This window comes from Leptosomus discolor, chromosome Z (assembly GCF_034619465.1).
Source record: "Leptosomus discolor isolate bLepDis1 chromosome Z, bLepDis1.hap2, whole genome shotgun sequence".
NCBI lineage: Eukaryota > Metazoa > Chordata > Aves > Leptosomiformes > Leptosomidae > Leptosomus > Leptosomus discolor.
In genome coordinates, this window is record NC_141419.1 from 45,479,335 (window position 1) to 45,551,423 (window position 72,089).

At 41.3% G+C, this 72,089-nt stretch overlaps 2 protein-coding genes across 4 annotated transcripts; one reads left to right on the forward strand and one right to left on the reverse strand.

The window, feature by feature from the left end:
- Window positions 1–11,963: 11,963 nt before the first annotated feature.
- On the reverse strand, window positions 11,964–31,090 carry LYRM7 (LYR motif containing 7). 3 transcript variants are annotated; one of them, XM_086479870.1, is made up of 5 exons: window positions 31,068–31,090; window positions 27,953–28,025; window positions 27,235–27,305; window positions 20,168–20,249; window positions 12,461–12,579 (listed from the first exon to the last, which is right to left on the reverse strand). In XM_086479870.1, the coding sequence occupies exons 1-5, from the start codon at window positions 31,083–31,085 to the stop codon at window positions 12,503–12,505; spliced, it is 321 nt and encodes a 106-aa protein (XP_086335996.1). In that variant the 5' UTR covers window positions 31,086–31,090; the 3' UTR covers window positions 12,461–12,502. The 3 variants fall into 3 exon arrangements, with proteins under 3 accessions (XP_086335997.1, XP_086335996.1, XP_086335995.1); XM_086479869.1 differs by having other exon boundaries at window positions 27,232–27,305; XM_086479871.1 differs by lacking the exon at window positions 20,168–20,249 and having other exon boundaries at window positions 11,964–12,579.
- A 3,850-nt stretch (window positions 31,091–34,940) lies between these two features.
- Window positions 34,941–39,266, forward strand: HINT1 (histidine triad nucleotide binding protein 1). Its single transcript, XM_086479169.1, has 3 exons — window positions 34,941–35,062; window positions 38,059–38,163; window positions 38,931–39,266. Exons 1-3 carry the CDS (start codon window positions 34,952–34,954, stop codon window positions 39,093–39,095), a joined length of 381 nt encoding a protein of 126 aa, XP_086335295.1. The 5' UTR covers window positions 34,941–34,951; the 3' UTR covers window positions 39,096–39,266.
- Window positions 39,267–72,089: the final 32,823 nt, after the last annotated feature.

Below are 72,089 nucleotides of genomic sequence, written 5' to 3' on the forward strand. Positions count from 1 at the left end.
AACTTCAAAACAATGCTTGCCAACACCCAATGCAACAGCAGGGACAAATCTGTGCTTCCTGAATTGCGTGTGGCTTGCAAGCAGTTCAGCTATGGGCAGTACCTGCTGCTGATAGATTGTGCAATGAGAAGGGGCTGCATGGGCCCAGAGGCTGTTGGATCATGCCAAATTCCTTGGCTAAAGGAGAAAAGAAACAAGTAAGAGTTTCTGTGGTCAGTATCATCACATAATCCCCTTTTCCTAACTGACCCTCAGGTTGCTGCACTCACCTGGCCTAACTGACAAAGAAAATCCGAGCAGGAAGCTCTTCTGCTGCTGAAGGGAATTACAAAACCACTGTGGATTTCCAGGGGTCTGGAGGGAGCAGCTGAGAAGCATTTTGATCTTTTCAGAAATCCTCTGCAATTTTGCCTTCCCCAGCTCTTCATCTTGGGGCAAAGTCTGTCTCCCACAAATCCCATGTCATCTCACATGCCTTCCCCAGTACCTCTCCCCCTCTGCTCACGCTCAAACACCAAGAACTGCCACGCAGAGTGCTGGTCATTGCTAAGGACCCATGTTTAACAGCCTGCAGCCCCCTTGCCTTCACCATGCTCTAATGACCAAGATGCTAGATGATGGGAGGATCTGGTCCTGTCTGGGAGGCAGAGGGAGAGGCTATCAAGGCAGCAGCAATATTTGGGAAATTGAAACTGTGACTAGTGTGGGGGATGAGGATGACTGTTAGCAAGGAAGTTAGGACACTGAAAAGTGCAGCATGTGCCAATTCCTGCATGACACACTCCTAAATACCAGTAATAGCAGCTGTGGGCTGAGTGCAGGCACAACTAGCCCTCCCAGCTCCCACACCATGCACTTCTCCAAGCAGTGCCCCAGGGCCTGCCCATCCTCACCTGATTTCATCCATGGGACAGGAGATCGGGCTCCTTAAGGACTGCTGGAAACTGGCCAGAATAACATCTGCCACTTTGAGAAAGCAATACTAAAATACGGAATCAGTCTTTTAATTAGAATGCCAAGGATCAATTCTTCATTCACATCTCTAGTTTTCCTGTCTTTCTTGCAAGGACACATTATTACATACAATAATGGAGCCTAGAGCACAGACAAAAGCCATAAAGCACCTGCGTATTGGTATTTGTGTTTGATGCGTTTGTGTTCATCTAAGGACGTTCAAGTACACGGATGGAAAACTAGAATACTTTATTATGTCAAATGTACTGTTCAAAAAATCAAAATCAAACACATTGTTAAATTATTCCTTAAGTCAGGTAATATCTGTTAAAGCATTAATGTACCATATGTGAAGGCATAAAGATGAGCCTTCCATAACCAAGGAAGTTAAAACGTTTGATGCAGTTTGTAACTTGGATTTTTGAAGCAGCATCTTCACAGCTGCACAGCTGTGCAAGCATTCAGTAGCGTGAAACTTTGTCAAGTTCTTCGACAATTTTGTTGCTCCATACCAAAACGCCATGTGCAAGTGCAGGCTAGAAGGTCTGAAGAAGGCTTTGCTGGTGCTTTCTGCAGCTGGTTCTGTGACTGTATCTTTTTGGACTGTTACCATCATATACATATATGTATAGATATATAAAGTTAACTGTACCAGCCACACTTCTTGGATAACAGCCTCATTATCAGTAGAGACAGAACATGCAAGATGAGCCACAAAGCTATTTTCTTTCAAAAGAAATCAATCACTATGGTGAAGACCTATACAGATATTCTCCAGGGTAAATATTTAAAATGGCTCCAGATATTGAGTGGTTATATATTCTTTCTATTGATTTCTGTATTGCTTTTAGGCTACTACTTACCCAAATGCACCCAGTACAAACAAGAGCTTGGCACACTTTGAAGATTATGCCACATCCTGCTTGCTTTATGCACACAGGTGAATTAACTGAGATTGCTTCTGTGCTCAAGGCAGAAAAGATTTACTCCCAAGTTCCTTATTTCCTTGGCAAACTGTCGGTATAAAACACGATGCCAGTTCTGCAAGCATTTTGGCACTGCATTTAATTAGGCTGTTTATATAAGCAGGAACATATATTTGTTCAAATGCTGACCAGATCAAATTCTATTCCATAGCTGGAATTTTCATATAAAGTCATGCTTTCAGGAGGTAAGACACTCCTTACTGAAAGTCCTCTTCCATTGCTGCAGCAGTAATGGTGTGGGTGACGGCTACACACCCAGGGGTTTTAAACCTGTATTTCCATACTGTGCCTTTCTACTTCCTTGTTGTGAGACTGCTGCTTAAAGATAAGGCAACAAGAAGTGTTGACCTTTCTGGCTTGAGCAGACTCAGGGTATCCACAATGATTTACAAGTTGCATATACAGCTATATGGCTCAGAACAGGCTGCTGTTAACTCTTCTTGCAGTTCAGCAGAAAAAAACCATCAAGCTCCCAAAAAGAAACATTTGAGATATTTGGCACATGGTTAGCATCGGTCCCCATATATTGACAAAAAAAGGAGCATTTTGGTTCTCAGACAGCAAAAGAATAACAAAAGTCTTGAGGGAAGAAGACCAAGACAGATGGTGGCCAACAGAAAGAAAAGATAGATTAAAAAGCCATTTTTCTGTACCCAGGCTGAGACTGCTCTGATTACTGTACAAAAGTCAAAGTTTGCTGTGGGCCAACACTACATAGGTAAGCAAAATCAGAACTTCAGACTACAAGAAACCCTCTTACAACCCTGGAAGACCTGTTAAATGAATCCTAAACATGCTGAGTGCTACCACTGATTCAAGTGGGTTTGAGTTTCCTCACATTTAACTTGGTGGAAATATTAGCAGAGTTCCAGCTGATTTTTTTTCAAGGGTAGAATATTCAGAATCCATCTGCTGGGTAAAGATTAAATAACCCATGCTAATACAGTGTAAACAATTAGTACTTCACAGCATCTGTGAAACTGGCTCGGCACCGAGTTCCTGAAGGGCACGGGTAGGAGAAGTCAAATGCGCAATGTTCTACATAAACTATTAAGACAAAAAAAAAGAAGACTAGCAGCTCACACAATTTTCATCTTAAGTCACCTGATGGTGAGACTTCCTGCTACAGAGGGGTGTTACAGAGGGCTATACTCCCACTGAACCAAGCACAGCACAATGTCTTTTTTTCTACTCTCTCTCTTTCCCCTAATTTTCTGGTGAGCAATGGTGGAGGGGTAAGAATCTCCTTCCCTTTCAGCTTCTGCTGCCTTCAGTGTGGTTGAGCACATTACTTCTAGATTACTTTAACATGCATACAATACAGCTGGTACAACTCATTATTTTCCCAGCACCCAGCTGAGTCCTCATTCCTACTCATTCTAATCTGTCTACTGCATATGCTTTAGTATTGTGGGAGGTGAGACTTCAAACATTCTAAGAAAGAGGGTGTCAGTTTTCCTGGAAGCAATACTTCGCTAAGAGAAGATACTGAGCAAAGTCTAATTGACATCAGTGAGAGCTGCACTTCATGCTTTTTTTGATATTCAGCCTGTATTTTCCCCACTTCATCTTAGCCTCTTATTTACAGGCTGTCAAACCATCGCAGCCTTACCCTACCTTCTAAGGGCATACATTTGAAGGGTAGTCATATTGCAAAAGTATGCTATTCTACACCAGCCAGAACTACAGCTCATTCCTCTTCATTTCCTTATGTATATGGATACTTCCTTGGAGATTACTGGTCAGGTAATCTTAGTTTATTCCTAGCTTCACATTGGAATGGATAGAAAACATTCTTTCTTGATCTGTTTTTATAAATATTATGGTAGCTTTTTGCACCTCTGTTTAGTAACCCTTAGCTGTTTCCAAATATGAAACAGTCCTCAAAATAATTTAAAAAATAACAAAATTCTTGAAATTTATTTCCTTCTTGCTAAAATTTACAGAGTCCCACTACTTCCACAGAGGTTGTTTTTCTAGGATCCAATGGGATTTCAGTTTCAAAACTGTGCCATACATTACAGGTTCAGATTCAGATGCTTTTGTGCTTTTTTTTTGTTTACAATTTCAGCTTTCCCTATTTATTTTCTTTCTTTGACATGGATTAAAGGAAGTAGCACTTGGGAGAAATCCTTGAGAGATCACCTGACTTCTGTGGTTTGACTTACTGTATATTTGACTAAATTACTTAGGCAACTACTTCACCTATTGGAAAATTAAGTTTTAAATAAATGGAACTGTACAAGAACAAGGTGATGAAATGTGCAGCAAGCCTTACTGGATGTCTTGATCACAGAAACAACACTCTGTATTTTGTACCCTGTTTTGGAGGGGTGGCATTTGTACTCCTTTTCTCTTGCGTATTTGGGGTCTTCTGCCCCGAAATGATGATGGACTGCATGTGCCAGCATTTGCATGCTTTTTCTCCATTTTAAGTGTTTGTAGTTTCAAACATTCATTGAAACATGGTTAAAAAAATAGTGAAAGAAATCCCAACATGCATGTTAAAGCAGAATTTCAAATCTCTTGCAGGGGAATGGGAAGTACAACAAACAGCATGCTGTGAAGCACAATTCATCATTTGATATAAATGATGCATCATATCATATGTTTCCCATCTGACAAAGGCATATAAGGTACCTTTTACAACTCTGTCCCTGGTCTTTTACCCTTGGAGTGCCCTAAATTTTGTCTTTCACACAGTAGCTAAAGCAAACCAGTACTGAGGAGCATACCTGCCACAGTTCTGCCTGGCTGAGTCCTTCCTCCATGGCTTCTTCTCTAACCACACATTAGAGGCATTGCAAAATGAACCTCACAATTTCTAGAGTCCTTTTTTCTTTTCTTTTTTAAAAGGTATTTGTATTGTTAGTTGCCATTTTTCATTTTCTCATACCTACATAATCTATTTAATTCCATATTTTGATGAACATGTGAGAAGCAGTGAACTAAATACCCAATGTGTGCATACCTACAATGTTACCAGAAAGTTGAATGGGTACATTTGAAGTTCTTATATGATCCTCCTCATTACAACATTTAAGAGTTTTACAGTTATGTTATAGTGGAAATTCTCTTCCTTCATTTCCCCTAAGGAATAACAATACAGACGGAAGTCTCTGCAAGTCATCGCAGCTGAGTATTTATTTATCTAAGTCTTACTGAATGCAACTGAAATAAAGCAAAAACTTAGGCAAAATTATACAGAAAAATGGCTGCAAAACATGTAATTGATCCTAGAACTTTCTATTCAAAGAAGTTACTTTCTGCACATGCTGCAGTCCCAATTATGATTTCAGTGAAGCATAATCAAGTGCATATTAAATAAATTCTTTGCCTTTATTGTTTCTCTATTCAATCCTCTGTTCCTCTTCAGTTCCCATATACTCAGTCTTCTTTTCACATCCAGTCTACACTGCAAACTGTAATTAAACAGCGAAAATCTGTCATTTTTTTATAGTGAAAAATTGTTTAAAGAACCATTTAGTACATTGACATTTTTGTTTCGCTAGTGCAAAAGTTGTCCTTAATATTGCTTTATTCCATTTGCTTTTCATTCTATGAATTGGGAACTAGCTGACAGGCTGTACCCAGAGGGTAGTAATAAACAGTTCACTCTCAAACTGGCAACCAGTTGCAAGTGGAGTCCCCCAAGGATCAATATTGGACCCAATGCTGTTTAATATCTTCATAAGTGATTTGGGTGTTGGGATCAAGAGCACCCTGATGAAGTTCACAGGTGACACCAAAAATGTGTGGGCCAGTTGACACTCCAGAGGGAGAGCCACCCTCCAGGAAGACCTGGACAGGCTGAAGGAGTGGGCTAGCAGGAACCCCACGAAGTTCAACAGGGACAAGTGTGAGGTCTTGCACCTCGGAATACATAACCCAGGAATGCAGCTCAGACTGGGATCCGCCTGGCCAGAAAGCAGCCCTGTGGAAAGGGACCTGGGGGTCTTGGTGGACGACAAGCTCAACGTGAGTGAACAGTGTGCTGCAGCAGCAAAGAAAGCCAACAGGATGCTGGGTTGCGTCAACAAGGGCATCACCAGCAGAGATAAAGGAGTAGTTATCCCACTCTGCTCAGCACCGGTCAGACCACACCTTGAGTACTGTGTTCAGTTTTGGTCCTCACTATACAAAAAAGATGTGGACAAGCTGGAAAGGGTCCAGAAAAGGGCCATGAGGATGATCAGAGGACTGGAAGACCTGCCATATGAAGAAAGGCTGAGAAAACCAGGTTTGTTCAGCCTTGAGAAGAGGAGGCTTAGGGGAGACCTTATTGCCATGTACCAGTACCTAAAGGGTGGCTACCAAGAAGACAGAGACTCCTTTTTATGAGGAGTCACATGGAAAAGACAAAGGGCAGTGGATACAAGTTACTCCTGGGGAGATCCCGATTGGACTCCAGGAGAAACTTTTTCTCCAGGAGGACAATTAGATGTTGGAATAATCTCCCAAGGGAAGTGGTGGATTCCCTTACATTGGACAGTTTTAAGACTCAGCTTGACAGGGTGCTGGGCCCTATCATTTAAACTATATTTTTACCTTGAAAGGTTGGACTAGATGATCCTTGAGGTCCCTCCCAACCTCGTATTCTATGATTGTATGATAATTTTAATGCCCTCATCCTCATTCACATGCTTATTCATTTTACATTTCATTTACCAGTTTAAGAAAAGCCAGCCTCACTTCAGCTACTATCAGACAACACTGCAGGGTTTCCACAAAGCACATTCAGAAGAAATTTACTGAGGAAACCACATGCATAATTACATACCAGTGACCAAAAAAAATTTGGCATGTTCTTCACTTTAAAGGGAAATTCCTTCAGGGACTATTTCCACCTAGGTAGGAATTCCTTCTTTGCCCTTTCTCAGTACCATGCTGTTATATTCCTATATATATACTGGTAGACCAGTATAAAATGTTGGCCAAACTGCTACAGAAAGTTTCCTATATATGTAAACTTTGAAATCACATCCAAAGGAATTACAGCCTGAAGGCCACACTCTTTGTATGGTGATGTAGCTAAACGCAGCTAATTGTGAAAAGGGCAGGTTTGCTCCTTTTGTTAAAAGCACTTGTTTGGCATGGGCAGAGTTTGTGCTGAGTCTCCAAAAATCCTCCAAGAAATTGTCTTCAGGTTGTACCTCTGCACATGTCAGGATGAAAGCTGAAGCAGAGGACAGCAGCAGTCCCAAACAGAAAATGTATGAATGAGTTGATAAAGATCTACACAGAAACATCAGTGCTGGCTCATCTGCAGGTGGACCACAATGGATGAAAGATTTTTATCTTAAATACACACTTAAAAAGCGGAGGAAGCACCGCAATGACCTTTTGATTTTTTCCTTTACAAACTGACTGGAAAAAGTGCAGAGTATTGCACGGGTCACTGCCTGATTGTTTTCACTACCATGGTTCTACTGCACAGAATGCAGAATGATAATGCTCAGCTGTGGAGATGTCTTTCAGCTGGAAAGGGCAGTTTGGGGGCAGTTGAATCAACCTTCGCACATAGCCACTGACCTCAGAGAACAGGGCTGCTACTACTACAGCAGCAGGTGAAACAGTAGAACTGTTCCCATTTTTATGGCCTAACACAGAGAATGACATCCTCCCCCCCAGCTCCTACACACCATACGTAGTTCACCAGCTGTTTATTTAATCCTGACTAATCCTGGGCTCAAGCCATAGCCTTTCGGGTAGATGAGATATGGAAAGCTGAAGCACACACTGCGAGAAAAAGGAAAGCATAATTTGAAAAGTAGATGCTTCTACTCCTCTGACTGATGCAAACTGGATTATTGGAGTGCTAACTAAATGGAAATATTTGCTTATAAAAAGAATAAATTAATTAAACTTACAGCTATTTATCAAATTATAAAGATGTGCCCTTCCTCTCTCTTCCTCTCATTAGATTTATTCTTGATGACAGGAAAAAAGAAAAAAAAGAGGCACAGGAAAGCTAAACTTTTAAAAAACTGAATAAAGCTATCATAAAAGCTTCATTAGTGAACTCTTTCAACAGAATTAAATCTCGATATCTACACCACAGATTGACCTCATACAAACAACATACACTCTACCCTCAAAGATGATTTGATTTCTACTAGAATTATCAAAACATCAAACCTTTGTAGCTGTAAAATACCAGCTTTAATACCGAATTAATGTTGACATTTGTGCTTTGTGTTAAGTAATTAATTTCCCATAAAGCTAAAGACTAAAGATTTGATAGCCCACTAAACTCCAAAGTTTAAATTGTTGCAAGCAGTTTAGAAAGAGTTATCTAAAACAGGGAAGTACTAGGACTCAGCTCTTCCTGTAAGCTGGTCAGCCTTTATTTTTAGTTTTCAACTGTCAATATTTTTTTTTCCCTTTTGTAAAGGAAGTGTAAAGTACTGCCAGTACTTGAAGTTAAATTACCTTATTTACAGCATGATACAAACAGGACTGATGATGCTATGCAGCATTCAGACTAGTTCAGCTCCTTCAGCTGGCATGCTCTTTAAGAAACAGAATAAATGACAATGCTAGATTTAGGCTCTGAAGTTGTTACAGGTTTGTTCATACCATATTACCAGAAAAACTGCCTGAGAATTCGGCACCTTGGGGAAGGTATAGGCCACTCTTTCAGATTAAACTTTTAATGCTACTTCCAGATCAACTCTTTGTGGAGTCACTTTGCGGTGTACAACAGCTGTCCCTGTAAAAATAACAACTAAATGCTTCCTTTACCAAAGTGCACAGGAACAGAGAAGGGCATTAATTTGCCCTGCTAAATTAGAAAAGCCACTTTGTTTCATGTGAAGTTCATAAAAGACTTCAACAGAAATACTACCCATGCAAACAAAAATTCATAGATTAAATCTATCATCTGTGTTTTATGAACATTAGCCTATAGCAAATGTACTCATTCCATGCTTGATCCCTATCCTGAGCTATGGCTGAAGAAACCTTGTATTTTGAAACTGTTAAATAAAGGAGAGGGAAAGGTGGTTAGAAAAAACCCAAAACTTAATATTTAAAAAGGAGACATTCCTTGGTTATATTTAACACTTTCATTAAAGCTACAGAGTACATAAAGTCAACACTTCATTAAGGAGAACACCAGGGCAGAAGTCTCTTAACAGACACTTCTCTAGTAGATGGTGTCAAAAGTTGACATCCTCAGAACTTTATGTGTAATCATTGAGATGACACCTGTCCTGCCAAACTCTGTGCAAGCATTTGACTACCTTGAGTAGACCTGAAACTTGCCTTTAAAATACCTTAGCTCCTGATAAGCAGCACTGCTAGTATATCTGTACAGGTCACGAAGGCACCTCCGGACAGCAACACCTAGTGGTTAGACATACTGAATGAACTCTTGGCTATAGCAGCTGAACTGTAGCAATCAGAAAAAGCAGTAAAACCTTTTCAAGGGAACTTCCTGCCTGCCTGCAAAATATGTCTACAGATTTTTTTTATATATAAGATACAGTTAAACTACAGTTTATAGAACTAATATCTTCAACACTTATCTTTTAAGACTGATGATGCATGCTCTGGAATAAAAGCACATACACCTCCTCTAAAATTCTGCAGTCCCAGTAAACTTGAAAAAGTTTAATGTGACTGAAATGTGTAATTAAATTAGTTTCCGTTGTGAAGAATCAATCTGTTCCCCTCCCAAGTCATTAAGTGAAAGACCCCGTAATGTTTTAAACAGTTTCAGCTAACACTTTGCTGAGGGAATGCAACAATACTTCCTGTCTTTTTAACATTATTTATTATTGATATTAATTAAGGAAAACAAAGCTATGTATGAACACAAAGCCAGCAGTATCAACAACAGATTCACACACAGAGTAAAATGAAAATGCAAACGGAAGCTGGGAGATGACTGGGTACTGGAATGTGAACCAACAGGTAAGCATGGAATAAGGAGAACCAACTAGCTACCACCAACTAGCACAGAAAAGCCTTTAATTACCAGCTGCTTATTAAGCACCCTTGTGAGAGTCTTTCAAGGTTGGGAAGTTAAATTTGCAGAAAGCAAACACATGCTGGGCCTAGACAGTGACCAACTCTGAGACAGTTTTAGGCTTAATTCCTTATTTTGACTCCTAATTATCCTGGTCCGGATATTCCCTGGATTCCTATTTAAAATCACATTGAAACAAGAGCAACAAATAGACCTTTCAGTCCCTTGCATTAGCAGTCTTTTGTCTATCAACTTGATTTTCCTTATCTCAACACTGCAAAATTCACTTTGTCTTTGCTTCCCAGGAATACACAAGGACAGCAGGAACATGGAAAGTTAATACACAGACCATGAACATACTGCACAGGAGTGTAAGGAGAATTGTTCTGAAGGCCATTATATTCTACCAACTTTTTTTTTATTATGTCCTTCATTTTCAGCAGTTGTGTATTTTACTCAGGTGACTCATTCTGTGTCATTATGAGTATTCAAGTTGCAGGTAAGATGAAGCACACAAATGCCTGTTGAATCCCAAGTCTGATCCTGTAAGTGACTCTTCCACACTATCTTTCTATTAATGTGTTAATCCTTGTTAAAAACTAAAACCTCACACACGACAGCAGAACAATACTGAAGCAAGAGTGACATGAAAAGTTTCCTCAAACATCATACAAAAGACTGCCATCTACTGTTGACATCACTAAGTCTTTCAGTACATGTTTTGCATGCTAACAGGCAATATCATTTTACATCACTACCAAAAGAGTGAAGACTTACCAGGCCTCAGTTCTATGAAATCCATCTAAAGGACAGAATCACTAACACACTACCCTCATGGCCTAAAGCAATGGGTCTACAAGAGATGCATTCCCATGGGAATTCCCATGAATGCCATGGGATGTATACCTCAATGATTGCATAATTTGTCATTCTTGACAGACCCCTGTTTAATTATTTCTGCTTAAAAATTAGTCACTTCGCTTGAGGTGATGTTCTGTTTTGTTTTCTCTTTACAGCTGCAACTACCTCCTACTTTCCCTTGCATACCCCTCTCTTACGCTCCTTACAGGGAAAAAAAAGTCAATGCAGGCAGGCTGCAGAGGGATGGGAAACCAGACACAGAATATTCCTTGTCTGTAGAGAAGTAAACACCACAACAGGCCTACTACAGCACGTCCCTTACAGACTGAGATGTTTGTTTTGTACTGGAGCCACTAGACCACAACAAATAGAAAGAACTGCACTCATTTCACTCTACCTCCCACCATTTGTCTGCTGCCTCCCACCATTTGTCTGCTGCCTTCTAGCTACAACTCAGGGAGTATGAATGCAGCTGAACAGAAAGGTTACAGACAAAGTCTTTCCTGCTGGCTGCCCTGCCATGACAGACAGAGTCAACAGTTTTAAAGAAAGGAGTACTTACCGCACTGACATGCTGAGTGAGGAAAAGAGACTGGATGCAGGCACTAGTTTTATGTTTTACTCAGTCAGTCTAGCCATATCACAACCCACATGGATATGCAATATTGACATCTTGGAGGCTTATTAAAAATAAACAGGACCACTGGGACCTGAAAGACAGCTGAGAGGTATTACTGGGCTACCTCACTCCTGTGTGAGGTATTTAGGTCCTAGTATGGTGCTCATTACCAATTCTATGTGTCAGTGTAGTTGTATCTGGTTCAAATTAAAATGGAAGTGAACAGACCATTGTGATGAATTCTGCAAGAAGCAGAGAAGTCTCCTTTAAAAAAATGGAAATGATAAGGGCTTAGTAAGTAACCTCACCATAAATTCACTCTAGGCAAGTCAGATCACTTGCAACTAAGCAACAAGCCTCTTTTCTTTGGAAAATGCCTCAGTAGGTCACTCTATAACCACAATATGAAACAAAAACCTTAAATTCATAAGCAACATGATCTAAACCAACATCCTTAGGTTAGGGTGTGTCTGGGTTCTCTTATTCCGCTGTCATCTAAGAACTCAAACCCTGCCATTCCTGCTTGTTGAAAGGTGTGCGGGAGAAGAAAACCACTATACACGCTCTCCCATCTGTAAAACCTGAATAATTTATTCAGATAAACCTCAAGAACTCTCTCAAACATCACAATACATTAGTGTACAATTAATGACAACTTCAGAAATCATGCTTTTGGTGCAAAGCATAAATTTAATGGTAAGTGCCACAAGACGGTTTTTCATTACTTCAAAGCAGCATGTATTATCAGGGTTAAGAACTGCATTTAATTTGTATTTAGTTTTGAAAAACTCTGGATTGCTAAGAAACAACCTCTGTCTGACAACTGTCATACTTCAAAACATTCCTGGCTGAGGTAACACAATTTAGCAGTATATTTTTGAGAGAACTGTGCATCTTGAGTTTCCATGGAAGCATTAGTATCTTCCACAGAAGAACTGCGTGATGATACCACAGCACACAATAAAATCAGCGACTTGGTTTCAGCCTCTGTTCTCTTGGTAACAATATTGAACTGTTTTTAAAATTCAGCTTTAAAAGAGGTATCCACCACTGGTTTTCGGAAATATCATTACAGGATATTAGTCTTCAGGGGAGAGGGGGATAGTTTCCTCAGGATTCATGCTTTTTTGTTGGTTGATCAAAGTAAGGAGTGTTGTCTTGTAGCAAATCTTTCCTGGGTATGAGCACTGTAATAGAAAAATACCCTGTAAGAATACAATCTTATTCAAAACACTACTTAATCTAGAGTTGTTTTTACATTTACAAAAAATCAGGTTACTAAAATGAGAATCTTAATTTCTGGTAAGTGTACAAGCAGCATCATGGTATTTACCCAAGACAAAATTATACTAAGATTTTTACTTTCCGTTGGTCAGAATATTGCCTTCCCCTTTTTCCTTTCAAAAGTACTGAAAATATTTTAATAGCATTAAGAACCCATAAAAAATGGTAAAGTGTTGCAGTAACTTTTAGCAAGAGAGAGAGTGGCAACTTTGTCATGCCTGATTATGTTTATTTTAAAAGTTCCAAAAATAAAGACTAAATTTGACTTAGTCCTCTCCCTCAATGTCGTGGAATATGATCTCCAATATTCATCTTGTCACACCAGTTTTAAAGGTCGACAGGAAAAGAAAGCCTCTTTCTTTATTACGGCCATTGTCATGGAAGTGCAGTGTGTTAGGGTTTTCCAATTATACACCCTTTTAACATCTTCCCAACTCCAAGTTCTTGCCATCTAGCTCTTCAGAAATCAGCTTGTGCTTTCCTCATGAAGGGAAAGAGCTGCATCACGTCAGATTTGCTCCAGCAGCAAAAACTAAAGCACAAACACCTGAAATCATAATGCTGTGCATTGATCAGGTCAGACAGCTGTGATAGGTACAGTAAACCTGTAAAACTGTGCATGTGTGTGCAATGAGTAACATTCTGAACAAAGTGCACTGATATCCTATATAAGAAAGAAAACTGATTTCCTTGAAGGTATGTTCCTTTTACATCTATGTACTGATTCTGATGCATTTAGTATGTTTCTAATAGCCTGAAGTAAAATTTCAATTGCATTTTTCTTAGAGTACTTGTGAGCAAATTTAGGACAAAACATACTGATCTACACACTTAGAATATGTGCACAAAACAGAAATACCAAAGAAAAACAAAACTGAATATAAAGTATTGAAAAACAGAAGTCCAAACAACTAGAGATTGAAAGAAGGATTTTTAACCATCCTTTTCAAAACTAAGTTTTGAACATACACTGCCAACACACCAAATCAAAATCATTAGAACATACTGCATGTGTGATATACCACTGAAATGTAAGCTCTACTTGTACCAGTTTAATCTGAAATCAAAATGAAATTAATAGAATCAAGATATTTGCATACTACTGAGTAACATAACTCAGACTGAAACATTAAAAAGAATCAGAAAAATTCTCTAATATGACTAACAAGCTCCTAATTGAAATTGGTTTCTTTTTTGTAAGAAAATGTCAGCCCAATTTCTTTTTTTAAAGATTTACCAGTGAATTCCAACACGATTATACAGCACTGTGTCAAATTCTTTTTAAAGAATTACATTGCCCTGTGCACTGCTGCTATGACAGCACAGAATAACTTGATTTGATTAGGGAGAATGTTCCCCTTACCAATATTTGTTCTCACTAAGCCAAGTCTTTGGCTTTTTCTTATTGGTTATTAAATAGTTATTTTAGAGATTCAGGATTGGGAAAAAAAAAGAAGAAAAACACCAGGTGTAGCTACATCATATATTGTCAGCTATAATACAAAAAGTTAAAGAGTCAAAAGATTCTGACAGTAACTTACTTAATGAAATCAGCTGCAGCAATAGGTTTCTGAAGCCTTTTACACAGTTTCTTTTTTCCCCGTTCTTGTTTCGTACAACATAGCAACTGATCACTTCAATCTTTTTTTTGGGCTGGGGAGCAATGGCTTGGTGTGAAGCAAGAACATAATACTAATTTACATACAGCCCAAATGCAAATATTTCACATTTTATTTTTTTTCCAAATAGGCCAATATACTCGCTATTACAGCAAAGTAAACCTTCAGCTACAAAGTTTCCAAAACAAACATGTAGCACCCAAGACTTAGCATTATGAAAAGCAAACTCTTCAACTGAGGTAGATTACTTTTATTTCCAACAAACAGTAACTCAAGCAGCCACCTTCCACTTTTTTTGGTTTGTATTTTTGTTAATAAATCTGTCCCAAGCCTCTCATTTAATACAAGATGATACCATAAAAGCAATGAGGGAGCTAACCGTAATTCTATTGGCACTATAAAAGGTACCACAGAGCATAAAGATTAAGGATCAAAAAGGTTGATTTTGTTCTGCTAAAAATTCCTTAATGAAAGCTGTACTGGAATTTAGTTCAATGTGCTACATCAGCAGCCTCATATACCTACACAGGTATTTCCTACAACAAACTTCCCACCAGAAACTGGCTCCTAGGTGCCAAATAGCAATGGAAAGAGAGAAAGAAGATCCATTTGCTAATTTCATCATATACATGCACAAGATGTTTGGAAGGGACACAGCCGGGACAGCTGACCCCAAATGACTGAAGAGATATTCTATGCCATTTGACATCGTGCTCAGCAACAAAAGCTGGGGTAAGAAGGTGTCCTGGTTTGGGCTAAATCAGAACTAATTCTGTTTTAGTGCTTTAACTTTTCAGTTAAGTCTCCTCTAACTACCAGCACTTTCTGAAACAGCAGCATGTTTTTCCAGACAGTGACTGCTCCTAGCAGTGATAAGGCCTGATGTTTATAGTTCGTACCAAGGAATGGTGTGCAGAGAGGCCCTTGCTTATACTTGTTCGTATGGCGACCAAGGTCACTGCTAAATCTTGTTCTCCGTGTTGGGGTGCCAGGAGTGAAAAGGGTCGCACCTGCAGGGAGGAGCGAACTGGACAGGTGACCCAAACCGGACCAACAGAGTATTCCATCCCATAGACGTCATATTCAGTATAAAGCTGAGAGATCACGAGGGTCTCGCCCCTTCGCTCTTCTTTGATGGCCGACATCTGAGGAGGACTGATCCGTGCATCCCTGAATCCAGTGCCTGAGTCCAGCTCCTGCATCCCGTCCCTGTCTGCTGCCGAGTCCAGCCTGGGACTGCCCCAGTGCCAGCCCTGCGGTGTGGTGGTGACGTATTGTCATCGGGGGGGGGGGGAGTTGGGTTCGGTATTGGTTTTGTATATATTTGTACATACTGTATATATTTCATTTTTTTTTCTTATTCTTATTATTATCTTTTCTTTTATTGTTATTGTTCCATTAAAGCTGTTTTAGTATTCTTTTCCAAACCGTAAAGTCTCTCTCCCTTGTTCTCTCTCCTTTTCCCTTTTGGGAGGGGAGAGGGGTTAGTAGAGAGCGTCTGTCATTCGTTAGTGGCCGGCCCAGCCTCAAACTGTGACAGAAGGGAAGAAGGAGGGATGTTTGCAGTGATGGTGTCTGTCCTCCCAAGTAACTGTTAGGCGTGATGGAGCCCTGCTTTCCTGGGCACAGCTCTAAACACCTGCCTGCCAATGGGAAGCGGTGAATGAATTTCTTACTTTGCTTTGCTTGTGTGCACAGCTTTCGCTTTACCTGTTAAACTGTTTTTATCTCAACCCATGAGTTTTCTTACTCTTACCCTTCCAATTCTCTTCCCCCATCCACTTGGGGGGGAGAGCCAGCAAGCAGCTGTGTGGGGCTGTTGTCAGCTGGGGTTAAACTACGACAACACCCAGCCATATTTTCAACTGGAAGCGGAAGTCCCACTTCCAATCTTTTCCCTCTGTTTAACCTCAGACAACTTTTCTTTACAAACAAGAAAGGATGGAAACAGTAGGGTGAGACATTAAACAAAATGGAGCCACAGTGGAAACCACATCCATTTATATATTATATATATAATTTCATGCACTGCACTGACCATGCTATTCAGCATAAACTACTATCAAAATACGGTGACAATTATCTCAACTCCCTAAAAATTTTGAATTTCTGGTTTCAGAAATTTTCTAATGGCATACTCTGTGTTAACAGTGACATTAATAGTAAGAGCCATACCAGAATTGCCTAGTTCAGAGTGCTATCTGACTCATCAAAGCTGCACTCTTAAGGAAGATGCAAAACGCTAGAAGCCTGCTCAAAGAATGGCATTTAGGAATAATGTTCTGTTACTGATCAATTTACCATGGTATAAAGGTCTGTATATTCCTTCTGTAAGGAGATTTCCTTTTACTCTTTCACTACAGTATTAAGCTAAGCATCAAGTTTGATCTTCTGCATTTTTTGTATTTTGAGTAGTACCTTGCTCCTGGCTACAAAGATTTTTCACTGCCATGACCTTTAAGCATTATTTATTGGGTAAAAATAAAAATGCTTTTTTTGGTATTAGCTTTGAATGTAAATTCCAACTTCACTGAATGGTCTTTACATTTTAATTATACCAGGACAAGTAAGACTATCTATCCATTCTATACATTTTTTTACACCATTCTTACTCTGCGAACTTCTATCATGATGCTCTGGATTTCTTTTCTAAGCATTCCTCATATTTTACTTGTGATTCACTACATTATCAAGACTAAGTATTTCTCATTTCAATATATATTCCAAACAGACAAACACAAAACAGACATCTCTCAAACTGTGATGGCTGTTTCAAGATTATTGTTTCGTTCTTACTGCAGTAAGATCCATTACAGAATGAGAAGCAAAGCTTAGACCTATCCAAAACAGATACAGGAAAAAGAATGGGTAAGAGACTGCATAATGACATCCTTTGCATTCATAAGCATGTCAAATGCAGTGTGCACAGATAGACTCAAGATTATTTGCTGCAGGACAAAGTTTTCCTGGCCAGTACTAAACTCTGGAAGACCACCTCCTTCTTCCACACAAACCTCATTGCCACCATTTCTCTAAGTCTTAAAGTCTGTAAAATTAGGCAGGGGCAACTCTATCACTTTTTGTTTACAAAGATTTTAAAGGAGTCAGCATTAAAGCTCTGCTACAGTCAAAACTGACAATCACCACTACTCTCCCCTTGTTTGCTGAGTCATTTCACTGTAAAAGGATATGAGATTGGTCAGAGATCTCCCCTTTGTAAATCTTTGCTGACTACTCGCAGTCCCCATTCTCTTCTTAGGATACTTGGAAACAGCTTCCAGGACTGGCTCAATCACCTTCCCAGGGATCACAGTGAGGCTGATCAGCTTCCCAGATCCTCCCTCTAGTCCTTCTTGAAAAAAGCAGTGACATTTGCTTTCTTCCAGTCCTCAGGCAACCCCCCATATCACCACGACCTTTCAAAGATGATTGAGAGTGGCCTCACAATGACATCACCCTCACCACCCATGGGTGCATGGCATCACGTCCCATGGATTTGCACGTCCCATCTGTTCAAATGTTCTCCAGCCTTTTCCTCCTCTTCCAAAAGTTGTCAGCCTCATTCCAGACATTCCCAATGCTCTGAGTTCTATGATTCCTGAAGGCAAACCTTAGCAGTAAAGACTGAGGTGAAGAAGGTAACGAGCACCTCAGTCTCTTCCACGTCCCCTGTTACCAGGTCCCCTGCCCTATTCAGCTGTGGGCCCACATTTTCCTTCCTTCTGCTGCTGATATACCTGTAGAAGCTGTTCTTGCTGTCCTTCACATTCCTTGCCAAGATCAACTCTAGGTGGGCTCTGGTTGTCCTAACCCCATCCCTACATACTCACAAAGTATTTGAATATAAATTAGTATTCGAACATAAATTAGTATTTGTATATGAATTCCTGTGGCTTTTGCAAGGGAAGTTCTGCCTTACAATCTCTGCTGGAGATCTCTGAACAGCTCTTGGGGGATTGCCACAACATGCTTGGATTCCCAAAAGCCCCTCAGCGAACATGTTTAAGAAAACAACAGCCTTATTATGACAGAAGGTCCTGCATGGATAAGATGCTTGTTAAACTGTAGGAAGTGAACAATAAATGAAGAGGTCTTCCAATGAAGAGATGTCAAAAGTGGAGTTCTACAGGTATTTTTGTTGGCATCTGTGCTGTTCAACATACTTGTAAGTAACCTGGAAAAGAACACTTTTTAATGATAGCAACCTGAGTAAGTTCTTTAAGAAAATGGCTTACTGTGAAGTATTGCCAGATGAGCTTAAGACTTGACTGAGTAACTAGTAAATGACAGACACATTGAGATGTAGAAACATGCAACACACACAGGTCAAAAAAAAGTACTAACTTCACAAAGAACATGATAGGTTCAAAACTGACTATGACCATTCAGATGAGTTTAATGAATACAAGATCATTTTGTAAAAATAAATAAATATATGTACATGCAGCAGCCAAAAATGAAATTTAGAATTAGGAATGACTAGGAAACCAATTGATAATGAAAGAGAAAACATCATTGTACCATCACGGTGTGTATGAATGCCTGGTTTGCCCACAGCTGGATGACTGTGATCAGCTCTGATTGAGAGAGAGCTCTCAATCATCTTAAGAGATATTGTAGAATTGAAAAGGGTGCAGAGAATGGCAACTGAATGATGACAGGCATTCACCTGTTGTTTCACAGAGCAGCTGTTCCACAGCAGGGGGAAAAAAAACAAAGGGGGGCAGCACAATAAGGGGCTTAAAACCTCATGAACAGCTTGGTGAAAACAGACAGTAACTGAAGAGTAGGACTAGATTCGAAACTACAGCATGTGATTCTTCACAAAAACCAGACTAAGGTCTTTGTCAAAGGTTCTTGGACGCAAGGAATTTGCATAGGTCGACAGGAGCAAGTTCATGAGAGAGAAACCCACTGAGGGTAACTAAAACAGAAACTATCTGTGCCTCAGAAACTGCTGCCAGGTGTAAACAGCTGGAAGATGTGAAAGTTCACTTGCTCTATTCCTACTCTTCTACTGTCATCTGCATAGGATCACTATGGAAGACTTGACGCTGGTCTAGACATATCTTTGGCCTCTATCACTATGGCTGTTCTAAAGTTAAATGCTTTACCAAATCTAAAAATGAAAATACTTATAAAAGCTTTACAGACACAACTAAACAAGAGCGAAAGGAAACAATGTACACAGCTGAAGATTTCTCCTATCCTCTACCACACAGTTGTATGCTGAACCCACTACTTCTCTTGTGCTTGACTCCAACGTAAAAGAACTTTTAAAGCAGGAACTTAAATTTAAAAATCTGATAGACTTTGCATCAAGGTCATCATTGTGTCACACATCTCGTAAGGCATAATCTAAAACTTAAATTGTCAGAACAAGGTTTTGGAAAATAACACTCAATCCTCAAAGAAAAAGCTATTCTATGGACAGTGTACACAGTGCATTTGCTAATTCTCCACATGCAGCTTCTTCCTATTTGATAAAGCAAGCACATAGAGATACTGTGGATACTATATTCAGATGCTACACTGACTGACTAGCCAGTACATGCATGCTAACTTGCTACCTAATTGCTGTCACTCCTAATAGTTAAGGTACCAAGTTGTAACTTCTTTCTCTCAATGAGGGCATTAAAGGCAGTCACTGCCTCTTTTCTACCAGCCTCCGTATTTCAAAATATTTGTGTAGAAACTTTGTAACCTCCACCTGACCTAGGCAGTCAAATTAGTCAACAGTTTTAAATTAAATGTTTGAGCAGAGAGATGACAGACAGAGACTTTTGCCTTCTCTATCCCTTTAGTTTTCAAGTTTTGTATTTACAGAACTACAACATTTTCAAATATCTTTTTAGCATGCAGCTCTACTCACAAATTTTGTCGGAATCTGTATGAACTGCCTGAATAACAGAAGTTCTGAGAATCACTTCAACATCTGAAGCTATTTTCAGAAGCTATAAAAAAAAAAAAACACAAAAAAACAACACAGAGTAATTTAAATTATATGTAATTATTACTAAAGGTATTTTCCATACTATTCAAATAATAAAGCCAGTCAGTTCTATTATTCAGCAAGTTATGCACTATCTATGCATAGCTTTTACTTTGGGGATGGAATAACTTACAGGTTGACATGTAAGCTACTTTGACATACAGCCCAAGAGGAAGGAAACTTCTGCTCAGCAACATACAGCAGTATAAAAATCTACACACTCAATTAAAACTGCAAATGAATAATATAGGATGCAATTACCAAAAGAACGTTTCCAATGATCAAAGACATTGGTGAATGCCTCAATAACATTTGACTACCCCTAGTGAAAGAGCAATTTTTTTTAACATTCCTGCTCTTGAAATGAGGAGACAAAAATAAGGGCAAAATATGACAAGAATTAAGAATACTGAGGTTTCACAGAAAAGCACTACAGGCATAAGGCACCACCTAAAGATTAGCAGAGGCAGCAATATTTGGCAAAAGGCCTAGAATTCCTTCTCTCATTAAGAGGATAAGCAGAAGCACCCTTGCTAGTCTTGCTGAGTGATTAAGAGAAGCCTAATACTTGTTTTAACGACACCTGTGTCAGAAATAAGTGACACTGCACTAATGAGACACTTCAAGAAACGTGTTTACAGCAGGAAGTATTGTGTACCAACAGAAGTGGATCTTTGCAAGAGACAGAGCTCAAGCCGTTACATCTACACTGAATTTCTCCTCCTCCCTTTCCCTTTTAAAGCTTTGGACTAGGCATCCTCCAGTCTCCCCCTTCTGAACGCCCCTTACCAGCTAGGCTGCATGCTCCTGAAGCACACTTTCCACTTCAGATTCATCTTAAAGAAATTCTGCCATTTGCTCTGAGCCTGCTTCACAAAGCAAGCCAAATCACAGGAAGTGGAGATAACCAAGCTAACTTCAGAAGTGCACCCCTGATCTGAACTAAAATGCTTCAGCTGCCACACCTCACATTCTAATACTGACGATAGTTATTCCTACCTCCTTAGGTCACTACGTAACTATATTATTTGATGTCGTATTAGAAGACATTGCAGCTTTCCATTCTGGCAAAGTAATGCGCATTTGGTTGCTCAATACCAATTTTTTAAGCTGCTGTCCAAAGCAGAACACTAACAGCCTTGTGTTTATGCGAGCAAGTGCCCAAATTCTCACAAGTCTTGTCTATCATTTGATTCAGTTCCTCTGCATCTGAGCCTATTCAGTGTGTGTATGTATATGTACCTATAATGAACAGAACAGCTTCTATGATGTTCTAGGATTCTGTAGTTGTGATCAAAGTCTAGAATTTCTTCCACTGCACATTTAATCAAGATATCAATTAACCCATATTAAAAAGTTACATATGTATGTTTTGTAGGTTGCCATTCCTAAGAAATACAGGTTTAGAAGTTACAGCAAGTATTTTTCCTGTACATACATAACAAAAAGAACATACAATTTAACACACTAGACACCGGGAACACAAACACAGAAGCATTACTGTAGGGGCCTGATAACAAGCAGAAATCATAGAATCATAGAACGGTTTGGGTTGGAAGGGACCTCAAAGATCATCTAGTTCCAATCCCCCTGCTCAAGGTTTTATCCAACCTAGTCTCAAACACTTCTAGGGATGGAGCATCCACAACTCCCTTAGGCAACCTGTTCCAGTGTCTCATCACCCTCAGGATGAAGAACTTCTTCCCTGTATCTAGTCTAAACCTGCCCTCTCCCAGCTTCCAACCATTACCCCTTGTCCTATCACTGCAGGCCCTTGTAAAAAGTCCCTCCCCCGCCTTCTTGTAGGCTCCCTTCAGGTACTGGAAAGTCGCTAATAGGCCTCCCCAGGCTGAACAAGCCCAACTCTCTCAGCCTGTCTTCATAGGAAAGGTGTTCCAACCCTCTGACCATCTTGGTAGCCCTCGCCTGGACATGCTCCAACAGCTCCATGTCTTTCTTGTGTTGGGGGCTCCAGAGCTGGATGCAGTACTGCAGGTGGGGTCTCACAAGGGCAGAGTAGAGGGGCAGAATCACCTCCCTTGACCTGCTGGCTGCACAGCTTTTGATGCAGCCCAGGATACAGTTGGTTTTCTGGGCTGCAAGCGCATACTGTTGGCTCATGTTCATCCTATCATCCACCAGCCCGCCCAAGTCCTTCTCCCCAGGACTGCTCTCAATCCACTCATCGTCCAGCTTGTATCTGTGCTTGGGATTGCCCTGACCTAGGTGCAGGACCTTGCACTTGGCCTTGTTGAACTTCATGAGGTTGGCCTGGGCCCACCTCTCCAGCCTGTCAAGGTCCCTCTGGATGGCCTCCCTTCCCTCCAGTGTGTCAACCTCACCACACAACTTGGGTGTCATCAGCAAACTTGCTGAGGGTGCACTTGATCCCACTGTTGCCCTGAGGATCTTGAATTCTATCATTTCATGAACACTGCAGCCAAGGCTTCCCTTGAGCTTCATGTTAGCCACCAGCCCCTTCTTGTTGGTGAGAACAAGGTCCAGCATGGCACCCCTTCTCATCAGTTCTGCTACTACCTGAAGAAGGAAATTGTAATCAATGCATTCCAGGAACCTCCTGGATTGCTGGTGTCCTGCTGTGCCTTCCTTCCAACAGATGGCTATAGGCTATATCATAACGACAGCCAGGGTAGAAGAGGAGGAGTTGCACACTGTATTAAGGAGAACCTTGAATGTACAGAACTCAACTATGATTGTGGAAGCCCTATCGAATGCCTCTGGGTCAAAATCAGAGGGGTCATGTCCAAGGGAGACCTTACAGTAGGCATCTGTTACCCACCCCCAAACCAAGACAACGAGACCAACGAAGCGATACTTGGGTCAAACAAGCAAGCTTCTAGTCAACAAAACCTGGTTCTTACAGGAGACTTTAACCACCCAGACATTCCTGCTGGAAAAACATCACAGCAGTTCACCTGTCATCCGTCAAATTCCTGGAATGCATAGAGGACTCCTTCCTCATACAAACGTTAGATGTGCCAACCAGGAAGTTGCTGGACTTGCTGCTCACTAACCAAGAAAACATGCTCTGTAATATCTTGGTTAGTGACAGCCTTGGCTGCAGTGATCACACCATTGTGGAGTTTGGGACAAAGCTGAGCATGTCGAAGGTTAGTTCCAAGACAAAGGTTTTAGACTTTAGAAGAGCAAACTTCAGCTTGCTTCAGGCTCAGTTGGAAGGGATCTCGTGGGAAGCTTCCATGGAGGATAAAGGAGCTAGTGAGTGCTGGGAGTTTTTAAAGAACACTTTCCTAGACACACAAAACCAGTTCATCCCCTCTAAAGGCAAGGGAAGTAGACGGAGTATGAGACCCCCTTGGCTTAACGGTGAGCTTCTAGGTCTGCTCAGAACCAAAAGAGAATCGTACCTAAGATGGACAAGTGGTACATTACCTGTTGAAAATCACAAGGGCATTGCCAGGGTATGCAGAGATGCATAGGAAAAGCAAAAGCCCAGCTTGAACTGAAATTGGCCAGAGATGTCAAAAACTTCAAGAAACGGTTCTTCAGATACGTTAACAACAATCAGAGAGTATTGGCCCACTATTAAACAGGAAAGGTGAACTAGTCACCAACAGCACTGAAAAGGCAGAGGTCCTCAACACCTTCTTCAGCTCTGTCTTTACCAGTGCTGTCGGGTCCCAGGCCACAGGAACAAAAATCCAGACTGATGCAGACACAGACCCACCATTAGTGAAGGAAGAGTTGGTATGTCAACTGTTACAGCAGCTTCAATGGGCCCGGATGCCACCCACTGGTGTTAAGAGAGCTGGTTGATGTTGTTGTGAGGCCACTCTCCATAGGAATCTTTGAGAAGTCGTGAAGATCGGGAGATGTGCCTGAAGACTGGAAGAAAGCTAATGCCACTCCTATCTACAAGAACGGTCCCAAGGAGGACCCAGGTGATTATAGACCCATTAGCCTCACGTCAATCCCTGTGACTATGGAGCAAATCCTCCTGGGTATCATCACAAGTAAACTGAAGCATATGTTTGGGCAAAACCAACATAGATTCACCAGAGGCAAATCATGCTTAACAAACCTGATCACTTTCTATGACAAAGTAACCCACTTCATTGATGCAGGGTGAGCAGTGGACATTGTCTACCTGGACTTCTCCAAGGCGTTTGACATGGTCCCCCATAGCCTCCTCCTTGAAAAACTGACGTTACAACGTAGACAAGTGGTCTGTGCAGTGGGTGCAGAACTGACTGACAGGCCATACCCAGAGGGTAGTAGCAAACAGTTCACTCTCAAACTGGCAACCAGTTGCAAGTGGAGTCCCCCAAGGATCAATATTGGACCCAATGCTGTTTAATATCTTCATAAGTGATTTGGGTGTTGGGATCAAGAGCACCCTGATGAAGTTCACAGGTGACACCAAAAATGTGTGGGCCAGTTGACACTCCAGAGGGAGAGCCACCCTCCAGGAAGACCTGGACAGGCTGAAGGAGTGGGCTAGCAGGAACCCCACGAAGTTCAACAGGGACAAGTGTGAGGTCTTGCACCTCGGAATACATAACCCAGGAATGCAGCTCAGACTGGGATCCGCCTGGCCAGAAAGCAGCCCTGTGGAAAGGGACCTGGGGGTCTTGGTGGACGACAAGCTCAACGTGAGTGAACAGTGTGCTGCAGCAGCAAAGAAAGCCAACAGGATGCTGGGTTGCGTCAACAAGGGCATCACCAGCAGAGATAAAGGAGTAGTTATCCCACTCTGCTCAGCACCGGTCAGACCACACCTTGAGTACTGTGTTCAGTTTTGGTCCTCACTATACAAAAAAGATGTGGACAAGCTGGAAAGGGTCCAGAAAAGGGCCATGAGGATGATCAGAGGACTGGAAGACCTGCCATATGAAGAAAGGCTGAGAAAACCAGGTTTGTTCAGCCTTGAGAAGAGGAGGCTTAGGGGAGACCTTATTGCCATGTACCAGTACCTAAAGGGTGGCTACCAAGAAGACAGAGACTCCTTTTTATGAGGAGTCACATGGAAAAGACAAAGGGCAGTGGATACAAGTTACTCCTGGGGAGATCCCGATTGGACTCCAGGAGAAACTTTTTCTCCAGGAGGACAATTAGATGTTGGAATAATCTCCCAAGGGAAGTGGTGGATTCCCTTACATTGGACAGTTTTAAGACTCAGCTTGACAGGGTGCTGGGCCCTATCATTTAAACTATATTTTTACCTTGAAAGGTTGGACTAGATGATCCTTGAGATCCCTCCCAACCTCATATTCTATGATCTGATTGAAGTCTGCCATGAGGACCAGGGCTTATGAACGTGAAGCCGCTCCTATCTGCCTATAGAGGGCCTTGTCTGCTCGGTCATCCTGGTCAGGTGGCCTGTAGCAGACCCCTACTATGATATCACCTTCCCCTGCCTTTCCTCTAACCCTGACCCTTAAGCTCTTGATCAACTCATCCATCCCCATGGCCAAGCTCCACGGACTCCAGCTAGTCCTTGACATAAAGGGCAACACACCGTCCTCTTCTCCCCTGCCTGTCTTTCCCAAAAAGCCTATACCCATCTATTCCTACACTCCAGTCACAGGAGCTATCCCACCACATGTCAATGATGCCTTTAACATCCTAGCCTTGTAGACGTGCACACATCTCTAACTCCTCTTGTTTGTTCCCCGTGCTCCGTGCATTTGCACAGAGGCATTTAAGTGGGCTCCACACTGAAGCTGACTTACCAGCTGGAATTCATTATCTTGCACTTCATGAGCTCTCTCGCTGGCCTGTGAACCATCTCTGGGGCCAGGGCATCTATTTCCAGCACTGGCCTTGAAATGGGATGGATTGAGGATCCCCTCCCCTGGCAAATCTACTTTAAAGCCCTCCTTACTAGATTGGCTGGCCTTTGTCCAAAGATGTTTTCCCCCTTCTCTAAGAGATGTACCCCATCAGCCTCGAGGAGACCAGGTTTCTCAAAGCAAGTCTTGTGTTTCAGCAGCCAAAGCCCCGGCTGTGGCACGACTCCTTCAGCCATTCATCGGTTTTCCTGATTCTGTTGGCTCTTTCAAGCCCCTTGCCTTTGGCTGGGAGGATTGATGAAAAGATTACCTGGGCCCCCGAGTCCTTCACTGCCTCTCCTTCTGGCTAGATTGCTTCTGGCTGCATCACTGGTGCCCATGTGAAATGGCAGCAATGGACAGTAATCCGTGGGATGTACCAGGTTTGGTAGTCTCTCTGTGACATCCCTAATCCTAGCCTCCGGTAAGCTGCAAACCTCTCCAGACAGTGGGTTGGGTCAGCAAATGGGCACCTCAGTATGCCTCAAAGAGAGTGTCTCACTGCTATCACCTGTTGCTTTTTCTTGGTTGCACTTGTAATTCAGGAAGCTGACCTAGCCACCTTCCCCATCTCTGAGGCATTGTCCTAACTAAATGCTCATAACTATTTATGTTACTGTCCAGCAGCTGGTCTTTTTGCCTCCCACAAAAGACACTGCCTCATTTGTCATCAAGAATCAAAGTAACTTCTCATGTTTGCTAGTAACTGAGCAGATTATTTAATTTCTCTGTATCTTTCTGTGCTCGTCTATACAACAAACATCAGGTAAACTTAAGCGACCACAGCTCAGAGAAATATTATAAGCAAAGTGTAGAAAACATTTACATGAAAATAGCAACAGAAAACATTTTTTCCATAATTTTATTATAAGCTTCAAAATAAGCATACTGAACTACCAGAAAACACTTTCTCCTTATGTATTTTTGTATGTGCAAAATTCTGTAACATACTATTAATACCAATGGAGGTATCAATATATTTATAAAAAAAATCCATGTAAAAGCCTTTTCGAACTCACCTGGCTCTCACAATGTCTCAATAAGTACTTACATCGGTTCAGAGATCCTTTAAGTAAGAAGCTATGCAAGTATTCTTATGCAAAGTGGAAAAGAAACAATGAAAACAAGTACCACCTCATTAATCTTCTCTTCAGATGTCTCATCTTGGTTATTTTTGAATTCTTCATTTATCTTTTGTCTTGCAGCTAAATAAAATAAACAAAACAACTTAAGTGTGAACAAAAAATTTTATCTTGTCTTTGTTACTTCCTCAAAGTTCAGAATCCTAAGGTGGTACAAAGGATTCCTTGTGCACTCTGCCTGATGCATTTTAATACAAGATTTCCATGGAATTCAAGTGATGTCATATTTTAAGTTGACTGGTATAGGAATAAAATCTAGCATTCTAAGATTTAAAAATAACTAACATACAGAAGCCACTACTAAAAGTTGGTTTACTAAAACCCCAGTATTTATCCCCTGAAGGGCAATCATACGTAAATAGAATCAACTCAAATGGTTAGTACAGTTAAACATGCTTTGGCTGGACTGAAGCAAGCTAAAAAAAAAAAAAAAAAGGAAAGAAAATCCCAGGAATATCATCAAGGTCCCAAAAAGAGATGTTTTCCTTACAAAATATGGTTTGAGTGTTTGAGTCTAACAACCAGGGTTTTATTTCAAATTAAAGGATGTCTGGTTATAGACACACAAGTTTTCCCAATGATTATTTATAAAATGTGGAAGGGAATAATTAAAAGGAAGATCGTGTTAAGAATTCTCTTTCTGTGAATTTGGAAAAGAAAGTTCCACAGAAAGATAGGTAAGCATGCACCACACAAAAAAAGTATCTCACCTTCAAGGGCTCTGGTATCATTTTTAAAAACTTCTTGCCGGGTTCTGTGTAGTAATTTAAAAACTTTCAAAACCTGTCAATACAACATCAGTAGTATCAGCTTGTTTGCTAGCAGGATCCTTAGTTAAAATGAACACCTTGCAATTAAGAGTCTTCTGGTTGATCTTTCATGCTGTTTCCATTTAGTACAAAATTTGGTACAGAATCAGCAGCTGAGATACTTTACCTCAATTCCTAATCAAATAACTTGCAGCTGAAGTAGATATAAGGAAATCAAAATCCTAGACAGTTCTAAATGTTTCAAATTTATCTAAGATACTAGAGAGTACTAGCACTACACTCCTAAATTACCATTTGGTGTGACAGGAAGACAATCCTGAAAATACATTGATGCAAACATACGTACTATGCCAATATCAAATTTACCCAGCAGAATCGGAGTAACTCTAAAAGTCAAGTCACTTGAAGGGACTATCAAGGGTACAGCACTGGATAGTCTTTGATTATGAAAAAAATCACAGAAATATAAATGCCTGAAGTATTCTCACATTTACAAGCCAACGTGAGAAAAGTGAATTTCAAAAGGCTTTCAAACAGCATATTAACTAATTCAACAATTTTTTTTCATGTCTCTGTATAATACCTGGACATAATCTTCTATAGGTGATGTGGTAAAATGAACACAAAGAGAAGTCCTTCCCTAAATATAACTGCCAGATCAGCAAATAAAAGCTTTAGTAAAAGCAAACATCCAAAAAATGAGGATTTACAATGTAGAGATGACACACCTCAGTATATACAGAAAGCAAAACCCCTGATAATCACAGCTCCAGTCATGTGGTTTTGGCTGTTTATCCATACAGACTGTAATGAATTACAGAAATCCTCAAGTCCTTACCAGACTTTTTGGGTGTTTTTTTTTGTCAGTCTCTGACAAGCACAAAAAACCAAAACAACAACAAAAAAATCTTGATTACAAAGTACCTTTTGAAGTTATTTCTAGGACTTCCTAGTATGTTTTGGCATCTCTAGAAGGCAAAGCCCCAAGTACTTCATGATAATCTGAAACTGTTTTCTCACAATTAATATTCCAAAAATTTCTTAGAAGGACGCAGAGGAAGCACGGGGCTGTAACTCAGAACTGACCACCTCCTTTATCAGCATGCTCTGTATCTGTGAGCTGCAGATGCAACAAGACTGTACCCAAAGTAAAAGGCCAATGAAAACATCCTGGCAGGGCCCTGAAAAAAGCATTGCCTCTGCTTTAGACCTGCCAATGACAGAGAGAGAAATGGCAAGCTTCTCCGAAAGATATTCCTTCCAACAGACATCAATGCGCTTTTGGATTTTCAAGCTAACTTCTCACCCTCCACTCAGCCGGTCACTTGGCTACACCTTGAGATAACTCATCCAGAAGCGTACACGTACAAAAAGACAGTTTTTAGGAAGAGAAAGAAGACATAAAAGAGTAAGAACAGTCAACTTTCTAGTCCAGTGCTGCTTCTTTAACATAATACTACCACAACTTTAGTGCTACTAAGGGACAACTTAAAAAAATTAACAAATTCAAGTTTCATTTCACCACGTGGATTAGAAGACATCACGATTTCTACTGTAATTTGATTTAGCAGCCCGTTAAGTATGTGCTACTGCATTACAGATATTTCTGGAAAGAGGACGAATTAGTGCGTTCTCAACTGCGTAAGAGTCTCACGAACATTAAAACTTCTGTCACTCTTACAAGAATGAGTATGCTGCCTGACAATCAGTTAAATCAATCTGATCAGAGACATATAAAAGAGAACATGGACTCTGCTAAATCCTTTTCGGCTTCTGTGTCTGTAACAATTAGCAACTGAACAGAACCCTATTGCCTTAATTGCAGCATTCCCTAGATGGCTCAATCTGTGGAAAGTAAACTGACAGAATTAAAAGCCAGCAACTAAATTTCTTGTTCTGTAGATGCATTTTAAGAGCCTTGACCCAACAGTTTGGACATGACATCCTGAAATATTTCTACCCTGCATTTTCACCATCTTTGCAAATAGTAAAGTTAGTATCACAAACGGTTTTGAGTCAAAAACCTCTATGGTGAAACCTGAAGAAATGTTTTATGGTTATGCTGAACAATTTGATCAACAGTTTTCAGGTATCTTCCTCTGCTATTTCCCTACTTCTGCAAACCCCTCCTGTAAAGTTCTTCACCACACCAACCACTGAGAAGTTATACTGGATGACTTTGAAACAAGATATATCAATGCATAAACTCCTTTGAGCTCTATAGTCACCTAATGAAACACAGAACTCCCCTAATACCAGGCTTAGAACATTTCTGAAACAGGTGCTCAACTCCCCCTGAAAGAACTCTATACTGTAAAGATGAAAGGTTTAAATAATTCTTCTGTCTTTGCTTTTCTTCATCTTCCCATTGCAATTCATTCTCTCGATGTATTTTAAGCTCTACTTGATTGTCATCTCTCAATATGTTTCCTTTTTCCACAACTGCCTTTGCCTGCAAACCCCTACTTTCTGTCACTTAGTTTCGCGTCCTTCCTGCCCTAGAAGCCTCCGCCTGTTGGTGCTCCACACGCCAGGCACCGTTATGAACAAGGCCTCACCCTTCAGCGACACAGAAGGAGAGACCCCCCCAAGTCCGCAACGTGTGCCTAGTTACTCCTCACAGCCCAAGCTGGCGAATTCGGGGGGCGCACGGCGCGCTCCTTCGGCGCTGCCCGCACGTCCACCAGCTCCAAGCACGCCAGACACCGCATCCCGGCTGCGGCGGGCGCAGGGCGGCAATGACCCCCGGCCGCATGACGGAGCGAGAGAGGCTCCCGGCCTCACGCAGGGCGCGGGCCACAGGCGGCCCCGAGGCGCTGCAGGGCGGCGACGGAGGGAGGGAGGGGAGCGCCGGCAGCCCCCACCGCCTCACAGGCGCTGGTCCTGCGCGAGACCTCCCTGTCTCGCCCCACCGGCCCCGGTTCCGACTGACTCGAGGCGACCCCCCAGTACCGGGGAGGCCCCAGCCCCCCCCAGCCAGTCTCAGACCGGGCCTCACCCGCGAGCCCAAGTACGCCGTTCCGGCCGTGCCGCCGCACATGCGCGCCACGCTCACCTGTCCGCGGCTCGCCATGGCGACCGCCGTCCTTTTCCGGTCCGGAGGCGTGGGGAAGTGGTGAGGCGGAACTGGCGACTGAAGGCCCTCCGCGCCCCGCCTGCCGCCCCGGCGCTGCGGGGTGCTCCGCCAATGCTGCCCCGCTGAGAACCACTCGCCGTCGCCGTTGTTCCGGGCAGCCTTTGCCCCCCACCACCCAGGCCGGGGCCGGCGTGCGGCCTCCCGCGGGGAGGTCCTCGCCTGCTGACCCGGGCCGCGCCGGGGCGGCCAGATTGCCGTGCTGTCAGGCGGGGCGCGGCATCAGAAGTGACGTGTTTTACCCGTTTTCTTCTGAAGAAAATTCCCAAACAGGTAACGGGAAAGCCATCAGTTTGTGGCCAACACATTATTTTACTCCACTGCCTGGTATTTCCCAGAAGTGCTCAACTGCATTTAAACTTTAATGCTTTTTTTAAAAAAAATCTGATCCTGAGATAATCAAGGATTACATATACAAACTGATCCAACTGCTTCATACTGTATTTGAGCTTTTCTTTTGGGAGAGTATTCTGACTGGGGCTAAAGAACAACTACAAAATTGAAACAATTACCCTACTTCCATGCCTGCTAAGCTTGGTAGGCATGAAGCCAGCCTAACTTGGGGAAAAAAACCAGACATGGTTCTTTAGGTGACCTAAAGAGGAATTAGAGATTTTGACACCAGAGTTGCCTTTGATGGTTGATGTCAGGGCCATAAATACACACTAATATGCCTTAGTGGCCTGACCAGCCCACAGCCCCGGACCCCATGTCAGCCCCCCTGGGGCCTGTGACACCGCAGCAGGGCCGGTCCCCAGCCCTGAAGGGTGACCTGGCCTGCGGCTGTACGAAGATCATGACTGTGGGTTCACAGGATTCTGTAATACACAAGGACATGGAGGCTTCCTCCTCTAAATTTCTCTACTTTATTACAGTTTACCACAAAATAATCATGACTAGCAAGTGTACCTATGATTAATAAAGCAAATACATATCTATCTCAAGGTATTACAAATCACTATCAGCAATCAATTGTATAGCAACAATCAACGTCAGAGTAACAGCCAATAACAGCAACAACCAAGTAGGTATTTACTATTGCAGGTTACTACAAACTTACCATTTGTGAAGCAACTTAACAATATAACAGCAGATATATTATGACAGATTACTTGTATGGATATATAATACCAGTATCAAGTGAATTAGACTTCAGAAGGGGCCAAATCATCCCGGAGTGAAGGGCACACCAATCCCAGAGCAGGACCCAACAGTCCCTAGGGTGGGAGGGCAGACCAAGCCGACGCCAGCAGTGGTCCCAGCAGGGGACCATGAAGTATCAGAGTCTCGCTTCAGAGATGATCCATGGCATGGAGTCTGGAGTCAGCCGGGTGTCCCTGGTGGCAGCCCAAGATCTCACAGAAAGGTTTTGCAGAGAATTCAGCCTGTTTATGAAAGGAGAATTACATGCAGCACAGGATGTTCTCAGAAAGAGAGGCTCCATTTTGGAAAAAATTTAAGTCATTTTTATATCGTAGAGACATGAGTGAATTGGAGAGCACCACTGTCAGCAGCCAATAAGTGCTGTTAATTTCTGTTTTCCACCTGGAACAGCCAATAGATGATGATGTTTGTGGTTCTTTCATATCAATTTTTATTTTGCCACAATGTTTTCCTGCTCTTGCCAATGGCAGTTATGTGTTCTTACTTTCTCAGGGTGTTTTCCCCTTTCCCAGACTATTTTCCATCCTTTCAGACAAAAAGTGGCTGTTACAGTTCCTTGTTTCTGCACTTATTGATGGTATCTCAGGTTGCCTCTGGTGTCTAGGTACCCCACTGCACCTAAAAGAGGCCAGCTGCATTTTTCAAGGATGCTTCTGGTTCCCAGGCTCACAGCTCCCAGGCTGTCAGGCATTTTCTCTGCTGGTGTTTTCCAACAGGCATTTTCTCCTGTTCAGTCATTTTCCCTTTCTAGCCATTTCACCTTTTTTGGCTGCTCACATCAAGCTCCCCACAGCCCTGCCTTGCCTTGACCACAGCCTGATTGACCAGCCCAGCCTCGGCCTGGCCATCCCAGGGCTGTGTCTGGTACTACAAAACTCAATCGCCGTTCTCTAAAGAACCAGACAAACAAGCTGATACTTCAATAAAACTTCATCCAGCATCAGCTAAAGGAAGCATATGGATTTTAAATGTCATTGGCTTTACTGCTTCGCTAGACCTCTAGCTTTAATATATAGCCTATTTCATTGTTTAACTGCAATGACATTCAAAGCTAATTGAAACTTGAGAACACTTTTACTAAATATTTTTACTAAATTTTTACATATTAATTATTTTTACTGAATATTTTTAGTATTTCATGAAATACATTTAATTCTTGAGAAAATAGGGAAATAAAATTATTCTTATCTTTGCTTAATGACCACGGTTAGACAACAATAGAAAGCAAATAGATTTGCCTATGAAGCACCAATTCCATCCTTATTTTAGCTGTCATACTCCAATAATATCCATAGGACATATACATGTCAAAATACCGTAATACAGTACCATAAAGTGAGAATAGCATCCCACTGTCTAAGGTGCTTTGTGAGAGCTTTGTTTAGGGTATCTCAGGATATGTAATTCCAGAGTTACTACCAGATATGCATGACAAATTCTGCTCATTTTATAACAAATTCAAGTAATGGAATGTGGAACCATTTTAGGTTTAAACCACTTACCAGTAAAAAACCACTTTTTTTTTTTTTTTAAAACCACTTTCCCTGCCTCCCTCCAGGATTATCTTTCCTGCGAGATTTTTGTCATGGGGCAAATATATATAAATGTCTGTATTAAAATCTTCCTTGACAAAGCCTGAGGGAAATCAGATGCAACCTATTTTAACTGTGAAGTTTAGAAAGTGAAGCTTTGTTGTTACTCTTTTAGTTTTTGCTTTTTTTCCTGCCTTTTGATATCTCCTATTCCTGTATGACTGGCATCATAACTGTGACAAAAAGCATTTGTGATAAGGTGTATAGCGATATAATACTGTATTGCCCTCCGTGAATTGTTGCCTGGTCATATTGATTGGTCTGTGTTCTAGTTAGGAAATGGCTTATGTGCGGAAGCACTGACACATTAAACTGCTTGCGATTTGCCCTCTGCAAGAGCCATCCCGATGCTAGCAGCACCCAGCACCTCAGACAAAACCCTGCGCATTTTGTGACTTCACTCTCCAAGCTTCGGGGGCAGTGCTGATGTCTGTGGAAGCCCCCTACCCGGCTCAGCCCAGGCCCCACGGTGTTGGCCTCCTGTGGCCCCGAAAGGCCTTGAGACAGTGGCGTGGCCTGCTCGCCTTGCGCTCCGTGCCGGGGGCCACACCGCTTCCCCCGGGAAACCCTCGCCGAGGCAGCAGGTGCCGCAGCACGGTCCGTTTGTCCTCCAGACTTCCACGGAAAGGCCAGGGGGAGCCCCGCCAAGGGCAGCCGTTTGGCTGCAGGACGCAGGCCCCAGAAGTCCCACAGACGCTGCGCTGGATTTAATGCGGCAATGAACAACATCGCCGCCCGCCGCAGCCTCGCCTGGCCCCGCGCTATCTCACCAAAACACCCCCCCCGCCCGCTGCAGTCACACCGCCGATCCCCCCGCGGAGCCGCCAGCGGTCCGCCAACCCGGATTCCCCCTCGCCACCCTCAGCCCCACCACACCCAGTCAGCGAGGGCGGGCGAGCCGGATGGGCGGGGGCAAATAAAAAGACAGTCAAAACTACCAATCGTGAAGTGGGCGAGGCTGGCTGTGAGCTGCCGAGCCAGTGAGCGCCGCAGAGGGCGTGGCCGCGGGAGGAAGCGCGGGGTGACGGGCGCCGCGCGGGGACGGCCGCCATGGCTGACGAGATCAGCAAGGCGCAGGCAGCCCGCCCCGGAGGCGACACCATCTTCGGGAAGATCATCCGCAAGGAGATCCCCGCCAATATCATCTATGAGGACGAGCAGGTGCGGGCGGGGCGCGGCCGCCCCCCGCTCGCAGCCGCCCGGTCGGGGGGTGCCGTTGAGGCGCTTGGGAGCGCGGTGGGGCGGGCGGGCCGGGGCCTCTCCGCGGCCCGCTGCAGCGTCCCTAAAGCATCGGGCTCCTTCGGTGCGCGGGCCGGCGGGCGAGCGGGTGGGCGGCGGCAGGGCTGCAAGTGCTGCCGGCCCCGCTGTGTCACCGGCCTGCGCGGAGGAGGGCCTCTGGCGCCAGCGCTCCCGGTGGCGGCCGCCGGCATTGGCCGTGTCGCAGCCTTTCGGCACTGCAGACCGCGCAGGCTTTACTGCCAAGGGACGGAGGTTCTCGCACCTGGTGCGTATGTGTGGGAGAGTAGTCGTGAAACCTGAGATTAACCACCCGCAGGCAGCCTCCTCGGGGGTTCCGGGCGTGTGTACCATTAGCAGTGCATCGTAACTAGCTGCTTCTGCGCGTTAGAAATGCAGGTCTTGGTGCGCCTCTGCGTAGCTTTATGGGCGTGATACAGCTGTGGCTGGCAGGCTTTGGTTATGAACCTCTGAGAGGGATTATTAAAGGAGAGAAGTATAGAGGATTACAGCTTTTTCTGCTCTTTACAAAAGCCTGAAACTGAACATCCTGCAGGGTGCGAAAACCAGTTTCTGTAGTGAGGTGGGACTAGTAGCGCTCAGTAATGCTCGTGCACCACAACATGCTAGGAGCTAAGTGAAAATTGTTAGTTTGTGAAAAAATGCAGCTGTTATCTCCAAGACGTAAACTAAACTAGTATCCAGTGTAAGCCCTTTTTTTTTTGTTTTTCCCGGTTGAAATCCTGAACATTAACAGAAGCTTTTGCTTTTGAAATAAGAGACTATCTGTAGTGTAGAATACGGACTCAATAAAGGTGCTGTTCTTCTGATTTGTGTGCTTAAAAATTCTGTATGTCTTGGAACAGGGTTTCTTAATAGACCCAGAAATATTGCAGCTGCCATCTACCCTCAAGAAAGTTGGAAATTTTCATCACTTTCCAAAAATTATGTTTCTGGTACTGCTCTGTGTTGATGCGAGCTTGTGCATTCCTTCTTTACCCAGTTTAAAGCTGCATGAGGTTTTTCCCCAGCTGTAATGGCTACAGCAGTGTAACCTGAGCACTGTGCTTGATTGAGAATCAGGCCATTGACTTGACAGCATATAGCCTATTCTGACTACCTTTAGTGCCGAAGATTTTCTGGCAGAGTAATTACCTGCAGTGTCTCAGTTGATTTTTACCTTAGACTATGCAGAAATGTAGAACTGCTTTTCGAGTTTAGTTGGCTATAGTGGATTATCTTCATTTTATTGACTCTCTGAAGGTCTTTTTAGAGGTGGCTGGAAATGTTACAAGGAGAAATGTAAGGAAGGCTTCTAATCATTAATTGACATCCAGAGAAAAGGAGCTATTAGAAAGTACAAAGGCTCCCTGGAATTAAGCCTTATCACTTGTTTTAGTTGAGTCTAAACTTGCTGAAATGGAGGTTGGTTTACCGTGCCCTCTTGGACTTTCTGTGATTGTGCTTTTGTTGAAAACTACTTCTGCTCTCTGTCGCACAGAAAATTGTTTGCTACCAGTCTCCTGCTCATTAAATTCTTTGACTCAGTTTGGCCATTTGCATTTTGCCTCTATATGGACCGCATATAATAGAAAAAGTGCGTACAAAATGATCAAATCAAAGGAAGATTTATTTAATTAGGTGCAAATTAATTTTATTCATCCATTCTTTGCTTACCACCCTCCTCCTTGGGAGAAACAAACAGTTAATCAGAGATCTAAAATTGGGTGTTATCGTCTTAAAGATAGCTTAAAATAGGACAGATTGGAGGTATACCAGGTAAGGCATTGTTAATGTAAGTAAAGTTCTGGCTTTTCAGCCCCTTTACTCTTGGCAAAGGTCACAGTTCCCCTCAGTAGAATTGAAAAGCCTTATAGTCGCATAGAAAATTCACTTTATTGATTCACAAATAACTGAAAGCATCTACGAAATACATATTTTGAAGTGTGTAAGGTGTGTGTTTATGAGTATGCGTTTGTCCTGGTTTGTGGCATAACTCGACCAGTAACTAACATGTTTTGCTGTTCAGTGTGATGTATGTCAGAGACACATTTTGGTTAGCAATGGCAGAGCGCATGCTCAGCATGGGCATCTGCAGATTGTGGTGGTTGCAGTAGCAAGTCCTGGTTCTGTGATTGACCATTTGCAAAAAGAGGCATAGCTTCCTTTTATCTTTCTTTGCTTTCTCTTCTGTTATCTATTGGAAGTTCCTAATTTCAGATTTATTTGATGTAGTTAGGTGCCGCATGCAATTTCTGATTGATAGTAATTTTGATACTTCGATAAAATTAGTTGGGAGTCAACTACTTACTGCACACAGTTGTTCATATTTGAAAGGTGATGCCTTTCCTTCAATTGGAGAACGTCTGAAGTAGAGCCAGCCTTAATAAATTATTTTGAAAGAATCTTTTTCTGACATGCTTGCTGCTAAACGTAATATGGCCTCAATCATGTAACTTCAGGTTCTTTGAAATTGCCTTTATCTTTGACCAAGGCAGTGTTCGGGCATAACTGGAAAATGATTAGCAACTGTTTGCCATTTGTTTTATTAAACAGGGTGTTAATAAAGAAGTGAAGTAAGTATAAATGTATTTTTTATAAGCATGCACGCCATTGGCTTTGTTAGTTGTTATGCATACGTGGAAATAGTAAGTCATGAACCTGATTGTATATTAACCTTTTGAGAAGACTACAACTTTTAAATAATACTTGGCACAGAATAATGATTATTTTTTTCGTGTCAGCTAAGTAGGTGTGTTGTGTTTAGAAATGAGAGGACTCAAGAAAAATCAGTATCTTTGCTTATGTTTGGGGTATCTGATAATCTGCTTAAGTATGTATCTAGGGGGTCATATTAATTTACTTAAACTCTTGCCTTTCTGTGAAGCAAATTATGTTTTAACTGTTTGCTCTTCCTCCAGTGTCTTGCGTTCCATGATATTTCACCCCAAGCTCCAACACATTTCCTAGTGATTCCTAAGAAACCAATTGTCAGGTTATCTGAAGCAGAAGATTCTGATGAATCTGTAAGTACTCTAGAAGCTTTCTGTACAGGAAACTGTACCTCTGGTTACTGCATAGTTTAGTAGACTCTGCCCCTTTTCCTCTTGGTATTTCAAAGAGGCAAACTAGTTTTCAGCTACTGTAATCATTTACCTGTAGCTTAAAATGGGAATGGAGTTAAGGTTTTCCAGTAACAATAGTGATAGAAAGCAAAATGTATTTCTGGATATGTATTTGCAGTGCAAAATGCATTGTTATTTTGGAGTACGGTCTTGATGTCTGTTTTCATGGTTTACAGGCAGTAGTACTTACTGTAATATGGGCTTGGGGTTTTAGCAGGTCAGAGATGAAGAAAGGGAAAGTTAGCTGAGAGGTGCTGAATATTTAATTTGTAACTAGAAGCATCAAGCTAAAAAGATTTTATAAACCTTTACATGGTAAAGTAAAGTTTCTTTTCCACCAGGATTATATATGTTGCCTGAAGAAGTAATGGGGGCTTTAACTGAGATAAATTTAGCTTCTGTGACGTTTTTGTAGCCTGTTACTGTGTAGCTTGAAAAAAATACATAGGTCTTTTTTTCCCCTATATTAACACATAGTCAGTCTTTATAGCTTTTCTTGGGAAGCGTCAGTTGCAGGCAGACAACAATTTGAAGAGCAGTGACTGAATTTCTAAGAATTAGTTTACTGGCTTATCTGAATGGTTCTCTGCTCTCATTTCTTCCCTTCCTGCCCTTTCCCCTTTTTTTGTGTTTTTTTTGTGTTTTTTTTTTTTTTTTTTCTCCTCCAGCTTCTTGGGCATTTAATGATTGTTGGCAAGAAGTGTGCTGCTAACCTGGGCCTGACCAATGGATTCCGGATGGTTGTGAATGAAGGGCCTGAGGGTGGGCAGTCTGTCTATCATGTACATCTCCATGTTCTGGGTGGTCGTCAGTTGGGCTGGCCTCCTGGCTAAGATTTTTACACCACAAGACTTAACTGCATGCATACAAATTACCACCAAATAGATTTAATGTCTTGCCCATCAATCTAGCCACTGTTAATGTATTTTTTTGTAATGTGTGTCTACAAAGGGTAATAAATGCTCTGAACAACATTCGCACAATAAAGATTTAGCATGTGGGAATCATCTTTGTCTGGTGTGCTTTACTGGTGGAAACAATTCTGCGAGTTAAAAAGGTGTTCTCCGGAGTTTAACTATGTGGTGCGTTGCAGTCTGCTGTTAACAGTCCTGTGGAAACAGTGATTTGCTGAGGCATTTGAAACCTGAAGGTGCAACTGCTTAGCAGTCTTTCATGTCTCTTGGGACGAAAATTTCTTGAATGTGGTATGTAAACATTCACAAAGCCAGTGTAGGCTGCTGCTAAAACTTGTTTTAAAAGTGTTGTATGTGGAATTCTGAACATGCTGTGCAAGGGCTGTGTCAGTACAGTGCGGTGTGGAAACATACAGCTCCTGTTGGAGTGCTTTGTCAATGGCTGCTTTATAAGGCACCGTATTTCTGATGAGAGGGGATAAAACCTGTTAAAGGCAGCTGTAATAGTTCCGTAGCATACTGGTATTTACTTCTACGTCGTGATTTTGATGGAATTCAGGACTTGAAAATACTGAACTGTGTCTGTAGGGCCTTATAAGGTGCTCAAGGCATTTTGCCTTGGCACATAAGCAGCATGGTGTAGTATGTATACATCTTAGGTTCCAGATTTTATTGGGCAGATTTTGTCCCTCAGTGGCTAGTAGTTTCTCTGTGTTGCTGCACATGGTTATTCATGCAACGCTGTCATTGAATCTCCAAGACAATGAATTTTCCTGAAGTTAGGGTTACAGATGTGTCTGCTGGTGTAAATATAAAGCAAACTGTTTTTTCTGCAAAAATTGAGAAGTCCCAGCTAACCAGTTTTTCTGGTGGAAGGTACTTGGAAGCCTTTAGGCAGATACCTTAAGAAAAACTAGGGTATTTGTGAACACCAAAGGTGTTAAAGAAATGTGGGAGTGTAGAAGGTGGACAGGTAAAGGCTGTGAGTTGTGATTTCTATTCAGATAAAAACTTGTAAGTCTAGTAACGGCATTTGAATTCTTTCAACTTGAAAGTATTCTGTAAGTACTTCTGAAGGTTCTGAACTTTCAGAATTTTTACCGTATGACATAACTTTGTGCGGAATATCCTGGCACCAGCGCTCAGTGTTCACAAAGGAGGCAGAGGACTCCTGTAAAATAGACTTCATTTGAATAAAGGGAGAGTCCACTGGGCATATCCCATGGGGTCTCTCAAAGTTGCTGGAGTTGCAGCCCCCTTTTTATCCTAATTTCCCGGCTGCATAGGACCCTCTCCTTTTCCCCGTTGGCTGAGGTACTAGGAAGGCACAGACTTCCCGATCTGCCTACTACATATACCATATTTTTACCCCTTAACGTGTACCCCCCTTTGCATGATGCATCGTATGTTTCATTATCATGTCATTACGCATCTCCTGGGTGGAGAAGTTAATAAGTCAGTTAAGCCTGCGCACTCTTTCCTAAAGTTGAAATGTTCAAACTTCTCTTGAAATTTTTGAGGAAATTTTTTTTTTTTTTAATGATTTTTCTCTTGCAAGTTGTCTTATCTAACAGAGTTTTGTAGTCTGGTCCTTGGTTTCGGTTGAGATTCCTTAATTGCTGAGATATATGGCACCTTTTGTTTTACAAGGCTTGCTGATTACTTAATAAACACATGGCTCCTCTGGATAAACAGTGCCATGTACTTGCAAAACCACTCTCCTCCTTATCTATTCATTGTTTAGGTCTGTGGTATCTTGTACCAGCTTGGGTAAATGGTACTATATTTTTGTAAAGACACTCTCATAATCCTATCAACTTCAACTGGAAAATTGTCTAGGGCTTCTGAAGGTGGCTGGTCTATAGTTGAGTTAGGAATAAAAAGGTGGTCCTATAGTGGTAGCCTGACAGCTGTTTTCCTGGGTGTCCTGCACAGAAGTGAAGAAGAAAACCACCCAGCCCCAAGAGGTACAGCATCCCTGAGCAGACAGCTGAACCTGTATTATAAGAATGAGGTATCACTAGCAGATACAGTGGGGCTGCAGTAAAGGTTTATGGCTGGGAGACTTGCAATTGTGACAAGTTGGTGAAAGGTATTTAAGCATATTGACATTAAGCATTGGCACCCGAGTGTGGGAAAGGCTGTGTGATATGTATACTGCTTCCACTTTTCTAATTTCTGTTCTGCTATTGGTGTTTGTGAATTACATATATATGTGTACCGACATTGGCGTTTATGAATTAAAGCATGACTGGTGAAGTTAATAGCATCACTGCTGAACCCTGTATGAAATAGCCCAGTAAAGCTTTTGTTGCTTTACTTGAATCTGACTGTGGTGGTTTGGTGTCTGGCGGGGTTTTGGCGCAGTTTTGGTAGTGGGGTAGGGGGCTACAGAGGTGCCTCCTTTAAGAGGCTTCCAGAAGCTCCCCCGGCTCCGATTTTGGACCCTCCTCTGGCCAAGGCCAGACCAATGGAGACTCTGCGAATAACTATTTAAGAGTGAAAGAAGGGCTTGATTGCTGTCTGTCTTTGTTTTGTGTTTGTGTTGGTGAGCGAAGGGGGACAGGAGAGAGACAGCCCTGCGGACACCCGGTCGGTGAGGAAGGGGAGAGGGAGCTGTGCCGCTGCAGAGGTTCCCCTGCGGCCCGCGGTGGGGTGGCGGCTGAGCCCCTGCAGCCCCTGGAGCCCAGCGGTGGCCCAGAGGTCGCCCTGCAGCCCGCGGAGGGCCCCGGGCCGGAGGAGCAGGGCCCGGGCCCGGAGCAGAGCGCGACTGCGGCCGCGCTGGAGCCGCCCGTCGGTGGGAGGGCGGCAGCCCCGGGAGGGCCCCGCGCTGGGGGGTTCTGGGGAGCTGCGTCCCCGCGGGAAGGACTCGCGTTGGGGCAGTTCCTGGAGGGCTGTCTGCCGGGAGAGGGACCCCGCGGTGGGGCAGGGGAGGGCTGCGAGGGCCCCGCTCCCTGAGGGGGAAGGAGCAGCGGGGACACCTTGTGCCGGCCGGACTGTGACCCCCATTCCCTGCCCCCTGCGCTGCTGGGGGGGAAGAGGGAGCAGAGCTGAGCCCGGGGAGACCGGGGGGGTGGGGAGGAGGTGTGTTGTATTTAAGACCTGGTTGTATCTCTCATTCTCCTTGATGGTGGTGGTTGGTTGTATTAAATGTGTGTTGTTATCCCCAAGTTGAGTCTGTCTGTTGCCGGTGACCATGACTGGTGAGTTAGCCCTCCCTGTCCTTTGTCTCGACCCTCAAGACTTTTTGGTTGCGTTTTCTCCTCCTCATCCCTCAGGGGATGGGGCAGCGGCTGCGTGGGGCCTTTGTTGCCAGCTGGGTAGGCTCAAACCACAACACTGACTTGCAGATGTCAAGTTTATTATTTTGTCCATCTTGAAATAATGGTTACACTAACAAGGGCGTGGCTGTGTTTAAGCCTTCTGTGTGTTTTGTTTGTATCTGCTGCACGTTCCTTAATTAAACCAGGCAAAAAGGTTGATACCTTCAGGAGTGAATGACAGGGATGTGTTTGAAAAAGCCATGGAAGACTTTGATGGGTCCGCACTAGCTCCAGGTTGCTGTGGAGCTACAAGAGAGTTCCTTTTTCTTTAAAGCCAGTGCCTGTACTTGGACGGTTCTCATTCCAGGACTTAAAATTACGCAGAGACCCAAGTAAACCTCAGACGAGTGTCCGAGAGAGCGCGCTAAACTACGCATGTGACATTTATATCAGTTTTTAAAATGTCAGTCACTGAATTTGGACATGTCCTAGGTATGGAATTTTGCATTCATTTAGGCACTGAGCTGTCCAGTCTTGTTGAGCCAAGCTGACCTGAAAATCCCATGACAGTTACTGTTGCAGATTTGTACAAGCCATCCTGACTTAGGCTACAGTTGTCTTATTTTCTCAGTTTTGTCTATTTTCTTGCGTGTTGGAACTTGTTTCTGTTGACCAGATTGAATTTATCTCAAGAGCACTGTGTTAATCTTTTGTCTGATTATGGCTGTATTTGCTATGGATTTAAATACGACTTCTCTTCATTCTGTCTGTCTCTTTTCCAGTTACTGGGGAAAAAACAGCAATAGCAACAGTTTCCTTTAGTTTTTGACAGACAGGGAATGTCTGTACTAAACTTGGCAGAATGTAGTCTTGTTTTATTGTTATTTCCAGGTGTCAATTTCTGTCCTTTTGACAAACCGTAGTATCGTACTCTAGTCATTTTATAGCTGAGCTTGAAGAAACTGGGGAAAAATCAAACTCTAGGCTAATACTGTTGGGCAGTGCTGTCCGCCAGGACTGGCCACCGGTTATATGCCCTATACCGGTCATGAAGGAGTTTAAAAGGAGATGTGGGCTTTTATTTGACTGTAATATGCTTACACCTGACACTTGGGTTAGTTACAGGGCTGCTAGGTGGTAAAAAACGTTGGATCTAAGCCTAAAATGTAGAGTCATCCATATAGAAGTTGAAAGGGGGTGTGTGGGGGTGTGTTTTAAGGAGAGATCACTGCTTTAGTGATTGAGATAGGAACGTGACTCTTGGAGACAGGAAGGTTGGGAAGTACCTGGGAATCCAGCCTCTTCGAGGGGGAAGCTTCAAGAAAGCAAATGTTTTTTTGCTGAGAAACAGAAGGATCTTGAGAAAAAAAAGTGTCTAGATGTTCCAGAAGAAAAAAACTACCTCTTCTCAACTCATGTTGAAAGTGAAAAAGAACTGTGCATGCAAAGGGTAAAAATTGTAAGTATTAGCCTATTGGATGTTCTGTGTGTTGGAAACCCAGCAACACCTATAAAGACGCTGCTGAGTAGGTGTGAGCTTGGTTAACTTGGTCTTGCTGAACTTGGTCAAAACACAGCTTTACAGGAGACAATGCCCTGAGGATGTGAAGGGTAAAGGGACAAGAAGTGAGGCTGGAGCTGTAGTTCCTGACCCCTTTGTCATGAAGGATTTGTACTGTTGGTTTGGCTGAAGGTCAAGTACCAATCAGTCTTCTATAACAGATTTAAGTAGCAGAGAAGACTTACAGCTGAGAATAACCATACTCCAAAACAATGAGGTATTTTTATTTTGTTGTAGTAGTAGCTGTGCTTCTGTTAAATTTTGTCAATGTAAAAATTCTGTTACTGTGAAGAAGGTAGCGAATTCTCTAGAAACATGATAAAAAGTCATATTGATAGTGTATGCTAGTTGAAAGATGTCAACTAGATGTGGAAAAGCCCCACCCTACTATCTTGCAGTGGGGAAGAGGGAGAGTGTTCTGCCTGGCTCGTGACTTAAATTTTGTTTAAAGCTCTCAGGGGCCTTGGAGTTGAATCCTCTTGCAAAACAGGAAGACTTCTGTCAATTCATTCATAAAATGTACATCTGTGCTGCAGGTACCTTTTTTTTCTTCTCCAGGAGTAGGCAGTGTCTAAATGCTGCTTTATATAAGCAAGGAGGTGTGATCAGTGCTTGAGACAATGTCAGCTAGCGCTTACTGGAGCAGCTGGTTGGAGCCACAGTGTTTTAATCTCTTACAAGGTCATTTACCTTTGCAGAGTTGGGATAATGCCATCTATCCCTATGGCTCTGTTTTATTATTATAGTAAGATCTAGATGATGGTGTGTGTGGTGTGAGATGGATAACAATTCCAGAAGCTTCGTTTCAGGGAGGGAATGTCAGTAGGGAAAAGGAAAGGGGGAGGTGATGAAAAAAAGAGACAGAGTAAACTGAATGTGGTGATCGAATGGGATGATGCTGCAGTGAAAATCCCTGCCTCTTTATGTTGTGTATAGGGCAGGAAGGGCTTATTCTCCTGAAAGGCCACTTTTTCTTTCTTACATGGCACTAGGCACTTGTGTATTCTCAGCGTTGTTCTCTCTGGGTCCTTTGCTCAGTGCACAAGTGTAGAAATATGGAGGTAAAGTTGTGTAGCTCCAGAGAGTGGTTGCTCCTCTCTGATTCAGCTCAGTGCTAGGGGTCTGTCTCTGTCAAATAACTTGGCGCAAGCCAAGAGAGGCTCAGCACCTGATTTACGTCAGAGCTTATCCATCTTTCTATAGCATTTCTATACACTTGCACAGAGGGGAGGTTCCAATAAGTTGTGGTGACAAACCTAACATCACAGGACTTATATAGGTCTTTCTTTCTGTAGTGTCTTGTTTGGATCACATTCAATGATCAGGTTGCAAATGACACTGCTTCTTCTGCTAGTTCGTTCTTTTTTCTTTATAATAATTTCTGCAAAAGGATTTAACTTGCATTTAATGTTTATTCCAAAAACCTTACCCGATAAATTGTCTCTGGATCTCAATTTAGTGGAAACACTTGATTTTATGCTTCATGGAATTAATCGTCTTGTTGCAACCTTTTTTGTAGGAAGACCTTATTTGATTCTTAATATTGTGGCTCTTTTTATCATTTAACAGCTCAGCAGTGTCTGCAAAATTGCTTTGGCTTTCATTCACAGTAGAGCAAGCAACATGCATTTGCTTTTCCAGCTGTTACACAGAAGCATTCAAATTTTGAATCAAAAGATGCGAAGTAGGTGGGAGGCATGGTACGGTTCACTTCTTGCTCTGAGTCACCTCTCTGGATTGCATCTCGATCTCCCTGGAGTAAGTCCTAAGCCAGCCCAGGGCTGCTGTCTGTTATTTCTGTGCAAACAGAATGGAATTTCAGCTTTGCGGCCAAACAAGATGTATCATGACTGTAGTCCAGTGGTTAGGATGCTTATTCATATCCAGTGAAGCTTAGCTTAGCGAATTGTGGAAACCACTGTCATCCTAGTCCCAGGAGAGATGTTGAACACCAGCATGAGGGTCAGGCTGATGTGACCATTTTGCAGAGGAAGCTGGGAACAAGAAGGTAGAGTTACATTCCTGTACTTTAAACTCAAGTCGTCTGTTCCATAGTAAAGGCATTTGGGATATGATATGCTGGCTGCTTTAAATGCAAAATATAGGATGCAAGGGTTGACGTTTTGTAATAATTAGCATTTTACTTCAGATAGCTTTTCTTAAAAGAAGAAAAACAAGTTCTGACTGCGTTTTGTAAGTGTCCTCATCTTGTTGGGGGGTGTGTGTGTATGTGTGTGTGTAAGGTACGCTGTAAGCAGGCTTACAACACTTGTCCTCTTTGAAAAAATGCAGGTAACACAAAGCTTTGTGGAGATAATGAGGTAAAACAAATGGGTTCCTTGCACATTTAAGCACTTGCAGGGCTAGGGTGTTCTTCTGTGTGGGTTTTTTGAACGTGAGCGAGCTACATATACGTGTCATCTTTGGTATTGTTGTTTTTAGAGTTGAATGAGGAGCCATGTGTGTTTCAGAAAACATCTGCATAATTAGAAGAATGTGCTATCTATTGCAGAGAAATAAAAAATTATGTTTATGAAACTGTTTGAGGCCTTTACATGGGTACATTGACCTTTGTAAAAGGTTTTTGTTTAGACTGTATTTATGATTTGTAGTAGCACTTCTTCATCAGTATGTTAAGAAAGTGATTTCCTGAGTTCGTCCCGTGTATTACTGTGGGAAAAGAGAATGTGTAGCAGAACAATGATTCTCATCTTCAGAAGAATGGACTTTAGCTTCTTGAGTGAGCTTGTAGATGAAATCCCATGGGAGGCAGCTGTGGAGAGTAAAGAGGCCCAAGACAGCTTTTTGGTTGTCAAGAATAGCCTCCTTCAGGCATAGGAGCTGCATGTTTTGAAGTTGGTAGGCTGAGGGAGGGTGGCAGGAGGTCCACATGGCTGAACAGGGAGCTCTGATTGAACTCAAGTGTGGAAGGCACTTGTACATAGGTGGAAATGGGGATGGGCTACATAAAAGAAATAAACATTGCTCAGGTGGAGTAGAAGAGCCACGCTCAGCTGGAACTGAAATTTCTGGTGGATGAGAAGGGAACAAGAAGGGCTGTTAACAGCTGCCTACACAGCAAGGATGGACTAAGGAACATGTAGGCCTGCTGAAGAATGGGGTGGTGGGTCTGGTGACAAACTAAGTAGAAAAGGCTGAGTTACTCAACAGCTTTGTTTTGCTCTTTCTTTACTGGCAAGGTCTGCTGTGAGGTCTCCTAGATCTGTGTGCCTAGAGGCCAAGTTTGGGCCATGGTAAAGCAAGATAGTTAGGGACTTCTTAAGTAACCTAGACATACAGAAGTTTGTGGGAATGAGTGAGATGCATCCAATGCTGCTGATGGAACTAGTCAATGTCATTGCAAAGCCTCTCTCTGTGATATTCAAAAAGGCATTGTGACTGGGTCAAGTATGTTTTGGCTGGAAGAAGGCAAGCGTCACAGCTATCCTGAAGAAAGATAAGATGGATTTAGAGAACGTCAAGCCAGGCAGCCTAATCGAAGTCCCCAGGAAGATCATGGAGCCAGTCTTCCTTGAAGCCATTTCCAGACATATCAGGAAAAGGTGATTTGGAACAGCAAGCACAGATTTACGTGGGCAAGTTGTGCCTGACCAACCTGATTGCCTTATACAATGACGTGATTAGCAGTGTGGGCGTGGGGAGAGCAAAACTTTTGACACAGCTGCTTTGTATCCAAAGTGGAGAAACATGCACTGGATTGGCAGATTACCAGGTGGGTGGAGAATTGCCTGGACCAGTGGACTCAAAGAATAGGAGTTCAGGTGGTGGGTGGTTAGGCATGGCATTCCTCAGGGGTTTATATTAGTGATGGTAACATTTAATGTCCTTGTCAGTAACCTAGAAAATGGAATGGAGTACACCCTTAGGAAGTTCACAGATGCCACCGAATTGGGAAGGGGAATGACTGATAAGCTGGAGGTCAGGACTGATATTCAGAGGCACTTCAACAGGTTGGAGAAGCAAAAGATCTTTTGAAGTTCGAGTTGGGCGCAGAGTCCTACACTTGGAAGGAGACACCCTCGTGCAACAGGTACTCTGGGAATTGACTGGCTAGAAAGCTGCCTTGCAAAACAGGATCTGGGAATTTTGGTGGACGGGAAGTTGAACAAAATCAGTAGCATGCCCTTGCAGCAAGAAGGCCAGGCTGATCCTAAGCAGCATGAGCAGCAGCTTAGTTGAGGCCATTCATTAATCCCCTCAATTCAGTACTTGGAGTACTGTGTACAGTTTTGGGCTCACCTGTACAAGGATGATGTAGACGCTCAAAGCTTGACTAGACAAGGCCTTCAACAATGTGGATCTGACTTCAAAGTTAGCTCTTGTCTGAGCAGGAAGGTGGGCTAGACAGTCTCTAAAGGTCCCTTCCAACACTATTCTGTGGTTCCACTAACAGCAGCATAAACATCTTCAAAGAAGATACAAAATAAAGTGATGGAAATAACAAGAAAGGCACAAGGCAAAAAAGCAAAAAGCCAGAACTGCACAATTGCAATAAAAAGCATGTGAGCGAGAAGAGTAAATTTGTATTTGAAATCCTGTAATTTTGAAAGTGTACGTTTGCATTTATAAGACTTTATATGTTTGTATAGAATTTATGACATATCTTACTCATTTTGAGAGTGGGAGAAATGCCATATTAAGCTGCTCATTGTTAGCCACATTTAATTAGAAATTAGTGGCTGGAAACTATTATTCAGAATGTGGGACACATTTCTTTTGAAAAGCAAAGGAAAATAACAAAACAGAACAAAAGAGAATCAGAGCTGTTATGAACAGACTCAATTTTCTGTCTTGGAAAATGCATGCTTGTTTCTTGCTTTACAGGGCATACATAGTAGGAGAAGTGTGGAAAGTGTCCCCTGCCCCCTTTCCATCCCCTGATGGATTGCAACTGTTTTGGGATGTCAGTCAGCCACTGATAATCCCCACGTGAACTTGGACAATAGTGCAATTTTCAACCTTGTTACCTGGAAATAAGCTTGCTCTCATTTTCTTAGCTGATAGACTTTGATATGTGAAACTGTGCTGACACTGATGATGTTGATGGCGTCAGTGATGCTGAGTGAAAAAACAAAATCCAGAATTAAACTGTGCAACTTGTACTCCACCTAAAATTTTCATTTTATATAAGATTTTAAGAGTTGTGTGAGCTGGTGCCCATCTCAGATGCTTGCTTGGTTTAAAATGTATATGTAAAATGTATATATGTTACTTAGCTTAAAAAGTAAAGCAGAACGTGTATGAGTTCTTGTTTGCCTTTATGCAGTAGTGCCTGGACTTTTGACTGCTGCACAGCAATCCCAGCTGACTGCTGTTTGGCTAGCAAGAGGCCAGTTCTGCACTGCCTGCCAGATTGCCTGCATCGAAGAGAACCTCAACATTTCTGCTGCCAAGTCAAGTCAAAATTTCTGGCTGACAAGAGAAGCATATTTTGAAAGAAAACCTTTTGGTCAGATTTATGTGTTTGATTTTTAAGATGTTCTGCCTGGTTTCTCAGGGTTTTTTCAGCCTCTGATTTTTTGCATAGGTGCATAGATTTCAGTATTATGATTTATCAAAATGGTAATTTTTTTAAATGGAAAAAATGATGAATGAATGACTACATGTCATTAAAAGTGTAGATTCTTACACAGTTTTGTTTCACAATACTTTAGTAATAAACTTCCATAAAACATGCATGATGAAGTGTCAGTACATGTATTTAATTAGTTAAAAGATACAAAGCAGATTAATTTGATGTTGTAGTAATGATAAGATGTCTGGGCGTCGTTACAGCCAAACAAAAAGCTCTTCTATCAGTATTGGAGTTTGAAACTCCAACCCCCAAACTTCAAGGTTGAATATTAGTCGTCTCGTGTCTTCTTATCTCTAGAATATCTGGAAAAGCTGGCTCCTATTTTGCTTATGTTTAGGAAAAAGTGGAAACAAATGTGTACATGTGATGTAAATAAACTTGCCAATATTGTAAATCATGCTGCAAAGATTTATGAATTTGGTTAGTTGGTATTGCTATGCAATCAAACAGGAAAAAGTATTATTTCCTCTTGTTACCAGGATTTTTCTGTCTTTTGAACTTCCAATTCATTAGGCTGTGTAGTTTACCTGGATTAAGGAATTAAAAAATGACAGTATTTGGTGGGTGTAGGTGTTTAAAACTTTCTTCACTGCCCTGAAGGAACTGACCGGTGGCAGTTCCCTGGCTAATCTAGACACTTATGGCCAGCCTTTACAATTCTTCATCTGTTCTTGTCACAAGCAGAGTAAGTTATTGCTGGCTAGCACTACATTATTCTAACTTACTGTCATCAGTCTGAACTTTCTTGCAGTTCCTATTTTGAAAAACACTGGGATGGATTTAAAAACAAATTAAATTTTAATCAGTCTTTTGCAAGGAAATATTTTATTAGTTGTTTATCTGGAGCTGGTAGAATTTATAAAATTAACTGCATCTGATGTGTTTCAAAGGTAATGTGACAAAGTGAGGTAAAAATGAATACATTATAAAAAATTAATAAATTGAAAATGGAACAATATATAGCTGAACAAAAGAGAGCAGGAAAGACGAGGTCAATCACAAATCTAATGATTATGTAATGTAACAAAAAGAAAGAAGGTGAATTTCGGGGCAGGTAATGGGATGATGGGAAATTGAGATTGACAGATAGCAGATTAAATAAATATGGCTTACTGACTTCCAGTCCAGATGTTAAGAGTATTGCACTAAGTATAATTTTTATGTGTCTTTTATTGAAGTATTTTTCAAATGTTCTTAACAAACTTTTGTGTTTGAAACTTATACTGGTTTCACTGGGAACCACATTCAGCCCTCCCTGAGCACTTCTAAAAATTCCTTATGTCCTGTCTGGCCACATCAGGGCGTATTAAAATACAAAATTCTTCTGGTAATGAAAAACATATTGGTACCCGATGAAGGACATTCTAATTCTAGTCTGTGTTTCATAATTGAAATAATGTGTACTTTGTAAGTGGGTAGAATGAAAAGTGCTATACCCAAATATGTCATTGTCTCTCTGTTACAAATCAGCATGCTGTCTTTTCAATGAAAGAATCATGTCTTAAAATGGCAGATGAAATTTCTGAGATGTACTTCCTAGACCGGGCCGCTTGAGGGTAGCGTAAGACCAATCTTAAATTCAGCCCCTGGTGTTTCAAGAGAGGCCTTGAATGTCTTTGCTTTTCACTTCGTTATAACAAAATATGAATGCTAGTATCAAAAGTTGAAAAAATAAGTGATTCAACTTTTTAAATGGCTGCTTCTCTGATGCACAGAATTTCTTGTTTGCAGAACAGTGCACATCAGTTCAGTATGGCTGATACGGATAGGTAACCATTTTCAGAGTTTTAGCTTTTAATTAGTTTGATACAAACTTAAGAGGTACTGTGTGATAGTTCAGAAAAAAATCTTGCTGGTGTCCTTGTGCATCATGCATTGATTGTGGTTGAGAATGTGTTGTGCATGCTTATGTTTATATGAACTGTTGGAGGGGCCTTTCCAAGAATTATCAATGCAAGTGGTACCAAAATTATACTTAGTTTTGTGTTTTGGTGGTGGGATGTGCAAAAACTTACCTTCACATCTAATAAATTGGCACTGCAGGCACATAAAACATAGGTGGTTACATAGCACGTTCCTATAGAAATCCTGCTGTTGCTCCCTCATTATTCAGACAAGTACTGGATTATTGCAGTATATCATTACATTTCTAGGACTGTATTCAGAAGATTCAGAGGGAAAGGGTCATAAAAATCTCTGAGTAACAACTAGAAGTAGACTAACAACCACTTAGCTGTAGTTATGTATCAATGTAATCTTTCAGAAACGCTTTGGATTTATGCAAAATATTATTAAAACCCCTACTGAATAATGCTCTCAGCTGCTTAACATTGATCAAGTTTTTTCAAATCACTGTTTAGATGGAGGGTTGCATTTCAATCACAAGGAGCATTAAAATATAAAATGAGGGACTGAATGCCACGTGTTGTCAAGGGTATTCTGAATCTTACTGGCTCTTTTAATTTACATCCCCCCCCTCCCCTGTAAGTAGGTTTGTCATATCTGATTCAATAGCTTCTTCCATATGTTTTGATTTAAACTGCTGGTGGTGCTGTGCATGCCTCGGGACCTTACTGAAGCAGGAACCAATCCTGTGTTTTTCATGGGCGAACACTGCAATTAACCAAGGGAAGAAATAATTTGACTTACAATATCTGCTAAGCAGTGATGATTGTATGCAAAGATCTTGAGCTACAAGGATTGAACAAGAAAAAAAGCAAGCTTTAGGAAGGTGCTGTGTGAAAGCAGTTTTGGTTTTGAGAGAGAATGAGGAAGTGAAAACGAATAAATGTAGTCTAAAGCAGGATTAGGAATGTGAATCTAGAACCAGATGAGAGTCAGGTTTTACTGGAGTTCCTGTTATTTTGCTGTGTTACTTGGGTTTAGTAACTCTCAAATAAGCAGAGACTATTTTATGCGTTGAGAATCCCATTGTTTTGGGGGACTATGGCTTAGAGTAAAAAGGACCATATTCTGGCTCTTTGCTTCCAAAGTTACACTATAATGCAACTTTCAAAGATCTGAATGATAAAATAAATTGTTCATTGAATTCTGTGGCATATGGGCTGGGCCTTAACTTCTGCAAATGGGGAAAACATCTGCCTGAATGCTGTCAGATCCTATCTGACCCAGTGGGGTAGGAGCTTTATTGTGACCATTAGTGATGATCGCTTGCTACCTACCTACCTGTTGCTGGACAGTGAAGTTTTAGAGCTGTCAGTCTACTCTTCTCAGTAAGTTTAATTGAGATTGCAAGTATGGGGCAACTTGCGAGATGAGGTCCTTGAGTTGTATATTCTTCTAAGCAGAGGGGCCTGTTTGTTTGCTAAAGCATCATGAGTATATGTGGTGTTAAATAAATTATTCCAGATTAAGGGAAGAAGTAATGCAGGAGTGCTATTTTTAGGTTAGCTACAGACCTACATTTGAGTAAATGCAGTAAAGAAGTGTGTGTAATTCTGAAGTTGAAAGTTGTAGCAATAAGTAATCAAAACTAACGAAAGATTTGTATTTCGGGCTACACTGCTTCATCATCTGTAAATACCCTCATTCTTTTAAAAAAATATATTCTATTTTTTTGTGCTTTTTCCTAGTTGCTGCTAATGTGTGCGTGTCTGTACATTCCTGTTGTTAAAGCAGCAAAAACAACAACGTAAGGCTTATTCATCAAATGATAAACTGGATGAGACTTTTAACACAATGTGTATCTCATTTCCGGCTTTAGGATGCCAATGGTTTGAAAAGATAAAAATGAAGTAAAGAAGGATATATTTTCTGAGTCTGAATACCCTATTCAAAATACCTCAGGAATACTCCTTTGAAGATGTAAATTGTTTTAAAGGATCTTAATACTTAATTTGAAATACCTCAGAAATACTTTTTTCAAGATGTGCATTATTTTAAGGGTTTTGTTATTAAAAAAAAAAAAAAAAAAAAAAGGAAAAAATGTAGTGAAACCTGATAGGTACAGTTTGGCTCTATAAAATCAGGAATGACTTCTCTTGTGGCTTCCCTTATCTCACAGTGGGAATCTATTGATTCTTTGCAACTTTTTCAGAGACATGGTTTGCAGAGGTCTTCAGGACTTGTTGTTTGCTTTACACGTCTGTCCTGCACTCGACAAAGTTCTTAACTGTGTGAAAGAAAATGCATAGCTTTAGATACCCTAATTCACTGGACAAGATCTTTAATTCTCTATAGTGCAGGTGCTTTCAGAATGTCACAAAGTGGTAGGTGACAAGCAAGGCAGACTTGGGAAATAGGTGAAATGGAAAGGCATTTAATTTTGAGGTGTAACGGCAGCTCAGGAAAAATATTTTCCAGTTAGCTTTTGTAATCCTTGTAAACCATTAAAAGTTGCTGCTGCTGAAGATCACATCTGAGTGTACTAGTATTTCCTACTTGTACATGATTGGTGCAGTAGAAACTAAAGGTGAAATCTTAATTATATTTGGGCCTCAAAGTAAGATCTTAAGTTTTAATATCCAGCTTCTTCAAAAGTAGCCTGTCTCTCTCTACAAAGCGGTGTAGTTAATAAAATAAGAAGACTTGTACGGAAATTTCAGTATTTAATTAAAGCAGTTGATATGGGGAAGAAACAGACCAGCTTTTATTCTCAGAAGCTCTCTTCATGTTCAGTGTAAAAGCTTTAAAGTGTTTTTTGGAAATGTGTTCTTCTATATGACTGCTTGCGTTAGCAACCTAAACCAGGTAATAGAAAGCCCAACCATAGGACATGCATTACTGTCACCAGCATGAGGAACTTATTGGAGGGAGCTAGGCTGGTGGCAGCCTGAGCTGCAATGATCGTGCTTTGGTGGAATGCATGATCTTGAGGTATGTGGGCCAGATGAAAAGTATAGTCAAGACCCTAAAACTTTGGAAAGTGAACTTTCAGTTGTTTAGGGAACTAGTGGCTGGGACACCCTGAGAAACTGCCCTCAGGGTTAAAGGACCAGAAGAGAGCTGGCACCTATTTAAAGACATTTTTCTTTAGAGCACAAGGCCTCTTGATTCATGTGTGCAAGAAATCAGGCAAGGAAGACGGAAGACCAGCAGAGCTGAGTGAGGACCTCCTGGTCAAATTGAAACACAAGGGAAATGCACAGGCAGTGGGAGTAGGGATGCACATCCTGGGAAGACTACAGGGATACTGCTGGGAGTGTAGGGATGGGATCAGGAAAGCCAAGGCACAGCTGGAGCTAAATTTGGCAAGAGATGTAAAGAATAAGGGCTTCTGCAGGTACGTTAGTTAGAAAAGGAAGAAATTTTGACCTCCACGTCCCCCACCAGATAAATGAGACCAGAGATCTTGTGACAACTGGCATGAGGAAGGCTGAGGTATTCAATAACTTCTTTACCTGAGTTTTCACTGGCAATTGCTCTTTCCACAGCTCTCGAGACCCTGCATGTCAAGGTAGAGACTAGGGGAACAGAGTCCCACCTACTGTGAGAGATCAAGACCACCTGAGGAAACATCATATACAATTCCATAGGACCCAATGAGATGCATCCCAGTGTCCTGAGGGATGTGTAGTTGCTAATTCAATGTCCAAATGGAAACAAGTAACAAGTGGTGTCCTTCAGATGTCCATATTGGGACCAGTACTGTTCAATATCTTTATTAATAACATAGTGGGACTGAGTGCACCCTCAGCAAGTTCGCAGATGACACCAAGCTGAGTGGTGCAGTTCGTATGCTAGAAGGAAGGGATACCATCTAGAAGGACCTTGATAGGCTGAAGAAGTGGGCCAATGTGAACCTTGTAAACTTCTAAGGCCAGGTACATGGTCCTGAGTCAGGGCAATCAGCAGTATCAGTACAGGTTGGGTGGTGAATGGATTGAGAGTAGACCTGCAGAGAAAGACTTGGGGATATTGGTAGATGAAAAATTAAGGATGAGCTGGCAATGTGCACTCGCAGCCCAGAAAGTTAATCATATCCTAGGCTGCATCAAAAGAAGTGTGGCCAGCCGCTTGAGGGAGGTGATTTTCCCTCTCTACTCTGCTCTTGTGTGACCTCACCTGCAGTACTGCGTCCAGCTCTGGGATCACCTATGAGAAAGAAAATGGGGACCTGTTGGAGTGGGTCCAGAGGAGGGCCACAAAAATTTTCAAATGGATAGAACACTAGGACAGATTGAGAGAGTTGAGATTGTTCATCCTGGAGAACAGAAGGCTCCGGGGAGACCTTATTGCAGCCTTTCAACATATAAAGGGGCCACTTGCCAGAAAGACGGGGAAAGACTTTCTGAAACTGAAAGACAGTAGATTTACGTTGGGTTTAAGGATGAAATTTTTTATGGTGAGGTGGTGAGACACTGGGTCAGGTTACCCAAAGTAGTGGATGCCCCCAACCTAGAAGTGTTCAAGGCCAGGTTGGATGGGGCTTTGAGCAACCTGATCTACTGAAAGATGTCCCTGCCCAGGGCAGGAGGGTTGGACTAGATGATCTTTGTGTCCCTTCTAACACAATACATTCTATGATTCTGTGTTATTTGCTGGGAGCAGCTCCAGTTTCCTTCCTGTACTTTGTGATTGGCCAACTGAAAATGTACAGCATTGTGCTTGCTTTTTCTGGTTGGAATATGCAAGCTGGTGACTGGGCTTCAGTAGATAAGTGCAGCTTTTTCCACAAGCTGTGTTAGATGCTTGCTTGATTTTATCTCACTCATACACCAAAGATCTGCCTTCTATGAACATTTATGGGAGCGGAGTTTAATCCTGGAATTACTGTATGTGAAAAGTAAACATGACAGAATAGAACGTGAGTCAGAATTAGCAAAAATGTTAACAGAGTCATATTCCCATAATTTTGCTCAGTACGTTTGGGCTGTGATTGCCTTAGCTGGAACATTATAAACTCTGAGGTTTTTTGCTTTATAATAGCACTAGTAGGAAGTGAATGTATTTCAAGTACTGTCTGTGACTGTGACTAAAGAACATATTTTGTAATAAGCTCTTTAATGAACTCCAAATACAAAATGGTTGTATTTTTTTCTTTACTTTAGATTGACTAAATACAAGCTGCAGAACAAAAAACTCCACTGTTTTATCTTTGACGCTTTTGACTGCTGTAATTGGGAAAATTAGTGTTCAGTTGCACCTAAGTTTATGTTTCACAGAGAAGAGATATGGATGAGAGAAGGAAAGCAGAAAATGAACCTGGGAACAGTCACTTTTCATTTGCCTAGAATCTCTAAATATGTTATGAAGGCACTGGACCCCTAGGGAAATACAATGTAGCCTGAAGATGCCTGGCAATCTGGGAAAGACCAGAGTCATGAGAGGAAGTACCCCTGCATGCTGACCTGAAGAAGGGTTGCTCAAACTTCTGTCTTCTCTCCCACGAAAAAATTCAGTCAAAAAGCCACAGCTCTATTTCACATCTTTCTGGAATGTGTGAGTTTCCATATTGTTGCTCATTTCTGTCTCGTTTTTGAAATGCACTGACTTCGTGCGACAGAGGTTTCAACTGTTTATATCTAAATTCTTAAAGATACTGGACTCCTTTTCCTTCCCTCAGTGATATGGACCTGACTTAGACTGCTGCCAGCACTTGCCATTATTTTAGGTATGCTCTGAATTAAACAGGAGCTTAGACTGTACCAGGCTTTAGTCTCTTACAGCAAATGGGTTTTGGAGTAGCCCAGCTGACTAAAATTATTTTATAGTGGAGGTATTTTTGGTGTGCTCTTATCATTGACTGAGAAGTTCAGGAATCAGTCTTTAACTAGGTAGGTTTTACATAGTCTTTGCATTCAGTTTGTCTTTTAAAATATAAAATACTCTTTCGTATCCTCACTTGAGGTAATTTTGATACTAAGCTCTTAGCTGATCCATAAATTTTGTATTTGGATACAGCAGATTGCCTCTGTGGGGAAACAGGATTCGTTCCTCCTTTGTATCCTGTTGCCTGCTTTTGTGAAGATGCCTTTGTAGAAGTGTCAAAAAGAATGTGCATTTATAGGTAAGAAGCAATTTCAGCTTACAAGAATTCTCTGTAAGATACTCAGAACCCATGCTAATAAATGAAAATAACCAGCACCCTATTAACACCATATCCTGGCAGGGAAATGAGCAGAGCATTACTTGAGATCAGAAAGGAGACAATTACCTTAATAAGAGCTTTGTCTTGCTTCTAAGTGGAAGTTAAAGCACTTGCAATAAAGAGGCTGTTAGCAGGGTTAAGAGCATTTCACATATTAAAGCTATTGCTGCTTTTTCCAGAAAACAGCAGATAGCTATTGTAAATAGGACTCTTACACATACAAACAAAATCTGTGGATTATTTTCTATCTATTTTGTGTTTATTTTTATGCTGCTTTTAATGTGAGAGTTGATGTATCCATATTCACTAAAGTACCAGATATTGCTATGAAAACTAGCCCCATGATTTAATGCTAGGTACTTCGCTGCTAATTTCTGTTTATGTAATTGGAATTAGTTTGGAGTATTTCAAAGATGGTGACCAGAATGCTGAGCCTACTGAAAGGTTTTGGTTAGCTATATGTAAAGCAGTGTATTAGTGGTGGCTTCCCTACACTGCTTCTCAATACACCCGATCATTAGAGTCAATAGTTAAGGAGTGCTTCAGTTCTTGACCTGTCTGCCATCACTGGCAATGTAGTGTTAGTGGTAAAGTTTTCTAGTCTGTTTGATATAGGTGAGTTATTTTTGGCCATCTGTTCAGCGATGTAGTGACTAAAAAAGTATGGAAAGAAAGAGTAAATTCTTTTGGGCCTGAATGTGTTGATCAGAAGGCTCAGGGCAGCACGAAGGATCCTGTGTCAGACTGTCAAATGTCCTTGTAAGGCAGTTTATGGTGGAACCCCATTAGCAATGTTTAGGTTGAGCCAGAGCTGGGGTTGGGAGTTGGGAATGTATATCAAAAGCAGGCTCTGCTCTGATCTGACAACCTACAGTTAGGGCAGCTTGGGGGTGCTGCTGTGATTTTTGAGAACAAGGACAGACTAATTTATGAAAAGTCCCTGGTACTCCCTGGAGAAGTGCAGAGAATCAGAAGGCTGCAAAATGTTCTTAAGTCATTTTAACATCCTTTCCCAGCGTATTTGTTGCTTTTGGGCAGCTTATTCTGCATCATGGCTAATAGAGGAGCTGCACTGCATCTTACTCAGTTTCTAAGGCCACGCTGTATCTGCCTGTGTTACTGTCACTTGTTTAACAGCAAATTTCTGATAGCAATTTTCTGTAAACGAAGCCCAGTGGTAGTGAGGAACAAGACTGTGACTGAGATTCTCCCAGCAAGACTAATGACAGCTATGTTTTTTAATCTGAGGAAGAATGTATCCCCTTTTTATGGTGACAGAAATAAAGGAATTTCACAATTTAGGGAAATATTCTTTCTTACAATCTGTATGATAGACAGTAACTGATGCTTTCCTGTAGACACAAGTGAAAGTGCTAGGCAAGGGTGATGAATAAAACATTAAAGCTAAGGTTTAGTGTATTGTTCTGATATGAAAATTTGTTTGTAGTATTTCCTGAAATTAATTAATACATAGGAAGCACAGCTGATTCCTGATTGCTCATACATAGTGCAACTGTCAAGGTGGAAATCAACAAAATTAATAATTAGACAAGCTTCAATGTTTTGAGAATAAGAAACATTTGTTTGTCAGCATTTCAGGTGTACGTCTACCATCCTGCAACTCAAATTCACTGTTAAACAAAAGCTGGTCTCATCCCTCTAACATGATGTTCGACTGAGGTGTGCTGTGAGCCTCGAATAGTTCCTAGCATAAGGGCTCCATGGACCACGGTGTCTGTTTATACTGAAACCACTGTAATGAACTGCCGTGGTTTTGTGAGCCAGTGCTGCAAACTATATATATTGGGCTTCTCCAAATATTTTCTTGTATTGTTTCCTTCTGTTAGTTAAGCCATTGAAGCAATCTGTCTGGCTTGCAATCTAAGAAAGAATTGCGTCTATTGCGCAAAATATATTTGGTGCCTCAACTATTATTTTTGTTAGCTCTGAACTGTTGTTTCTTTATAAGGCTCAGTATCATTTTCTCAACACCAGAAATAGAGACAGCCTTCACTGAGAAAAGGTAATTTCAGCTCCCATCCTAACTTTCCTCTAAGGAAAATTTTGCATCCTTTCCAGACAAGGGATAACTTTAAACTAAGTTCTATAATTAGTTTGTGCCTTTAAAGTGAGTATTTGTAAACTGAAAACAAGTGCTTAGGAGAGGTAGAATTTAATTGGATTATATAAGCATCTCACCAAGGGGCTGAATGTTATCATGGCTCACCTATCAGAACTGGCAGATCTTCCTTTCAGTGCACTGTTGTTATTATAAATATGAGAGTTTAACTTTATTGTATTTTTCATACCACTATTTTACTTCTGTGAAGTCACTCTTTTTGCTCTCCATTAGGAGACAAAATCCAAAAGTAATTTACTTTCTTGGCTGCTTTTGTTTTGTTACTTTTTGATACCATGTAGTGATCCAACATGTGGTTTTTTTTCATTTTGCATACTCACTGTCACTTTGCCTGTCATTGAACGAGTTATCTTTTGGGTGATGGCAGAAGGGGAGGGGGAAAAATGACATCAAGATCCTGGTTCCTTGGTTTTTTTCTCAAGAAAGAGAAAACTTTGATCTGAAAAGAGCTAGAACAGAGGCACTGTTGTCTGATGGGACAGGGCACGTAGCTGGGTAAACTAGAATTAAGCTAATACTCTCCTTTTGTTTTCTATTTGATTTTGAGTAATTTGTACCATGGTCTTTTTGTAGATCATATCCTTAGCTACATGTTAGCAGGGACTGTCTCCACACATTTGTGCAGTGTGCAGCACACAAGAGTGATTGTATCTATCTGTCTGCACACGTTGCCATAATTAATAGCTGATTGTTTCCTGGAAACTCAGTCCCTATCTGACTAGATGACTACTAGTAAAGTAGTGCTAGTGTTCAGGTTACATTGAAGGCTTAATCCTTTGCAAAAGATTTTTACGCAAGAGCAGTCATAAGGAATGCATCTGGGTAATTCTCTAGCTTATTTAATTAACTTTTTCAGTTAAATGGCTTTGATTATCTAACTTTGATTCTTCTCAAGCCCCATCTGCTCTTACTTCCCTTACTTAAGATGGAAGTTCTTTAATTGATCTTTTTCTTTCTGAGATCTGGAAAAAACGGTGAACTCTGCTTTCTGTTCAGGACAACTGCAGTGAGGTTTCATCTGGCTGTGCCTTGTGGCATTGGTGTGCAGGTCCTGATCCAGCTAAATGTGTACTTCCTAAGTCAAGGGTAGCCTTTAGGTAAACGGCACTTAAACACATGCCTTACTGGGGTGAAGTTTTAAATGTCAGAGTGATTTTACCTCAGAAACCCTTACATTTAAAAAAGAAAAAGATAATTTTATTTTCCGAGGAAAATCTCTAGGAACTTCTGAGTAGATCTATAGTGCTAACACTATACGGATTTCTTTGATTAGCTCAGGCTTTGTGAACATTTTTTGCTAGCATTTTGGCAGTGTGTAAGAATGTGTCACTTAGCCGTTTTTCCTTCTTTGCCTTGGGAAGCAATAATGTAGTATACGGTACATCTTGAGGTTATGCCTTGCCTGTCAGAATTTGTTCTAGATCACTAGTTTGCCTGATTATGAGGAGGTCAAACCACAGATAAGTGAAAACTGTCTCAGCTGCCAGCTGCAGTAATAAAGTTCAATAGGAAAGAAAGGTATTAAATCAAGCTTGATTCTTAGTATTTTTATAGCTCACTGGGGCTAATCTCTAAATGAAGACAAAACTTTTTAAAAATGTATTACAGAAAAGAATAATTCTAACTTTCATTTGACACATGGAGCAACTTCAGAATTAGCTCTTTTGCCCTCAGCTGTTCAAAATGATCAGGGTGTCTTCCATAGTTGCCCTATCTGTCAGCCACAGAAGGAAATAATTTTTAGGGGTTGGGAAGGAGGGAAATGAAGTTAAAATGTTTGTTAAAGAGCATAATGCTGGAGACATACTAGTGCTTGCTGTGGTTCCTCACTGAAGGTGAGAGTTGATGGATATGTGTAAGGAAGCGCTAATTCTTCTTTCTGGCTTCTCTCATCCCCATTTCATGGGACAGAGCACAGAGATAATCTGATCTGCGCTGATGTCTCCACATGAGTGGAAAAACTTGACCTTCAGAGGACTGTTTTTGCGTGGACAGGGTTAACAAAGCAAAGATGGAACAGAGTGAGTGATTCTCTGATTTCTGATTGAGAACTAATGTCTGGCTGCTTGAAGTGACATCCTGATATTGTCTTTCAAATATGTTAATAAAGGCAAAAAGATAAAGGGCTTTTGGGGGGATTTGTTTTCAGAACTGATAATGGACACATCTTACATGCATTTATAAAGTGAAGGAAATAGAGTATTTGTGTTACACGTAGGTGGAGCAGTACACCTTGTGATGAAATTAATAGTGCTTTCTTGTACACCATAGCTGCACTTGTGGACAAATGGTCACCTGCAAATTTTAATTATAATTCTTCTATTGATATACTACATTGTTACTATTCTGACATCCAACTATAAAAAATAAGGCTGTAAAAGTCAGAGTAAATTGCACAGCTCTGCAAGATTTCCCTAGTACTGCATAATATCCATTATAATTTATCTAGGAAGATAAAAATTCAACCCAATACTCTGTAGCGTCTTTTGGGACCAGATCAATAGGAGATAGGGAATATATTAGAGTTTTGCTTCTCCCACAGAGGGAATTGGTCAGGGAGAGAACTGCAGCGGATCTGCCTGTTTTCTGTTGAGGCAGTTCTGGCTTACTAATGAATCATGCAATTACTGACTCCTCTATGTTGACAGAAATGCAAAATGAGGGGGAATAAGATGCAAGTTACCTCTTCTCTCTGCCCTTATGGAATAGTCAAGACTTTTTGTGGTCAGAGATGACGGGTGTTTATTTTACGGGGGGTAGGCTTTGTTTCTCTGGACATGTCTATGGTGATGTTGGCTTGCAACTTAGGTTGGTGTGCCCTCCTCATCCACGCTGCTGATGTGCTGGTGTACATATTAACTGGTCTGCAGCCAGCAAGTCATAACAGAGTGCACTTCAAGTAAGAAATGGGTTTGAGTCTTTTGCCCTGGTCTTAGGCTCCTCATCCAGAAATTTTGCATAGTAAAACAAGTACGTGGGATTAGTACAACCCTGTCATTGCCAGGTTCTGATGTTAATTGGCATGATGGCACTTACAAACCTGTTTAAGCTTCTGCTCAATGCTATGACTCTCAGTAGGTCAATGCCCTTAGCTAGGTAATATGACTTAACTTCTGCAGGTGTTGCATCAAATAACTGTGAATTCCAGATGCTCAGAAAAAAACAATTAATACAGCCTTGCAGAGCACTGAATCTAATCCTGTAGGGACTCTAGCAGGCAATAAATGGAAAAAAACAGTAACAGAAAAAACCTAACTGTTCTGATGTGTGTGTGTTGAGCCTGTTTTTCTGAAAGGATGCTTCACAAGTGCAGATTTGTACATGTACCCAACTTATTGTTCTTATGAACAGATGTGAATAAAATGAACTTGATCTCAGTGCTCTGAAGCCTCTGATTTAAATATGAACCGGACTGCATGTGCCTTGCTTTATTTTCAGATAGAAAATTTGTTGTCTCATTGACAATTTTCTCCTGCTCAATCCTATAAATATTTTCTTTGAATATTTCAACAGCTCTTCAGAGTATCTTCTGTCCAACAATCTTGCCCAGCTCTTTTGATAAATGCATTAATTAAGCTTTTCTAAACAAGCTATCTAGGTATCCTGAATGAATCCAAGAATCCAGTTTGTAAGGTCATCTTCTTTCCATCCTCCTTAAGAATTTTCTTTTCTACTGCCATTACTTCAGCCAAGAAGACTGTAAAACTTTTCAAGTTACATTTGTGGTTTCAAGTATTGGAATAGGCAGTTATTCAGCTGTCTGTGTACTCTGTTCCTGAAAGTGGCTAGTATTTATGAAAAGTTAAGGAGGGCAGGGAGGAGCATGGTGATACTCTATATGCTTTTCCTGCAGTCTGAGGCTGAAAGACTTTCTGGTCTAGAAGTAGTATGGTTAGGGGCTTTTTGACTCTATTTAAACATTTGATTTTTTTACCAGTGGATTTGTCCAATTTCTTTCTGGATTTTAATACCCCTTTATTATCCACAACATTTTGCAGCAGTGAATTCCTCATAGAGGAGAGAGACCATCCAGTTTGTCACAGACATGTAGATTTGCTGCCATGAATCCTAAACAGAAGAAATTACCTTTCTCTAGTCTATGGTTAGACCTTTAACATTTCTTTCTGAATTGGATTAGAGTCTCATTCCTTTCCTGGCACTTCATCCCCACACATTTAAGCAGCAGATTGATTCAATATATTGGTTTTCATAAAGCTCTTTTTTCAGGCTATGAATTCTCCCTATATATGACACAAAAGGGACATAAAAGAAACTGGGCAGCAGCCATCTATGAGCTGGATATTACATTGCCTAAATTCCACTTGCAAATCTAGCCTATAAATTTGGATTAAGACTTTTTTGCTTAAAGAGTTTGTCTATTCAGAGATATTGTAGATCTTCATAATTACACTTATATTAAGCAAGGCATTTATCTCCCTACCCCTCCCTTCCTCCTATTTTCTAAGTGCTATTTTTTCTGAACTCACATTATATCTCTCTTTGTATTAAAGATGTGAGTTTGTAGTTTAGTAGCATTTAAAAAAAATAAAATAAAATATTACTTCTTAATTTCTAGTTGAGAACACCGCAAAACCCACTATGTCAATGTATGATTCCATCATGGGTCCATGTAATGAATACCGTGTGCAGTTCAGACAAAAGGGAACATTTGAATAACAATTTAAAAAAAGTCAACAATGATGAACAAAGGCACAGACTTGCTTCTCTACAAGAAGAAACTAAAAAGCTGGTGGGGGTAAGAGATAGGCCAGTAAAATGAGTTACCATGAAGAAGGTGAATAGTCCCTATTCCATATAATACAAAATCCTAAGGGCATCAAATTAAACTACAAAACATCAGGTTTTAATTTTTTTTTAATTGTTTATTAGTGGTATTTTATCATCTACCTAACAGACTTCTGTTGTTGTGTCTTTACTTTGGGAGATATTAAGAAATGAATAAAAGGCTATAAATTATTGTAGCACTTCTTCCAATCACACGGAATTTTGCATTCAAGAACTTCAAAAGACTGAAGCAACAATTAAATAAGGCTCTGCAAGCAGTCAAATGCAGTAGTCAAACTTTTGAAGCAGCTTTAGGAAAGGTCCTGAAGCGTATTACATTTGTCTGAGATTAGATTTTCCTCCCCTAAATGAAAGAGGTTAAATACTCAACTGAATTTTGTAAAATTCCCATATCTTCTTGTCCCTGGGCATATTACCGCTAGTATCTAAACCACATCCTGAAGTTTTTCTTTTTGACTTCGGCCTTTATATGCCTTGTCCATTCATTTCACTGCTTGCGATGAGTCACAGTTTTTCCATTGACTCATTTGCTTTTAGGTCTTCCAACTGTGAGTTTATAAAGTTGCAATCTGCAGCTGGAAGATAACCGTAAGTGGCTAGAAAATGTAAAACTTGCCTTAGAGGCACAAAATCCTGGGATGCATCTTCTTCAGGAAGAAGCTAGGCCAGTTTACGTGCAGCCACTGCAGGTTTTGACATGTTCTAGTGCTGCAAAGTACTGCTGCAAAAGCCAAAAATTGCCAGTGGACCAGGACCTTCTTGCTGCAAATCCTTATCCCTAGAAACTGTTACAACAGAAAGGAAGGATAGTGTGCATGCAAGCTGCTAAATTGTTCTTCCTTCCTGCAGAGGTGGTGGTCTGGTCTAGTTCTGCGTTTGCTGCTGAGATTGGCTTTAGGTCAGCTCTGTGTGTTGGAGATTTTTTCTGATGTTGTGTAGGTGGTAGGGAAACAGAAAAAGCAGTAAGATAAGCTGCTGCTTTCTCTAATTTTCTTTTTTTCTTAGTCTGTGTGAATGCATTTATTTAGGAGGATCCAACACCTCTAGTGCAGAAAGTAAATGCTGTAATCCTGGGTTCAATTTTGTTTTGTTAAATGTTAAGTCTTTGGAGTGGAGCCTGTGTTCTCCTGTGTTTTATAAATCCCCCTGTACATTCACAGTGATGTAGAAATTGTTATTCTCAGTGGAAGAGGAATCTGTAAAAAAAGGGCCGTGTGAAATCTGTGCACCTGGAAGCACTAAAAGTTCCCAAGTGCATTAACATTTCTGATGTCGAGTTAATGTTCTTACACAACATGAGTTTCAGCTGATATTTTCCAGTGTTCACATTCCAAAATGCTTTGTCTTTGGGGGTTTAAAGACATTTTTTTTGTTGTTTTCAAGCAGGGATCTAAATATCTCAAAAACAATTTTACAGACAGAAATAAATCTATAGATGGCTATGGATTAAGTTCATTTTCTCTGTTTTATGTTACTTTTTGCAACTGCAGAGATGTTGGTCTGTTACAAAGGGACTTGCCTTTTAATTATCTTAAAACATATTCTAATTGTAAACAAGCAGCTGTATACTTTAAAATTAGCTAAAGCTTTACTGATCTTAACAGGTGCATGTTTGTCTAATCCAAGGTAGGGCTGCCATCCCCCTCTCCTTGTCTTCCAAGAAAAGGTGCTTCTACTGGAGAAAATACTCACAACATCTGCTGCTGGAGCTAAATATAAAGTATGAAAGACCCATGAACTGTGGAATCTGCTTTATTGTTGGGTTGATTACATCTTCCTGTACATTAGAAATCCTTTAAAAAGCTTTAGGAAGTGCTGTGCAATCTGATCTTCCAAAGATACCTTTCTCTCTACCAGATAAATAATTCTCTTTTCTTTGGGCATGTAGAAGGAGTAAGTTGCTAGTATGCTTGTGCCTTAGACACATGTTGCTGTCTCTGGGATTGACTGTAAACATCTAGGGACTAGAGACATTGCGAAATAGTAAAGAACAATACTCTTTCTAGTGTACTGAAAGATCTCTATAAAATAGACCAGTTGTCTTTTCCAAGGTATATAGATGTGCCACAAATGTATGTATAGTACGTAAAAGAATACTCTTGTTGGAAGGCTCTACATTTGCACACCACTCTGCAGATATAATGACCTATGAGGGAAGACATTTATTTAGGCTATCTTTGATCTCATCGATACTGGTTTTTTCATAGCCAAAGACAAAATATCTTCTAATAGATTTTTCAGTTGCTTTTTGTCTCTAAACACTGTCTCTCCTTCTGGTCACATATAATGCATTTACAATTTGCAAAGCAAGAAATTCTCCCTACAGAAAGAATCCCATGTGTAATGGTGAACACAGTGTTACTAGCATACAACAATATACGCATGGCGTTGATGGCAAAACTTTCATTGACTTTGATGTTAGTGAGCTAAGTCCCTTTGTGATAACCTCAGTAGTGGAGTATTTTTATGTTGAGTTGGGCAAGCCTTGATTTTGTTTGTTAAGTAGTGATGGATTAAATCAAAAACCAAGTAATTGATGGTGAATACCAACTGAGATAATAAAACAAAATGTCTTTAAAAATAACATTAAACAAAACATGAAATTATTTGAAACTGCTATTTTGTATTTGCTTTTCTTGTTTTTGAGCACCAGTGAGTACCTATTACTGTCTATGAAGCCTAGGATGAGACTGCAAGTTGAGAGGTCCCTGTGGATCAGTACACAAATCTCAGTTGTTGAAGTGTAAATGTAAAAATAGCTGGTAATTCTTTTTCTTAGTAACAGACAGAAGTTTGTATGCATCCTGTGTTACAGCACCAACTTTCCTACTAATTGTATGTATACTTACAATTTCTTCTGCTTCTGCAAAGCTCAGTAAATTATTTGGTCTGCATCAGAACTTCTGCAGATGCCTCGTGGGCTTTTAATTAAAACCCACCTGTCTTCTCAAGTTCTCAACACATTATAGAGCTGCTTGGATTCTTGTTTGTTAAGGGATTGCTTTATTTTCTAGTCACTATGAGATATATAAGACTTGGAAATAAGATGTTGCAGCAGGAAGAGCCCCAAATCAGAAGAGACTTCTTGTGTGGGGATCACAGGCAACAGTTCCTTATGTCAGGAAGAGTATAGCACGTTCTCTGCCTCCTGTTACTGAAAGAAAAAGCTTGCCTCTCTTCTGCTTGTACATTTCCAGCCTTTTTAGGCATCTAGAAACCAGATGGACTCCAGGAAGAAAGCCTTTTCTTCCTTACTGCTCCTTGAGCCCTGGACACTACCTTGTCACAGGCTTGCTTCAAGCACTCTTTAAATGTTGTGTAGTAATCAGGGCAGATAGCACCTGCTCCAGTAAGTGATCGTGTATCTTTAGCCGAGTGCTGCTTTCATCTGGTGTTTTGCTGTATTTCATAATAGTATCTCCTAAAGGGGACAGGAGAAGATTCCATTTTGCGTGTGTACTGTATGTGTTACCTGAGAATAATTTGATTTCCATAAGTGAGTGTTATAACTGATGGCAGACAGTGGCTTCAAGATAGAAAAAGCACTACATATGAGCAGGAAAATAAGACTAAGCATATGCAGATGGGGAAGTATTTCTCTCTGAGACAAGAGGGGAGCACTGAGAAAGCAACACACGATTTGTTGGCATACATGAGAAGTGGTGAGAGGGACTTTTGATGGCAACACCAACACATCTTATAAGTAGATTTCCAGTCCATAGGATTATTTTAGGGACCTTTCCTGAAGGGTTGGTTGCTGAGACTTCACTGAGGGCAGTGCAAACTCTTGCACAGTCACCAGTTTTCTTGACATTCTGGGTGGATGGTGAGCCAGTGGGCAGCAAGGAAGGGGCGGTACTTGTGTGCAGTGAAGATGCTACTTGACAGGGCTTTCCAAGCAGGACTTGGAACAGGCAGTGGCTAGAGGCAGCAGAGTCTGCTGTGCCGAAACAATGACAGTCTGAACTTCTCAGAAGACAACGACTTGGGCTGGGGTACAACCAGCAAGCTATAGGGAATTGATGTATTGGGAAATTAATTTGAACTTCTGTTGCTTTGTGGTGTAATGAACGTCTAGCTATTCAAGGTGAGGACTGAAACAAGTAGTGGGAGAGCACACAGAATCATAGAATAGAATAATTTAGATTGGAGAAGACCTTTAAGATCATCAAGTCCAACCAGTAACCTAATACCGTCAAGTCCACCACTAAACCATGTCCCTAAGCACCACATCTACCTGTCATGGTGATAACCACTTCCCTGGGCAGCCTGTTCCAATGCTTGACTATCGTTTTGGTGAAGAAATTTTTCCTAATGTCCAATATAAACCTCCTCTGATGCAACTTGAGGCCATTTCCTCTTGTCCTATCCCTTGTTAACTTGGGAGAAGAGAATGACACTCATCTCGCTACAACCTTCTTTCAGGTAGTTGTAGAGGGAGATAAGGTCCCCCCTCAGTTTCCTTTTCTCCAGACTAAACAACTCCAGTTTCCTCAGCCATTCCTTGTAAGATCTGTTCTCCAGGCCTTTCACCAGCTTCGTTGCCCTTCTCTGGACACACTCCAACACCTCAATGATCTTCTTGTAGTGAGGGGCCAAAACTGCACACAGTGTTCAAGATGCGGCCTCACCAGTGCCGAGTACAGGGGCACCATCACCTCCGTACTCCTGCTGGCCACACTATTGCTGATACAGGCCAGGATGCTGTTGGCCTTCTTGCCCACCTGGGCACACTGCTGGCTCATGTTGAGCTGGCTGTCGACCAGCACCCCCGTGTCCTTTTCTGCTGGGCAGCTTTCCAGCCACTCGTCCCCAAGCCTGTAGCGCTGCATGGGGTTGTTGTGAACCAAGTGCAGGACCCAACACTTGGCCTTGTTAAACCTCATAGCATTGGTCTCAGCCCATCGATCCAGCCTATCCAGATCCCTCTGCAGAGCCTTACTACCCTCAAGTAGATCAACACTCCGCTGAACTTGCAGTTATCTGCAGAAGACATTAGGCACATCATTGATCCATGCTTGGATCTCAGGTTTACAAGAGACAAAGGCTTGTGTCCTCCAGAATCTGCTCAGCCCTTGCTGCATGGATGTATTAGACACTGTCAGTAAGCTTCTGAACTGCTGCAGTGTGTACAGCATGATGTTTCTTTCACGGTAAATGTCACAAATTTTCTTGCCTTTAAACAGTAGGCTACAAACTGTGTTGTTTTGGGGGCTGATTGGTGAGCTCTGTGATTGGGACAGAGAGGAAAATGTCCTAATCAACTTTCACAGGCTTAAGCAATCTCCTCTGTTAGTCAGAAATTTCACCCTGTGAATACCAACTGAAACTGCGTTTACTGCCTTTGTCCATAATAGCATCCACCATTCCTTCTACTGGATGAGATGACGTGTAGACTTGCAAATCTGTGCCCTCCTGTGGCTTGGGTTTCTTGACATCTGAATTTACAGAGACTAATAGTGTGGTTAGGAGTGCCCAGAAATAAATCATGGGCCTGGATATTGGAAATGAGGTTGCTGAGGCACTTCTTCACTCACAGTTTATCATGTGAGAGCGACACGTTTCTGTGGGGCAAAATGCAGTCCAGAAGAGGCTTTCACATCCCAGGCTGTGCACCACCTCTCCTGGGCTGGTAGTCTGCACTATGTTTCCACTAGGGCTTTCTAACTGTGGTATTCAGGGTTTAGGAACTGGAAAGACCCATGATATTGCAGAGGAGTAAGAGATAAGGATTTGAGAAAAGGTAAGTGGTAAATCTGTCTTTGAATAAATAACTGATCTATTACAAATAAGTTAATCTGTTTTCATCCTCCAGAGCTGGGGGAACAGAGGAGTTGGTGATGTGTCTGCCAGGAAAAAGACAATGATTTGCTTCTTCAGGAAGATGAGAAGCCATACCAGGATGACAAGAAAGATCACCTGGGAAAAAGAATTCCATCTCAGATGCCCTTTATTTTGGAGTGTCTTTTATCACTGTGATTATGACATGAAATAATTTCTCCATGCCAATACACACTTGAAAACTTGTTCTCTTAAATGCATAGAGATGTGGCATGCCTGTATTGAGACAAAGGGAACGACAAAATATTAAAAGACTGGGCAACCGTCCCAAAAGTGTGAAGTAGAGAACTTAGGAATTTCCTAGTAGGTTTCTTTAGCTCTCTATGTCAGACCAGTTGTACAGAAATTTCTGGTTTGTGCCTGAAAAATATAACAATGCATTCTTGAGCAGACAAGTCTATGGATGGGCCTGCTCTGCCAGCCCTGAGTATTTAGCATCTAATGTGATAAAAACAGGAGCTGTGAATGGGCTTAACAACAGAGAAAACTTGTGTGTGTGACAGAGTGTGGGTACTCATAGAGTTTTTACCAGTGATAAAGTGTTTGTGCTTGTAAACATTTTTCAGCTACTTTCATATTAAAGAGAAAAATTGTAATTGTGACTGTAATCTAAGATATGTCTGGTAAATAATGATGTACTTTTGCCTTAATATTAGGGGTTTTGTTATTGCTGTGTTATCTTGGCAGATAGGAAACAAATCTTGCTGAGATTTACTGGAGTTATCTACAGATGTCTGGCAAACTTTGGCTGTCTTTAGGCTAATATTTTAATGATGCTTTAATGCTGAGATCACTGGATCAATGCAGTATTGGGAAGTGAAACTACAGACATTACTGATACTTCAAGGGGTGTTTAATCTTTGGCTATATCTAATTAATTTTAGTATTTTCTTTAAAGTCTGCCACAAGAGACATAAACGTGGCCTTCCCAAAGAGACACAGACCTGACCTTCCCTTTAGGTGCTTGTTTCTAGAAGGATAAAGGTCAGATGAAAGCATGCCAAGAGATACAAAGGGTAATGATAACTTAAGGCATTTAAAATATATTTTAGAATGAGTACCACATTGTTATTTTGTGATTTGAAATACCCTAAATTTTCCTTTGCACTAAATGAGTAATATTCCATAGATGAAAATTAAATCAATGAAATACAGGTTTCTAACATCATATTCATAATGAAATATGGCTTTCTCTTGTTGCTGTCATTTTTCTATATTGGTTGGAAAACCAAGTACATGCATGCTGGTTTTGTTAAGATACTGTTTTCTAGAACAAGATTTAGTAGAATAATTGGATGGATAGCATTGATTGATCATAGAAGCAAATATCAAACTGCAGCCACCTTTGATATTGATATGTCACTGTAAGAGAAGTAGTTGAAGGGCAAATATGCAAGCATTAAACACATTTGTGAAATTCCCAATATCTTTAAGAGTATATGGGAATAAGAAAGAATATATTTTCTCATTGTTTTACGTCACAGTCTGAACAGGTATCAAGCCCAAAGACAGTTCAATATGATTTATTATATTTGTCACAAAGTCTTTATAGGAGACAGAAGAATTCACACAATTGTGAATTAATTTACCATACAACCTCTTGGTTCATTGGCCTATAATTAAAGTTTGAATGTCTCCTTTGTAAATTTGTCCTCT

Coding starts and splice junctions, on each gene's coding strand:
- HINT1 (XM_086479169.1), top strand. CDS start 34,952: ATGGCTGACGAGATCAGCAAGGCGCAGGCAGCCCGCCCCGGAGGCGAC. Junction 35,063..38,058: donor TCATCTATGAGGACGAGCAG/GTGCGGGCGGGG, acceptor CTCTTCCTCCAG/TGTCTTGCGTTCCATGATAT. Junction 38,164..38,930: donor CAGAAGATTCTGATGAATCT/GTAAGTACTCTA, acceptor TTTCTCCTCCAG/CTTCTTGGGCATTTAATGAT.
- LYRM7 (XM_086479869.1), bottom strand. Junction 20,250..27,231: donor AAGAGAAGATTAATGAGGTG/GTACTTGTTTTC, acceptor TTTTTTTTATAG/CTTCTGAAAATAGCTTCAGA. Junction 12,580..20,167: donor TACAGATTCCGACAAAATTT/GTGAGTAGAGCT, acceptor TTTCTATTACAG/TGCTCATACCCAGGAAAGAT.